General features: G+C 41.5%; 4 protein-coding genes and 1 long non-coding RNA gene across 16 annotated transcripts in view; 2 read left to right on the top strand and 3 right to left on the bottom strand.

The window, feature by feature from the left end:
* The window catches only part of pank1b (pantothenate kinase 1b), an 11893-nt gene extending 1688 nt beyond the window's left edge, over nucleotides 1-10205 (bottom strand). Inside the window, exons 1-7 of one of the 2 annotated variants that reach the window (XM_024386469.2) lie at nucleotides 9637-10205; nucleotides 5629-5975; nucleotides 5049-5308; nucleotides 4309-4485; nucleotides 4094-4217; nucleotides 2456-2581; nucleotides 1-113 (exon numbers count right to left, since the gene is read on the bottom strand). The exon at nucleotides 1-113 is cut by the window's left edge and continues 1688 nt beyond it. In XM_024386469.2, coding sequence (XP_024242237.1) covers nucleotides 54-113; nucleotides 2456-2581; nucleotides 4094-4217; nucleotides 4309-4485; nucleotides 5049-5308; nucleotides 5629-5975; nucleotides 9637-9967 — 1425 coding nt within the window. In that variant the 5' untranslated portion in view covers nucleotides 9968-10205 and the 3' untranslated portion in view covers nucleotides 1-53. Of the gene's footprint in view, nucleotides 114-2455; nucleotides 2582-4093; nucleotides 4218-4308; nucleotides 4486-5048; nucleotides 5309-5628; nucleotides 5976-8649; nucleotides 8903-9636 lie in introns of those variants that run through there. The other variant, XM_024386470.2, reaches the window with a different exon arrangement.
* Nucleotides 10206-11502: 1297 nt separating this feature from the next.
* On the top strand, nucleotides 11503-15303 carry LOC112223455 (5-hydroxytryptamine receptor 7-like). The gene is made up of 2 exons (XM_024386472.2): nucleotides 11503-12443; nucleotides 13142-15303. The coding sequence occupies exons 1-2, from the start codon at nucleotides 11962-11964 to the stop codon at nucleotides 13896-13898; spliced, it is 1239 nt and encodes a 412-aa protein (XP_024242240.1). The 5' UTR covers nucleotides 11503-11961; the 3' UTR covers nucleotides 13899-15303.
* A 32040-nt stretch (nucleotides 15304-47343) lies between these two features.
* On the bottom strand, nucleotides 47344-59597 carry LOC112223456 (kinesin-like protein KIF20A). The gene is made up of 27 exons (XM_024386473.2): nucleotides 59519-59597; nucleotides 59131-59245; nucleotides 58920-59009; nucleotides 58688-58825; nucleotides 58444-58582; nucleotides 58070-58254; nucleotides 57914-57968; nucleotides 57559-57768; nucleotides 57284-57467; nucleotides 57047-57193; nucleotides 56780-56942; nucleotides 56464-56682; nucleotides 56206-56324; nucleotides 55981-56110; nucleotides 55643-55847; nucleotides 55499-55560; nucleotides 55274-55393; nucleotides 54979-55129; nucleotides 53720-54859; nucleotides 53473-53606; nucleotides 53193-53354; nucleotides 52135-52299; nucleotides 51194-51367; nucleotides 48646-48711; nucleotides 48399-48534; nucleotides 48158-48291; nucleotides 47344-47555 (listed from the first exon to the last, which is right to left on the bottom strand). Exons 2-27 carry the CDS (start codon nucleotides 59239-59241, stop codon nucleotides 47448-47450), a joined length of 4647 nt encoding a protein of 1548 aa, XP_024242241.1. The 5' UTR covers nucleotides 59242-59245; nucleotides 59519-59597; the 3' UTR covers nucleotides 47344-47447.
* An 87-nt stretch (nucleotides 59598-59684) lies between these two features.
* Nucleotides 59685-64645, top strand: LOC112223458. 10 transcript variants are annotated; one of them, XR_006079821.1, is made up of 8 exons: nucleotides 59685-59808; nucleotides 60268-60324; nucleotides 60432-61971; nucleotides 62063-62138; nucleotides 63344-63449; nucleotides 63543-63572; nucleotides 63701-63920; nucleotides 64151-64645. It is a non-coding gene; the product is annotated as an uncharacterized LOC112223458 (long non-coding RNA). The 10 variants fall into 10 exon arrangements; XR_006079814.1 differs by adding an exon at nucleotides 60122-60177 and having other exon boundaries at nucleotides 60268-61971; XR_006079816.1 differs by having other exon boundaries at nucleotides 59685-60177.
* A 405-nt stretch (nucleotides 64646-65050) lies between these two features.
* Nucleotides 65051-70995, bottom strand: LOC112223457 (ankyrin repeat domain-containing protein 1). Of its 2 annotated transcripts, none has more exons than XM_024386474.2 (9): nucleotides 70890-70995; nucleotides 67881-68021; nucleotides 67473-67601; nucleotides 66961-67068; nucleotides 66746-66844; nucleotides 66473-66571; nucleotides 65975-66073; nucleotides 65463-65561; nucleotides 65051-65220 (listed from the first exon to the last, which is right to left on the bottom strand). In XM_024386474.2, exons 1-9 carry the CDS (start codon nucleotides 70911-70913, stop codon nucleotides 65101-65103), a joined length of 918 nt encoding a protein of 305 aa, XP_024242242.1. In that variant the 5' UTR covers nucleotides 70914-70995; the 3' UTR covers nucleotides 65051-65100. The 2 variants fall into 2 exon arrangements, with proteins under 2 accessions (XP_024242242.1, XP_024242243.1); XM_024386475.2 differs by lacking the exon at nucleotides 70890-70995 and adding an exon at nucleotides 68519-68611.
* Between the last annotated feature and the right edge of the window lie 238 nt (nucleotides 70996-71233).

Genomic DNA, 71233 nt, shown 5'->3' with positions numbered 1-71233 from the left:
CAGCAGCATCTTGTGGTGAGAGTTAGGGTTTCGTCTGCATCCGTCTGTCCGTCTTAAAGGTCGTGCGTCATTTTCAGTAGCTCCAGGAAGGCACCGACGGCCCCGAAATAACCCTGAAAAACACAGAGGGCTCAGGTCAGTTCATTATCTGATCAGGTATTTGACCAGGATATAATCATCAGCAACCTTGAGATTCCTGCTCAGCACCCAATTGTAACCTATCCAAACATACGCAGATGATCTGTTGTTTAACCTTTTCATGGTACAATTAGGAGACTAAGACAACAACAAGTGTGCTGCTTGCATAAATTAAACGTAATTATTTTCACACATACTATCCTCTCTGCACGCATTCTGACCTTTGAACTGAAGCATGGGGAAACATGTGCCAGCCAGGTATTCGTTTGGGGTGGATAGGAGAAATGGAGGTTGTGGCAAAAGTGTCTACAGATACACCATATTATAACCTTGACTTAATTCCCTCATAATTGCATCTCTTTTAAGCGCAAAGAAAGCATGAAAAAGGTTCCAAGTGGGAAAACATAAACTTTTCCCCCCCGATATATGTAACAGCATTCTCCATGTACTGTAATTTACAAATTGATAAGAACTATTGATAAGAAAGTAATCCGTTCAGATAAGCGGATTGTAAATATAAATGATAATTGTTTCAGATCGGCATTTTCTTATGGCCGCTGGAGACAAATGTGAAGCCAGTCAGCAAACTGAAAAGCACAGTCAACATAAGATGCTGTGATGTTATGCAGAATTTTTACTGTACGGCCTATTAGCTTGCAGGGACAAAACTTGGGAGACGCACCCCAAATGGGTAGCCTACTGCAGCCTAGTTCACGTGATCACAGGGCATCGACATGAGCAATGTTGCGCCAAATTGAACCTTTGTGCACTCTCAAATGTTTAATTATATTCTCCGTTTTCCATTTGTAGCCTATCATGTTAAATATTAGCCACTATCGGTAGCCACCGTCAGTAATACCCACATACCACATGAGGTTGGTTGTTCCTTAATTGGGGAAGACGAGCTCATAGTAATGGCTGGAATGGAATGGTAATCGATCTAATCAAACAAATGATTTCCATGTGTTTGATACCATTCCATTCACTCCATTCCAGCCGTCCTCCCCTCAGCAGCCTCCTGTGCCACATGCATTTATAACTGTCACTTAGTGTTAGTTTCAATTTGTAGCCTACATTTTTGCATCCTTCCATTCCATCATTAGTTGACCTTTCTTTCCTCTGTCGGGTCCGTGTGGTTGTTCATGAGAGTCACTAGCAATAGTGCACCATATTAGGCTAACGTATTACATGTTGTGCAATAATCTGCGACATGTAGCCTATTGGAATCATTATGGAACACATACCACACGTAGCAGTTTAAACCTGCCATACGGTTCACGACGACTGGACCGTTGTCATCACAGTTCCATGATTAGAGTAGATTTATAGAACTATTGTCCAACCCCTATTCTACACTTTTTTCACCATCCAATATTTAACGGATTAAACAATTGAATATGGAAAGTTTCCGGAAGAATCAAACTGTATTTTTGATTCACCAATATATTTTGTGCATACACGCTCTCCAAACCAGTTTTTTTTTTATTACTCATAAATACTTTACGAACCCTAAATAATCTACAAGATCAGAGTATTTTTGCATATACAAATTGGTGCGGAAACAGAGACGAATATACATATATTTAGATGGCTTCCTTTCATTGACCTCTAATATTCTGAACCATTCTTTCAATGTATTCTTGTGAGTCTTGAGAAAAATCGAATTAAAGGTAATCCATATTTAAAGGGATGGCTTTAGGCAGATGGACTGAAATCCCTATGGAATGAAAACTCCAAAATAAAATCTATTGGCCAGCAAGTTGAAGGTTTTTTAGCGGGCATAAGGGAGCCACACCCGCAAAGCGTGTTAGACACCTGCACAATGTCAGTCTTATTACTACTGAGCCAAGCCATAAGACTGCTGAACAATTAATCAAATGGCCACCCATACCATCACATTGTCACTTTACCCCGACCTACAAATACAAATTACCTCGACTAACCTGTACCCCCGCACATTGACTCGGTACCGGTACCCCTGCATATAGCCTCGTTATTTTATTGTGTTACTTTTTTATTTTGTTTATTTAGTAAATATTTTCTTAACTCTATTTCTTGAACTGCCTTGGTGGTTAAGGGCTTGTAAGTAATCATTTCATGGTAAGGTGAACACCTGTTGTATTCGGGGCATTTGAAGTGCTTAAATAAAAACATCTAAAAAAAGCATAGATTTCTTAAGTCTGAATCGGCCCCTTCGAGCAGAGAAACATCCCTCACACTACACATACGTTATAATAGCATTGTGAAGTGACTCAGTGACACTGCCCTTAGATCAACGCATTCCAATGAGCATATGACCATATCGCAAACTACTTACCTCATGCTCTAAGAAGAGAGCTTTTAATTGTCCTTTGGACCAAAAATCCATGGCATAAGCAAGCAGCTTCGTTGACACAGTATTGATTCTCAGGAAATTCCCAACAAACACCACTCTTTCAATTTTCTGAAAGACAACATTGAACCATTTGTAAACCAGACTTTTTTAGAATGACTGTTTCACAAAGCAAGATGGAATGAGATATTTTCAAAGTAAGATATGTCCACAAAAATATTTGTTTGAAGACCTTGGGCTTGCTCTCAGATTAATAGCATAGTGTCTGACTGCCATCTAGGGCTCCCAAGTGGCACAGCGGTCTAAGGCACTGCATCTCAGTGCTAGAGGTATCCCTACAAACCCTGGTTCGATCCCGGGCTGTTTCACAACCGGCCATGATTGGGAGTCCCAAAGGGCAGCGCACTATTGGCCCAGCGTCGTCCGGGTTAGGGTTTGGCCCGGGTAGGCCATCGTAAAATAATAATTTGTTCTTAACTGACTTGCCTAGTTAAATAAAATGATTAAGATGAAATAGGGGAGAAAACCTGAAGTAGCAGCAGTAGAATCAATCTTAAGCTTCAGTGACTCAGCAGCAGGGGAGAGAAAGGTTGAGCAGTAGCCAATAACTAACGGCTCAACTTCTGTTAATTACATAGTTACGGGGCTGCCAGCTCATTCTAAATAACAATCCACCAAAGCAAAAATGTGGTGCACTGTGCAGGGAAGTCATAAGACTTCCTCCAATTCATACACTGTTCTCTACATGCATACGTAGCTAGAAAGCTGAATGAAATGTACACTTGTGTACATTGCACTCAAAACATTACAATGGGGTTGCTGAAAGGGGAAGATAATCTTGCAGTGAACTGCACCACAGTACGAATTGAATCGGACTGAGACCACCCCTTTTGAGCGAACCACGGTGCGTTGTTTAGTGTGCTATTTAGTGTGCTCGCGAGTGCGGATGGTGTTCACGCCAGTCCAAACACACTGATCTAATGGGTTAAATGCACCAGAGCTCAGAAAAAGCCCCCCCCCTAAGGTTTTATCTGCAAAAAGATGATTCTGAGATAATTGGCTTTAATGTTCCGAAACCTCATTGGTTTGAATGGTGTCGGCAATTTTATCTTGTATCCTTTTGAACTTAACAACATGAAATGAGCTATGTAGAGCACCATATACTGTAGGTAGAGAACATCATACAGAACAAGGCTATGTCAAAAAGTACATTTTGACAAAAATGTAGATAGAAACTTATAGTCCAAAGCTCTTGATTTGTGTCAGAAAGCTTACTGTTGTTGTTCTGTGTGCTTTGATAGCCCTGTACAATGCTGCTTGATCTCCATGCCACAAGGCAACACTGTAAAGAAGCTGAAAGCACACAGAGTCCATTCCCATCATCCCTCACACTGGCTGTCCACTTCACTCCTTTGTTTTATGATGACAGAAAATAACTTTGTGAGAACTTGAACCCTTCTGTCACACCCCAGTGTGCTACAGGTAACTAACAAAATAAAAGAAACACCAACAAAGTGTTTCCATGATTCTTTTCAGTTACGTGTATCGTCACACTATTAGAATGACTCAACGAAGTTAAACGGAATTTGATTGCTGATGTGACAACAACCTTTGCCTTTGTACCTCATTAACCGCACACATACGAGCAATAGAGCCAATGTTGTTGGTGATGGTGACGAGAGTGGCTCGAGCTAGGTCCTCCTTACTGATGCTGTCACACTTCTCCTTGCTCATCATATGACCAAAACTGCAAGAAATTAACAAATTGGGTTAGTTTCCATAATACTCTGTTTTCAAAGCATACGTTTACTTGAGGTATTAGTTAACTTAAACTTCACCTAGATGCAACAGTAGACCCCTGGAGGCCGAAGCGTTCATAGTCTCCTCCGTAGATGTCCTTCACCAGTTTGTCCACGTTGCTGCTGTCCCCCTTCGCCGCCATTTCCAGGGCCTCCTCAAATGTCTCGCAGCCAGTCAGCAAGCAGCATAGGCCTAGGAACGTCCCACCTCCCAAACTGTGGGGGACAGGCAATTATGTGAGCTTCTACTCTATGGGTTGTGCACATCTGTTTAGCTTGCAGGAAACAACCCACTGGGCACAGACATAATTTCTACATCTAGTTTTGGTTTACATTTGGTTGAGATGTCAACTGATGTGAATTCAACGTGAAAACAAAACAAAAAATGGCACTGTGTCATTGGATTTAGGTAGAAGTTTGGTGAAAAAACAAAATTCAAAAATCCCCTTACTTTGATGACTTTTTTCAAATCCATGCATTTTTCCACTTTGATTCAACATTAAATAAGATTATATAAAAACAATGAATTTTTTGTTGAAATTACATGGAAACAACATTGATTCAACCAGTTTTTTCACAGTTGTTTTGTTATATTTGTATACGTTAGGAACCATGGTAACTTATCTACACTCAAAACATGAATACATCGAATACAGAAGGATGCGAGCAAAGGTATTGTGACAGAACTGTGTTATCAGATCAAATACATACAGCTATCATGACATTGAATGACACGATTACCTTGGTTTACCTAGAAGCAACAGATTACATTTGTTTACCTGGTGCCTGTGACCCGTTTGTAGTTGTCCTTCGAATAGACTGCCAGCATGCTGACGCCTGAGCCAATGTTTACCAACAACATGGGGAAGGGGTTGTCAAGGCAACACGTTTTCTTGACACAGTTCTCACTCTCGGGGTCGGAGGGGTTCTCGAAAAAGTAGCACTCTGGATGGCCATTGAACCCTACTGAGTCCACATAGAGAAGACCCTGGATGAGACAGTCCAGTTCATCCAGCTTCTGGAGCTTTAGGTTGGCGATCTGGGAGATGGAAAGCAGAAGATGTATAAGACTATAGGGCAGGAGTAGAATCTGGAGTGGTTTTGATATGCAATGGTAACTGCTCCAACTTTGAGCATGAGCTGTCTGTAACTAGACCAGGCGAGTCTGAACCAACCACATACATCAACTCTCAGCTAATCACATGAGAAACCATGTTGCCGTCAATGATCATGCCACGCAATCTTTAACTGACTAATGACACATGTAATAACATGCAATAAACAAATACACATCGTATGTCACTATCAGTCAGTCTCCCTGTCTGACAACACCCAATAGTTCTTCCAAACATCACACACCGTCCTAAAGTCGTCCTCAAACTTGTAGGCCCCTCCGCCAGTGGCGCAGAGTGTGGTGTGCAGGCTGGAGAAGTTCTTATCTCGGCCCATCTGGATGAAGCCTAGCATGTCCTGGGTGGGGAAGCGGATGAAGTGCAGGTTACCCTTCCGGCCGCACATGGTTAGGTTCTTGAGCTCCAGGTGGACGTCGCGGATGCCCGTGTTGCCGTAGGCCACGTTGGAGGTCAGGAAGTGGCGGATGCTCTTCAGGCTCTCCACCTCCTCCTCCTCTGCCGTGAAGTCCTTGGGCTCGAAGTAGACCAGCTTCACCAGAGTGCCGCCGATGTCCATCCCAAACCAGGGGAAGGCTGGAATAGAAAACAAAATGTTTTTTAAGAGATGAATTGGAGCTTAGTCACCTGTGTCTGTAGAAAAGTACTGTTTAGCTCTTTAGAAGTTATGCTAAATTATCTTTCAACAAATGGATACACAAGCTCTCAAAAGAGAGGGCTCTAGTGTTCTGTCTATGTCACAACTAAGCTATTGCTCCTTATAGGTCAGGATTCCAATCAACCGTGCAGACCTATGTTGCATTTTCTAACTTGATTTCATTGAAGACGAAACCATCATGTCATACTATGCACACATCATGTCTTCTTATAAGCGATCACTGACATGTTCCTCTCTTTTTTGGAGAGAGGTGGGAAGGGAGGAAGAGGGGAGGAAGGGAGAGGAGAGGAAGGGGGTCCTCAAATTCACAGCAGTGTGTTCATTCTGCAACAAAAGCTGAGGGCTTTGTTGCCATGGAAACACCAGCATGGAGAGAAGATTGCCTGGAGAGTCTGCCCAACCCTCAATTTACTACTGATTGTACAGTACAATGAATACTGTATGTAGTCAATACACAGGCAGGCAAACTGGTTCCTTCCCCCTGGCTTTTAAATCAATAGGACTTCATTTGACAGAGGGGTGTAAAGTCCCTTATGGCTCATTCCACAAACCAGACTGGTTACATTCAACTCTGTGTAAAGCTACAGAAAAACTGTAACCAAAAGACATTCTTGGGTGCTTAAAATAGTCCAATTTGAGATGTAATTGTTGATATCAGAGGTGTAATGGTGGTGCAATCTGGGTTGGACAAACAATTTCTAGTATATACTCTGGAATCATTACTGACTTAATCACCCGATTTCAATACATCGGTCAGCGGTGCTACAGACAGATCTTGCTTTGCAATGATTTCACTGTCATTTTACAGAGGAGGTATTTGACTGAATGTTTCCATTTATGCCACTTCTCAGTTAATGTCTGAGCCCAGTCTCAATTGCTTTCATAGCTTTATCTCTCACTGCCCTGAGTTTAAGACAAGGGTTTAACTATCTTGGAATTAACAACATTTCCAAGAACTTTATTTTCTGATTTCTTCTTAACATAGCGCAATGACATTTCCAATAACCTTTTTGAGGAATAGCAACTTGCTTAACTTTCTTCTAAAGTCTATAGTTAAAGAAAATATGACAGTTAATTAAGACATTTCTTCTTAATAAGGTTTTGTGAATCGGGGGCACAGGGCTGTAACCAGGGCCCAGATTCACAAAACACCTCTTACGTAAAAACGTTAAAAAGTTCCTAAGAAACAAAAAGAAGTTAATTAGATAGTTTGTGAGTTCAATTCCTCAACAATATCTTAAGATTTTATGATTTTCTTACAACCTCAAATATCTCTTACAAATCTTCTTAAGATGTGTGTTGCTAGGCAACCATTTTAGCTAGCTATCTAGCTTGCAATGGCAATCAAACTAGCATATGTCTTACTGAGATTACTGTTCTAAAACATGTTCTTGCGTTTAAAATAATCCATGCTGAAATTTACAGATGAAGTATGTGAGTGAATTAAACATGTTCAATTGCTTTCATTAGCTTTTTTCTCACTGCCCTGAGTTTAAGACAAGGGTTTAACTATCTTGGAATTAACAACATTTCCAATAACTTATTTTCAAGAATCTGATTTCTTCTTAACTTTTTGCTTAAGGAGAAACATAAGAAATAGTGCAAGTACATTTCCAAGAACCTTTTTGAGGAATAGCAACTTTGCTTATCTTTCTTCATAAGTCTATAGTTAAGGAAAAAAATAACAGTTAAGAATAAATGTTTTCCTCAGAAGGATTTGTGAATCTGGGCCCTGGAAGCCAGGGCACCGTGACTGGCAGCACTTATAGGTGAAAGGTGTGTTTATTCCCCCACCCACAGAGCAAAGTTCTCAGCAGCTAGTCAGAGTAGAGCCTAACAGTAGCCTAACATTAATGTGCAACAAAAGTTAAGGATTTAACACCATATATTTTCATAGTTGAGTGACTGGCACAGCATAACTCCATTTGCTACTCAGTTTGTTGCATATAAGGGGAACTACCAATAAGCATATTATGCTTATTCGATTGATCATACTGGAGGGCAGAGGAATCTGGAGGGAGGAGCTATAGGAGTACAGGCTCATTGAAATGGCTGTAATGGAATAATTGGAACAATATCAAACGGATCAAACATATGGAAACCACGATCGACTGTTCCATTGATTCCATTCCAGCCATTACAATGAGCCCGTCCTCCTATAGCTCCTCCCACCAGCCTCCTCTGCTGGAGGGAAAACATGTGTATTTGTCTTCATGCCAAGTGCTTTTTATCAACTTGCAGCTCTTGTTCACAATCACTACTATTCAATGATATAATAGAAGCTGTCTGTTTGGATTCCAGACATATTTGAACAGTGCCCAGAGGAACACAGACAAGCCAGCATAGTGTAGCAACTTCTTGGACTAATGGTTGAGCTGCATGCATTCACCACACAGATAATAAACCAGCCAAATCGTTCCAGAAGCACGCCCAAAGTGTATAGCATTGCAGTATTCAAGAAATTAGGAAAATTGCTGTTTGTCCACTGAGATTTGATTCAGCCAAGGAGGCAAGAGATGTTAATATGCAAATAAAAGGAAGTAAATAAGTACATTTCAGCCCTTTAAAATACAATACAGTAGAAACTCTTACCTGGTTTTTTAACAATAAGCTTCATTGTGATCCTCAGGTCAAAGTGCTTATGGTCAAAGAAACTTCAATCCAAGACTTGGGCTATAAATAGTAGTATCACTCAATCAGCCCTATTGCATTGTGGCATAATGTCGTCGCAGCAATAAAGCAGGCTACACTTAACTGACATGGTGAGTGACAAACTTGTTTTACAGTGTTATAGTGGAAACAGAGAAACATACTGTGCTGTTAATAAAGCTGGCTGCTCTGTTAGTTTCTTCAGCCAACCCCCCTTATTAAGCAAGTACTGTCGGCTGATTGGTCAAAGGGAGTTGGCTCTCATATCAGCAGCGATTTCAACACACCTCCTGACTTTGAAACGACCAATGAAACGGTTCAACGGATAACATCAAAGATCTCACAATAGCAAGGGGGGAGGGAGGATACACCTCATGTTCTATTACCGGGAGTGTTACATTGTGTCAAACAATATGATTGTCGTATTAGTATATGATAAACATGTTTATAAACAATACAGAATTACTTATTTATGGTTCTTGATTTCTTAGAAATAGCTAGAATGTAGTTTGAGGATACAGGAATAGGCCTTCAAATTATTTATCCACAGACATAGGCCGACATGCCGATTATTCGTTACAGAAGCAGTATACATTGGGGAATTGGGCGGTTAGACTTGCTTGTTGACATTCTTGGCAAAGCTTTGCAACACAAAGCGATATTCTATCATGCAGCAGCAAGTCTGACTGGTTCATTGTTTCATGAAAAGAGACATGCCACCATAGAAAATCCAGGCGATCTTCACTTTCGATGTGTAATATCGGAAACACCGAATTATGTGCAATCAATGCATTGACAGAAAACCCTGCTGTACTTGACATTTATGAGAGGATTCTTAGAAAGTGTAGGCAAACTTGACCGAATGTGTACAGCCGACATGACAGTTAGCATTGAGGCTGAAACATTGTATTAAAATTGTATTCTACTTACGCGGTCTAATCTTTTTGCCAGAATCCATTCTTCTTCTGAGTCGACACCGCTTTGGAGGCGAACCATTATTATGGACGTCTTCCTGGAACTGAAGATCGTGGAAATGTTCAATTCCGTTATGTCCACTACCACCACCACCAGCAGCACTACTACTACTACTACTACTACTACTACTACCACTACACCCGCCACTGGTACTGGTTCCATTTGAACATAAGGCACTGCAGCTCCCGTTGCCAGTTTGTGTGGGATGGAATCCATTTGTCAAACCATTATCTTGGCAAACGCCTATTCTTTTCTGATCCGATGCTTTGCCATTAGCGTTATCCATTTTTGGGGGCGCAGGGAAAGCACTAGCGGGCAGTTTCAGACAATTGATCCGCTTTCCTCCGCGATGTTTCTTCAAAAGGACCGATGTCAGGCTATTTGGTAAATATCTATTGCGACAGAAAATAATGATGGCCCTTGGGTCGAAGTGGATAGTGGAACAATGCAACAACTGCTAGGACGTTCGGCTGAGGTCACTGTCGTTCATTTTGCTTCTTCATGCTCATCTCCTGCAGCAGCTTCCGAGTTAAACAGCCGGCAGCCTACGTCATTGTACAGTCTGTTTCGTAGATCCTCCAAATAATTACATTTTTAAACTTCTCTTATTGCCATCTCCCAGGGTCCAAATCAGTTGAAGTTACACATGAACTGACTGGGCAAAATGGACAGTTTATTAGCCTACTGTGTAATTATCTTGTAGTGTAGTTTATCAAGAACAATGTAACACGTATCATTACAATAGGCAACATTGTAGTCTACCTACAAGTAGGCTTAATAATTATATCGGTTACCCAGAAGCAAAACTCTCTCGCGAAAATATAATCTGTCCAAGAGAGATTAGCCTAATAAGGACACAGGGGTTTCCCAGTTTGAAAAATTTCTAAAACATAAATAGACAAAATAGCGAGCCCACATTTCTGAGATCTTTAAAGTGGCAATCCGCAGACAACAACAATAACAAAGCCTGTTTCGGTAAAAATCTGAGGGAAGATCATCCGTTATATCAAAATTATAGTTTTAACCATGGTATGAGGCTATACAGTGTTTGTTTAGATTTACTTTGTTTACAAACATTGGAGTATAAACCATCTTATATTTTGGGTTCTGATGGAGTATGACAGTTTAACTAAATTAATTAGGCATTTCTAAATTCTATTCTCCAAGAATCAATGGGTAGGCCTATATCATTCATTTATAAATCCCCCAAAAATGTATGCCGCAACTACAGATTGCCACTTTAAGATTACGCCCCTTATCAATCCTATCAATCCAATATGTAATAAAATCACTATTTGACAGTGTGAAAAAATGTGGATATTGTAAAAACATTTTGACCTATAATAAAGCCTCAGGATGGCGCCAAAGTGCATAAAACTGATAGTCTCGCGATCTCTCTCAATTCAAGGGGCTTTGTTGGCATGGGAAACATATGTTTACATTGCCAAAGCAAGTGAAATGGATAAAGAAAAGTGAAATAAACAATAAAAAGTCAACAGTTAACAGTAAATAATCTCTCTCTCCCCCTCTCTCACACACATGCATGCACACATAAACACTAGCTACAATTGGTAAAATAATGGCAACAAGGTGTTGCTCCGTTCTAAAAACCCAAATCAAATATAAACTTCTGTGATATGCATATGCTTTATATTTATAGAATAATTTCCAACTAGACTGTTTGTCACTAGTTAGCACAGCCACAAAGTCAAAATTGTCTATATCCCAAAAATGCATGGTCTTAATTTAAGGTTTGTGTTAGGCATAAGGTTAGCTGTGTGGATAAGGTTGGGGTTAAGGTTAGGTTAAAAATCTGATTATAAGAAGAGAAATTGTAGAAATAGAAGGGGTTTAGCCATAATTATGACTTTGTGGCGACGATTAACTAGGCTAGCCTACACCTCTGCGGGTTCTTCTGACGTCATCCATATATTTCCCTCCAGTCTAGCCGATACAACATTTCCAGAGTTCTTTGCTGCTCTAGCCACTCGTGCGATGGTCACCATTGAACCGCCTTACATTTTACAATGTATCACAAACCAAGCTTGTTAACCGGAGTCTGTTTATCCTATTAATTTACTCTATCCCATTAACCTGCTGCCTTGGCGCCGCTGCATGGATAAGGGTACTACAGGGACTGGTAATTTGGAGAAATTATGGAAAAGACTAATGAATCAATGAAGTTGGGGGGAATAATCATTGTGCATTGATGTATTCCCAATGCATTATTAATAACGGATTAATATATAAGAATGGAACCAATTAAATCTTATTAATCTCATGAGATCATCTTTGACCAAAGACCTGATGAAGGAACTTGCCAGGACCAGTATGCCTACAGCGGAGATGGATCTGCGTCTGCTGAGGGCGCACCAAACAACCACTGCAACTTTGCCAATTCTGAGCCCCACGGAAAATGACACGACATGCGGGATGCAGATTCTCAGCCACGGGAATGTGGAGAAGGTTCTTATCGGAGGAGTTCTCACTGTGCTCACTTTGCTCACCATTTGCGGTAACTTACTTGTGGTGATATCCGTGTGCTTTGTGAAGAAGCTGAAGCAGCCCTCCAATTATCTCATCGTCTCCCTGGCGGTCGCGGACCTGTCTATAGCCGTGGCGGTGATGCCTTTTGTCAGCATCACGGACCTCATCGGGGGACAGTGGATCTTCGGACAGGTGTTCTGCAACGTTTTTATTGCCATGGACGTGATGTGTTGCACTGCATCAATCATGACCCTGTGTGTAATAAGCATAGACAGGTGAGTCAAGATGCAGTCTCGACTCCCTAATAAAACCAATAAATTGCAAATGTTCTTTTTGTCTTCCCCCAAATCATTATTTATCCAGGTTAGTCTCATAAGAAAAGTCAACAGCAATTAGCACCAATGAACAGACTTGCTTATGTTTTTTTTATTCAACCCTTGAGGAAACATTGAGAATGGATTATTGTATCTATACCAACCCTGTCAACCCTATACCAGGGGTGGCCAACCCTCCTCATCTTGAGTTTCTGGGCTGGGGGAAGGTGCAGGTTTTTACTGTAGCCCTGCTCTAACACACCTGCTTCTAATCAGCTGCTCATCAGGTCCTTGATTAGCATAATCAGGTGCGTTAGAGAAGGGCTGGAGCAAAAGCCTGCACTGCAGCAGGAAGATGGTTGGCCACCCTTTGATCTACAGTATACCAGGGGTATTCAACTCTTGCCCTACGAGGTCCAAAGCCTGCTGGTTTTCTGGTCTACCTGATAAATAATTGCACCCACCTGGTGTCCCAGGTAAGTCCGTCCCTGATTAGAGGGAACTGGCTTCACTGTGTTCTTTCATTGTTTCCCTCTAATCAGCTTCGAGGTCCATAGTTGAGTTTGAGGAATCTATACTATCCTGTGATTACTTTGTCAATCATATTACTTCCATCGGAGACTTCTCAATATTTAAAACAAATCTCTTTGCCGTTACAGGTACCTAGGCATAACTAAACCCTTGACCTACCCTGTGCGACAGAGTGGGAGATGCATGGCCAAAATAGTTCTGTCTGTGTGGCTACTGTCGGCCTCCATCACCCTTCCCCCGTTGTTCGGCTGGGCCCAGAACGTCAACGACGACAAGGTGTGTCTAATCAGCCAGGACGTGGGCTACACTATCTATTCCACCGCCGTCGCGTTCTACATCCCCATGTCGGTGATGTTGATGATGTACTACAACATCTACCGAGCGGCCAAGGTGAGTGCCGCCAAGCACACCATCCAAGGCTTCCCCAAGGTGGAGGACGAATGCAACAGTGTTGACTGCGTGGCCGCGGCCTTTAAGCTCCAGAAGGAGGTAGAGGAGTGCGCCAGTTTCTCTTGTCTGCTGAAGAACGACAGGAAGAACATCTCCATCTTCAAACGGGAACAGAAGGCGGCCGCCACCCTGGGCATCGTGGTGGGGGCCTTCTCCGTCTGTTGGCTGCCCTTCTTCCTTCTGTCCACGGCCAGGCCCTTCATCTGCGGGCCAGAGTGTAGCTGCGTTCCCCTCTGGGTGGAGAGGTTCCTGCTCTGGCTGGGCTACGCCAACTCCCTCATCAACCCCTTCATCTACGCCTTCTTCAACAGGGACCTGAGGACCACCTACCGTAACATCCTACTCTGCAGGTATAGGAACATCAACCGCAAACTCTCCGCCGCCAGCATGCACGAGGCCCTCAAACTGGCTGAGAGACCAGATCTGGTGATCTAGCTAGAACAGTGTTTCTTAAACTTCTCGTTTCACTCACAGAGACCGGCAAGCTATGGTTTGGATGAAAAATTGTATTTGACTAAATTGAGGCAGATAACCCTCTGGACCAGTCAGCAAACATTGCTCTAGACTGAGGAATCCTATTCAGTTCATGAGTAGAGGAAGGCTATATAAATGTATAGAAAATAACTGTTATTATTGTTCACACCTGGCACACACAAGAACATTAGCTCCACATTTTGTCAGGTTATTGGGACAGACCCAAACCATGCGTCAGATTACAATCTTCCCTCAATCAATTATTTTCAATTGAGTGTTCTGATAGGCATTCTGAATGGCTGTTCTTCTGCATTTTAGAGCACACTGTCAGAAATTAAATGTTAGATGACGGTGAAATGCAGAGAACATTTTTAGATAGCATGGCACACTCTGATGTATTGGATGAGAGGACAAATAATAGGCTATGGCTGTGGTAGGACAAATGACGCCGTCATGTTATTTTGTTAGATATATCACTGTGTATTTGGTACTTGAAATTGAAAATCACACTCGATGCATAAAGTTTGTGTGAGAAATGTATTTTAAAAAATAAGAAGAAGAAACATTTTAAAGTTCAACAATATGCACCACAGATGGTGAGCCATGGTTCCAGTTATGTATATTGAGTAACAGGAAAATTTGTTTTATGGTGTGTTCAATGAACCACCTTCGAAACCATTTGTGAAATTGTAACTATTATGTGTAGAATTTTGACCAAACTCAGTCATGCAACACAATTATGTTAGTAACATATTTATATGAGCTTGACAGTTGGTCATATGGACATATTTCGTCAAATGTACCATGCACTTTAGAGCATAACTAGTTTGGAGCCTTCAGCAGGGCACTTAGCCCTAATTGCTCCTGTTAGTCGCTCTGGATAAGAGCATCTGCTAAATGACTCAAATGTACATGTTGATATGTTAAGGATTGGGATTAACCCTTCATTGTACAGCACATACTGTGAATATATTTGATCAATGTATTACTATTTGATCAGTCATTAAGCTAGGGCTTTTTCAAGTATACTGAAATATTCAATGTTCAATGTATATTCAAGTATATTGTAGAGAAAAACCTTATGTTGATAGGGATGACATTGGCCAAGGTTGACTAGGGTGAATAGTGGTACATAAATGTTTGATTGCAATTGTTTTGATTTGTTCATTTATTCCAGATGTTTTTATTTTTTTTATTTAAATAGCATATCTGAGAACGAGAAGGAACAGGTTGTACAGTATTTAGGAACATTATATATTTTTAGTAGTAGTTCTTGTTCTACCTTAAAGTTTTGCGTTACATTATTGATAAAATCTAACTATTAGAAATGTTTATATTTTATGTCAAAATACACTAGGTCAACACATCATGCTACAACTCTAAATTGTGTTAATTTGACAGTGACGTGCTAGACTCTGTGCTTGTTTCATGCCAAAGCTCAGTCAAACACCGTAGTAAATGTTGAAGCACCAAAAGGAACAGAATGTACTAGAAGAGACCAGAGGATCATAGATGATCACACGCTTTCATTTGGATTTGGAAACATGCTGGGCTGGCCTCAACAGGGGGGATCAGTATTATTATTATAACCAAGGCATTAATTGTCTTGCTAGGGGGGAGGCACTTGACATCAGGGAACCCACAGCTTCCACGTGAGTCATTGCATCTGAAGCAATTGGCTTGGCTATTTCTTTGAAGTGGTATTTGTTTTGAGGTGTGAATCATAGACCAGCGAGGGATAGCTTAACTTATAGTATTTGTATTATCTTGTGGTTAAATCTAAAACGTTCCTCTTGTGCACCCTGTGGATCAGCAACAAAAAAAAGCAATTAGGATTTCGACAAATCTGGTGTAAGGGAGGATTTTAGATCGCTCCATTCTCCCGTGCTAAGATGTGAACAGAGCTACCATTGAAACACATAGAAACTTAAAACAACTATGGCATCATGATGAGGCCGTGGAACTGAAAGATACTACCACAGATATTACCACAACACGAAAACCACATGGGAGAACTATTAAAGCCATTTACATAGCTTTCCAAAGGAAAGACACAAGGAAAAAGTAATGGGATTGCATGAGGACTGACAAAAATACAGCAATAGAAGTTGAAGCCCCTACAATGAATCTGCCTCTGATAATAAGCAGGCTTTGCACACTCTCCGGCCTTTTATTGCCAAAGCAGACATCAGGGAGAGTCCTCTCTGAGTAAATTAAATGTATATCCGGCTACAGTGACGGTCGCATCACTGAGTCAGTCAGGATAATGGAACCAGGGCGTACAAACAATGACCTTGAGGTTTCTCGTCCGTCGGGTTCCTAGATGCACTCTAACCATAAATCAGAGATTCTGACACCTCTGAATTACCCTTTCAAATGGATCGTCCTCTTAAATTACTCAATGATATGTCCTTTTCAATGACCCAACGCTAACCTGACCAGTTCTAAAAAGAGAAGGAAAGCCACAGAATTGAGCTGAGGATACAGGTTGTTTCCATTTGTGCTTCTTTAAGGGGTAATTCTCAGTGATAATGGGTGGGTGGGAGTACTGGATGGACATTGCATTCCTGAGAAATTGCTCTACCTGGTGGGTCCTTGTTTTTTAAAACTTTTGCTAATAACTACCCCAATGATGAACACTTTTAAAGAACCCTAAATGTTGAATTAGGGTGGTCCACAGTCCACACTGAATCAGTTTATCTATAAAATCCCAGAATTTTCTAAATGGTTTATTTATTTATTATTCCCCTGGGTACAATTTGAAATACTTCCTTTGTCTTGTCAGAGTAAATCAGGAGTTCTCATTGCAATATACTTAATAGATTGTCCATGAAATACTTTTAATAATTGTATCTGTGCTTATAATCCCTCAAATGGCAAGGTCACGTTCCCTGAAATGTACCTCATCTCTCTTTCACTAAAATGAATGTAACACTTTTGGCGTATGGACAGACATCCAAAGAATGAAAGTGGCTTTTAAACCTCCTAGTCAATAGCAAATTCAAGGTATTGTAACTACTCTTGCTATGAAATATCTACTGAAATGAATGGACACTGTGACCAGAGAGCGTACAACTCCGAACCTTGTGTCTTACATATGAAACCCACACGAAAAAGATGTTCACTGAAGACCTTGAGAAGATTTGAAAGGACAGATTCAACTCTGAGGCTGTGGTTTTTTTAGGCACCCCAATTCTGATGAGAATTGGCCTGCTTGTGGAAACGCAGCCTGAGTGGCCTGGGTGTTTACCTCCAGATAGGGCTCCGGCACACTGAATAATCCACCGCAGATAAATTACATCTGTATATTCATAGGCAAGCTGTTTAAACTCCAATGTTTATAATACACTGTAAATTGGCTGATTTTCTTGTCACATTTCATTTAAAGCTTCACCTACAGCATATGGCTCCACCTTTTGTATCTGTGCACATGCAGATTTTCAGCACAGATATGCACATTCAAGGTATAATTGCAGTATGACAAATGGCATACCATGAAACAGCACGTCAAATGAAATCCTCTCTGTGGGGAAAAATAACATGATATTGCTCATTACTGTCTCCTCGCTGGAATTTCCTGCCATCTTTCTGATTTACCTTTCCACAGGCAGCGTCACAAAATCCTGTTCCAGTGTAGACTATTTTATGCTCTAACTTCTCACTCTAATAGGCATCCTAATGAATCAATATTCTAATTAGAATTAAGAATTGGATTTAAAGCTAACAATTAATAAAGGGGAAGTTGGGGTTTAACTTGAATAAAAAGCCTTTGGACGCCTGGTGCATGGACTTCCTGGAGCAGCGTCTTCCTGGAGCAGCGTCTGCTTTAATGATTTATAAACAGTATACATTAGAGTGACACACAGGGGGCGCTGTTTTGAAGTCACCACGCCTCTTTTTACGACTCCTCCACCATTGTAATTTTTTTTATTTTGGAAGCCTCCAGAAAGGCGTTTATTAATGTATACATTCGTTTTTTCTACTTGTATTATATTAAAGACACCTTAATGCATACGTTTAAATTATATTATGTGAGCTTAACATACAAATAAATAAAAAATATAGAAACATTTTCATAAAAGTATAATTTTTGGAGCGTGTTAATATTAATGTACACACAACAACAACTAAAATACTTAAATACATTTCATTTTGTCTTGCAAACATTTAATTGAAATACTGTAGATTTCCATTCATTCCAATGGAGGACTGCTCCTACTGGGGAGTGCCAAATTATGGCAGATAGGTAGTTTCAAAGACTCTCATTGGCCAATACATAGCATAAGCAATCTAGTGTTTATATACTGTACATCATTGGTCTACTCCCCTCCACCCATGGTGGGTGAGCTAAACATGGGCAGACCCTGGTTCTCAGAGACAAAGCAATTTCAGGTCCAGTAAATCATAGTCCTGTGGAATATTCTCCCATGCATTTAAACAAGCAGGTGTCTGTATTAACAGACCACCACTATCAGAGTTCTGACACACAAATTGGACATGTGAGCTCACCAAAGACTCTTTTAGCTCAAGAAAGAGGAAGGTGACACTGTTTGTGGGGATCGGCAGATAGAGGGTGTAGGCTACATGCTACCAGTCATCATCATCATTAACATTGGATCAGTGTGGGAGGGGGACACACTGGTAGCAACACCTTCTGTGAACCGTGAGCAACATGCACTGGGGGGAGAAACATTGCGATACATTGCATTCTGAAAGTATTCAGACCCCTTTACTTTTTCCACATTTTGTTACGTTACAGCCTTATTATAAAATGGATCAAATAGTTTTTTCTCCTCTTCAATCTACACACAATACCCCATAATGACAAAGCGAAAACAGGTTTTTATAAATTTGAGCAAATATATAAAATTAAAAAAAATGGAAATATCTTATTGACATAAGTATTCAGACCCTTTGCTATGAGACTCTAAATAGAGCTCAGGTGCATGCTGTTTCCATTTATCATCCTTGAGATGCTTCTACGACTTGATTGGAGTCCACCTGTGGTAAATTCAATTGATTGGACATGATTTGGAAAGGCACACACCTGTCTATATAATGTCCCACAGTTGACAGTGAATGTCTGAGCAAAAACCAAGACATGAGGTCAAAGGAATTGTCCGTAGAGCTCCGAGACAAGATTGTGTCGAGGCAAAGATCTGGGGAAGGGTACCAAAACATTTCTGCAGCATTGATGATCCCTGAGAACACAGTGGCCTCCATTACTCTTAATTGGTAGAACCTTAGAACCGCCTAGACTCTTCCTAAAGCTTGCCACCCGGCCAAACGGAGTAATCGGGGAAGAAGGGCCTTGGTCAGGGAGGTGAAGGACTCTCAGACAATGAGAAGTGATTCTCAGACAATGAGAAACAAGATTCTCTAGTCTGATGACACCAAGAAAAAAAAAGTGAAATATCACATTTACATAAGTATTCATGCCCTTTATTCAGTACTTTGTTGAAGCACCTTTGGCAGCATTTACAACCTCGAGTCTTCTTGGGTATGAGGCTACAAGCATGGCACACCTGTATTTGGGGAGTTTCTCCTGTTCTTCTCTGCAGATCCCGCTCAAGCTCTGTCAGGTTGGTTGGGGAGCGTCGCTGCACAGCTATTTTCAGGTCTCTCCAGAGATGTTCATTCGGGTTCAAGTCCAGGCTCTGGCTGGGCCACTCAAGGGCATTCAGAGGGTGTCCCGAAGCCACTCCTGCGTTGTCTTGGCTGTGTGCTATGGGTTGTTGTCCTGTTGGAAGGTGAACCTTCACCCCAGTCTGAGGTCCTGAGTGCTCTGGAGCAGGTTTTCATCAAGGATCTCTCTGTACTTTGCTCCGTTCATCTTTGCCTCGATCCCGACTAGTCTCCCAGTCCCCGCAGCTGAAAAACATCCACACAGCATGTTGCTTCCACCACCATGCATCACCATAGGGATAGTGCCAGGTTTCCTCCAGACGTGATGCTTGGCATTCAGGCCAAAGAGTTATGCATAGTTATGCACGCTCAAGTTTTTCACAATAAAAAATATTTTGCATCTTCAAAGTAGTAGGCATGTTGTGTAAATCAAATGATACAACCCCCCAAAAAACTATTTTAATTCCAGGTTGTAAGGCAACAAAATAGGAAAAATGCCAAGGGGGTGAATACTTTCACAAGCCACTGTATATCACAGGCGGCCGGTGGCACCTTAATTTGGGAGAACGGGTTCATAGTAATGGCTGGAATGGAATTAATGGAATGGTATCAAACATATGATTTCCATTTGTTTGATACCATTTCATTCACTCCGTTCCAGACATTATCATGAGCAGTCCTCCCCTCAGCAGCCTCCTGTGATTAATACAACTCAAATGGAGGGAAATCATCCAAGTGTCTCTAGACCTTAATATCTCCTTACATGACACAACATGCCTGAAACCTCCCAGGCCTCTTTGTGACTGTCCACATGTCCAGTGTCTTACTGCCACCCTCTGTCCTCTGCCCTGAGGGGTCATGTCATTAGTGTCAGACTGGGAGGGATATCTGAGAGAAACTTTGACAGTAGGCAGGTTTCTATTGACCCAGGTTTATGTGATGAAAGCAATGTTCCAAAAAAATATAATTGTGTAATGGAACCAGCAGATATGAGACATTTTCTAGAGATCAACAACATTTTTATCCTGTTTGACAGGGTTGGATGATTGTTATTTTGTCGAGCTTTTCTTGATTTCTTTCCTTATCTTCATTCAGGGCTCCCGAGAAGCGCAGCGGTCTAAGGCACTGCATCTCAGTGATTGGGAGTCCCATAGTGCGGCGCACAATTGGCCCAGCGTTGTCCGGGTTTGGCCGGTGTAGGCCGTCAATGTAAATAGGAATTTGTTCAACTGACTTGCCTAGTTAAATTAAGGTTAAATAAATAAACAATTGCGACAAATGATGATGGAAACTGTGTTTTTCGAATAAATGATGATTGCCGAATCATTTGAGGGGCACGTAATGTCATGCATAACTATAAAACTCCACTCCTCAGTTCATTTGAAACGCCTACTTCGTACAAAATAAAAAATGCAAACTATAAAAAAAATAATGTTTCTTTGCAGGACAAGGATTGTCCTGACTTTCAATAATGCCCTGCTTTTCTGGTTGGCTGGATGCAAGTTTCACCATCCACTTATTTCCGATCTGCAGGAAGTACAAGTTTCACCATGGCGATACATTCAGGTACATGGGAAGTATTAGAATATGGCAAATATTAGTCAGTTATTGCATTCTATCCATTCTGGCTTTCTCGGGCTTCCTGAGACATAAAACAGATAGGTAGGAGGGGATACAGGCTGTAGCCAATTTATTTACGCGCAATTTGTCTAAATGGGTAACGGAAACGCTTCAACCACTACATTTTTATTCGACACTAGTTTTTTTTTCTCTCGGTGAGATGCCATTACGTACAGCTGTTTTTAAATGCACCCTAGCATGCCATTGTCGCATCTATTTTCTATGCGATCCTTCTAAATGTCTACAAAAAAAACGAGTGCACAAGTTAATGGAAACCTAGCTGTGATTAATTCCAGAGGACAAAAGTTAGAGATAAACGGCTGACAGCAATTTAAAAAGAAAATATCCTTGCTGGTTTATGCTACTCTCGTCTGCTGAAGGTAATGCACTCAGCACATCTGTAATTCATCCGCATTGAATTCATCACATTTGGAACCATCGCTTTAAAAAAAAATGTAGGCGTGAACAGGATTCATTTGATGATTTATTGAAATACACAAGGGACTGCTAGACTAGTTGAAAAAGGCATATTTGTGATGAGTCCAATAGGACAACTAATTTAATCCTATTCAGAGACAGAGAGAGCATAACTACATGCACTCTTCCAAGATAATAATTTCCTCCAGGCAATAGCATGTCAATTCAACGTCAAAATGCTCAGCAGTGGTAGGTATTCAGGCATTAATTCATATCAGATGGCATGATCAGCTGATAGCCTATTTAAATTATAGGTCCTTCAACTTCTTCAAGATGTTTGTTGGATAGCAGAGATCACAGTTCTAATTATCCCATCTTGTCACTCTGGTTTCTGGACAGCCCCATCAACTGAGACACTGCAGGCTACCGAGACCAAATATATATATTCATTTACGAGCTCTACTATTCTATATTTCATAACCAATACCATTTTTTTTACCACATTGAAATTGCCGGTAAAATGTACGTATCAAATCTAGACAGTAAATGCATAAAATGTAATAGAAAGTAGCACTTCCTTATCACTTGTGTATCATTTTAATGAGGAAACTTGGTGAAACAGAGTTCCTCCACACAGCATACAGCAAGCAGCCTGTTCTCACACATCCCTGTGGAATCCTAATCAGACTGCGGACAACAGCATGACAAGGTTGTTACAGACCCCTCCCCCCAGTGTCCAATTCCACCTTAACAAATTCCGATCGTGACCGCATAACCGCTGACCCACTAGCAGAGATGCAACAAATGCCTCAACAAAAACATTAATCAGTGTGGTGGGGCACCTGTGCTTTGCTGTGCTCCGTCTGACTGTGAGCCTTGTTTGAATATCAGGCGACCTAATTTGGACTCAACATGCATCCTCAGGGAGACGTTTACAGGGCTAGTGTATGAGCAATTAACATGGCCTGCATTTCTATAGACTTTTAAAAGGCTCTCCCGCTTTGCTGCTTGGTAGAATTCAGTGTTAATTGGGCTATTTCTGTATCTACAAACACTAATTTAGTTTGTAGAACGCAATTAAACACTACATAAGCAAATAAATAAAAACAGGTCTTGAATAATACTGTAGCTAGTTTCATGCAACTGTGCCCGATTGCATAAAACACCTGACCCCTGGGTGCTGTTGGGCGGTGGTTTAAAATAGTATTCAAAGCGAAAGGCTCTACGTTGCCCTACTTTGTGGACCTGTAACTAACCCTAATTGGAGCGCAGCTCTTGTTTACCTTCTCTCTCTGAGCTCAAGGACTTTGCTCAGATTGACAACGTGACAAGGCTAATGTCCAGGATTACAGCTGGCAGGTTTATAGTTTAAATTATGAACTGGATGGTTCGAGCCCTGAATGTTGATTGGCTGACAGCCGTGGTATATCAGACCGTATAACACGGGTATGACAAAGCATGTATTTTTACTGCTCTAAATACGTTGGTAACCAGTTTATAATAGCAGTAAGGCACCTCGGGGGTTTGTGGTATATGGCCAATATATCACGGCTAAGGCCTGTATCCAGGCACTCAGTGGTGCACATAAGAACGGCCCTTAGCCGTGGTATATTGGCCATATACCACAAACACCCGAGGTGCCTTATTGCTAAATCAGACACCTCTATAAAACATCCTCGCCGTGCATGTTTTTCAATGAGACAGCAAGAGGTCTGATTATTCAACACACATCAGGAGCCAACGGAAAGCTTAAAGTGGCAATGTGTAACTTTTTGGGCGACCTGACAAAATTCACATAGAAATGTGAGTTATAGATCTATCATTCTACTTGAAAGCAAGTCTAAGAAGCAGTAGTTCTGTTCTATGTGCGCTATTTCTATGCTTCCCGTTTTGTTTTTACCTCTTTTACTTTCGGGTTTTGTGCGCCAGCTTCAACTTTAGTTTTGTAAACCAGCTTCAAACAGCTGAAACAACTATATTTGTGGGTATGGAAAATATATTTCACACCGGTTTAAATGGTACAATGACTCTATACACTATATTAACTTATTTTGTCACATAAACTGAAATTAGGCACACTATTAGAGTTTTAGCAACCAGGAAATGGCGGAGCGATTTCTGAATAGTGAAACTCTAATATCCGCTCAAAAAGACAAGTTCCAAACATCAAATGTGTCAACAGTTTACAGCAGAGGAAGTGTCAGCGTTAGAGATGTGTGCAGAATCAGAGTGCGAGGAGGAATCAAGGAATCTTCATTGACATGGCACTTGCATGACTGAGGATGGATATCAGCAGTACCTGATTGCTCAGGGGCCCATAAATCATCATAGCTGTTATGCTCTCTGGGAACTCTTGTCCTAGGGATTATTGCAGTGAGTGAAAGATTCTAACAACTGATACTGGTGGGCTAGTGGCTGTAGCCAAACTCTGCTGCCATAGGTATGAATGAGGAGGCCTGCAATGTCGCTCTGAGGACAGACTTGATTTGGCAGATTGATTCATGATGAACAAATCAAAGTTTATTTGTCACGCGCGCCAAATACAACAGGTGTAGTAGACCTTACAGTGAAATGCTTACTTACAGGCCCTAACCAACAGTGCAATTTAAAAGAGGTATTAGGTGAACAATAGATAAGAAATAAAAACAACAGTAAAAAGGCAGTGAAAAACAACAGTAGAGAGGCTGTATACAGTAGTGAGGCTATAACAGTAGAGAGGCTGTATACAGTAGAGAGGCTATAACAGTAGTGAGGCTATATACAGGCACCAGTTAGTCAGGCTGATTGAGGTAGTATGTACATGTAGGTATGGTTAAAGTGACTATGCAGATATAAAAACATTGCCCAGTTCCATGGATGAAACATCCATTTCAATAAAAATAGCCTTGTACTTTAGCTATAAAGTCCTCCAAGTGACTTCAAATCAAGTAGACTACTACACTGAGGTATATTGGGAAATTACATTAAGGTAAGGGAATCCCGACTCTTCTTAAATGACCATCATGCAAATGACAAGGTCAGCACATCCCATCTTTATTGCCATAAGCAATCTCGACGTTTCAACCCAAAGCTTTCTCAAATCACTTTCAAATGCATCAGCAAACATTTCCCCTGCATTTTTAGCCAAAAAATAATCAACTGTCACGGAGTTATTACTTGGTAATAGAATTGAGACATTTTCAATCTTGAAATGGAATGACTGGGCAAATTAGACGAGGGGCTCCTATAGAATCAAACTCAATCCCCGAACTCAGGACACGGACATGACTCCTCAACTCCAAATGCCTGTTCACCGGTCTAACGTGAAAAGCCAATTTAATTCCCAATTTATTTGTTGGATGACAGACAGGTTATATTGTATGCAGCTATTGCAGTCCAATATTCAGAGTAAACCAGAACTACTGTATGTTTACCCTGATATGTTCATAGAGGGTCTGAAATTTCTCCCCTAAGAAAATGTATGATACAATTCATTTCTATTGCTACTCTTTTTACTTGTTTCATTTTTCCTAAAATGTTGTATTTCCAGGAGGTTGGGGGTGGGGATAAAAAAAATACATATCTATTTGCACTTTAGGAAATATCAATAAAACCAATGGGGGGGAAGGGGTTAACAAAACCTCTCAACATTGAAACTCCTACATCAATTATTCTAACCCTGAAAAGCATTCCAACCAACATAGCTCATGCATTTGTAATAGGTTTTCACCCCGACCCCGCCATTCTGGAAACATCTTTCCCAAAGTTATGGATCATGTTCTGAGTGCCTGTTATTTTACGCACATATTTTTTCTAAGTAGCTACTGTGCACACTCACCCACTCTTCACCCACCCAATTGGCGCAGCATCGTCCAGGTTAGGGGAGGGTTTGGCCGGCCTGAATGTCCTTGTCCCATCGCGCTCTAGTGACTCCTTGTGGTGGGCCGGACGTATGCACTCTGACATCGGGCTCCAGCTGTATGGTGTTTCCTCCAACAAATTGGTGCAGCTGGCTTCCGGGTTAAGCGAGCAGTGTGTCAAGAAGCAGTGCGGTTTGTGTTTCAGAGGACGCATGGCTCTCGAACTTTGCCTCTCCCGAGTCCATAAGGGAATTGCCGCGATGGGACAAGATTGTAACTACCAATTGGGGAGAAAAAGGGGTAAAAAGTAAAAATAAAAATGTTGACTATATGAACTTATGTGAAAGTACATAAAGATTTGACTGTAATTGATTGCAAGTTTCTGCAGATGATCTTCACCAACTTCATCCTGCAGCCATCGCCTGCATTGTGGGATGCTCTTTTGTCAACTAATCATTAGGGTGTTTTTGTTTGACCCCTACGAATGTGACATGACTAAAACAGGAACCAACTTTTCAGTGATTCAATGTATACAGTAGATATATAAACTCAGCAAAAAAAAGAAACATACTCTCACTGTCAACTGCGTTTATTTAAAGAAAACTTAACATGTTTAAATATTTGAGTGAACATAACAAGATTCAACAACTGAGACATAAACTGAACAAATTCCACAGACATGTGACTAACAGAAATTGAATAAGGGTCAAAATCAAAAGTAACAGTCAGTATCTAGTGTGGCCACCAGCTGCATTAAGTACTGCAGTGCATCTCCTCCTCATGGACTGCACCATATTTGCCTGTTCTTACTGTGAGATGTTATCCCACTCTTCCACCAAGGCACGAGCAAGTTCCCGGACATTTCTGGGGGGAATGGCCCTAGCCCTCACCCTCCGATCCAACAGGTCCCAGACGTGCTCAATGGGATTGAGATCCGGGCTCTTCGCTGGCCATGGCAGAACACTGACATTCCTGTCTTGCAGGAAATCACGCACAGAATGAGCAGTGTGGCTGGTGGCATTGTCATGCTGGAGGGTCATGTCAGGATGAGCCTGCAGGAAGGGTACCACATGAGGGAGGAGGATGTCTTCCCTGTAACGCACAGCATTGCGATTGCCTGCAATGACAACAAGCTCAGTCCAATGATGACCAGACCATGACAGACCCTCCACCTCCAAATCGATCCTGCTCTGCTCCCGCTCCGTGTAACACTCATTCCTCTGATGATAAATGCAAATCCGACCATCACCCCTGGTGAAACAAAACCACGACTTGTCACTAAAGAGCACTTTTTGCCAGTCCTGTCTGGTCCAGCAATGGTGGGTTTGTGCCCAGAGGTGACGTTGTTGCCGGTGATGTCTGATGAGGACCTGCCTTACAATAGGCCTACCAGGCCTCAGTCCAGCCTCTCTCAGCCTATTGCGGACAGTCTGAGCACTGATGGAGGGATTGTGCGTTCCTGGTGTAACTCAGGCAGTTGTTGTTGCCATCCTGTACCTGTCCCACAGGTGTGATGCTCGGATGTACCGATCCTGTGCAGGTGTTGTTACACGTGGTCTGCCACTGCGAGGACGATCATCTGTCTGTCCTGTCTCCCTGTAGCGCTGTCTTAGGCGACTCACAGTCTGGACATTGCAATGTATTGCTGTGGCCACATTTGCAGTTCTCATGCCTCCTTGCAGCACACCTAAGGCAAATTCATGCAGATGAGCAGGGACACTGGGCATCTTTCTTTTGGTCTTTTTCAGAGTCAGTAGAAAGGCCTCTTTAGTGTCCTAAGTTTTCATAACTGTGACCTTAATTGCCTACCGTCTGTAAGCTTATAGTGTCTAAACGACCATTCCACAGGTGCATGTTAATTAATTGTTTATGGATCATTGAACAAGCATGGGAAACAGTGTTTAAACCCTTTACAATGAAGATATGTGAAGTTATTTGGATTTTTACGAATTATCTTTGAAAGACAGGTTCCAGAAAAATTGACGTTTCTTTTTTTGCTGAATTTACAAATTAATGTGATATTTGAGGCTCTCTCGCCAATTGATTGTACAATGAACACACATATGATTTCAGTTTGTAAGTGTGTGATATGGGGGTTGGAGACATTACAAAGAAACACTTTTATAAACAATGGCAACACTGCCATGTTGCAGTGAGCCTTGCTTTTGGAAAACCACATCAGTGTCTGACTTTCGCCTGTTGCAGATGCACCTCCCCTGACTGCAGACTTCGACTTTCGTCTGCAGTCGGTTTGCTTCAGCCTTACCACTCAAATGAGCATTACAGCCCCATATTTCTGAACAGCTGAAATAAAAACCCTGCAGCGATCTGAACGAACATTCAAGGCCATTATGAAGGCTTCAACTTTCTTTGTCTTTTGTAAGAGATACTGCAGTTGCACAAGCAGGGCGCAGTCCCTACACATTGCATAGGAGCTTAAAAACAAGCTGTGTTTTGTGTGATGATGTAGGTAGGCTAATCTGTGTAGTTGCTGCCATATCGTAGCCACTAGCCAGAGTTGCTGAAAAATAACTACTACTTACAGTGCCTTCAGAAAGTATTCATACCCCTTGACCTTTTCCACATTTGTGGAACCTGAATTTAAAATGGATAAAATTATTCAAAAAATATTCCCAAAAATGCATCCTGCTTGCAAAAAAGGCACTAAAGTAAAACTGCAGAAAATGTGGCAAAGAAATAAACTTTATGGCCTGAATACAAAGTGTTATTTTTGGGGGAAAATCCATCATAACAACTCACTAAGTACCACTCTTCATATTTTCAAGCATGGTGGTGGCTGCATCATGTTATGTGTATGATTTACATCGACAAGGGACTAAGGAGTTTTTAGGATGAAAATAAATGGAATAGAGCTAAGCACAGGCAAAAAAAAGCTGGTACAGTCTGCTTTCCAACAGACACTGGGAGACAAATTCACCTTTCAGCAGGGCAATAATATAAAACACAAAGCCAAATATAAACAGGAGTTGCTTACTAAGACAACATTGAATGTTCCTGAGTGGCCTAGTTCCAGTTCTGACTTAAATCGGCTTGAAAATATATGGCAAGACTTGAAAATGGCTGTCTAGTATTGATCAACAACAAACTATGCAGAGCTTGAAGATTATTAGTTAAAAACAATGTGCGAATGTTGTACAATCCAGGTATGTAACGCTCTTAGAGACCTACCCAGAAAGACTCACAATCCAGGTATGTAACGCTCTTAGAGACCTACCCAGAAAGACTCACAATCCAGGTATGTAACGCTCTTAGAGACCTACCCAGAAAGACTCACAATCCAGGTATGTAACGCCCTTAGAGACCTACCCAGAAAGACTCACAATCCAGGTATGTAACGCTCTTAGAGACCTACCCAGAAAGACTCACAATCCAGGTATGTAACGCTCTTAGAGACCTACCCAGAAAGACTCACAATCCAGGTATGTAACGCTCTTAGAGACCTACCCAGAAAGACTCACAATCCAGGTATGTAACGCTCTTAGAGACCTACCCAGAAAGACTCACAATCCAGGTATGTAACGCTCTTAGAGACCTACCCAGAAAGACTCACAATCCAGGTATGTAACGCTCTTAGAGACCTACCCAGAAAGACTCACAGTTGTAATAGCTGCCAAATGTTGTTCTGTTTACTCAGGGCTGTGAATACTTATGTAAATTAGATATTTACAGTTGAAGCCGGAAGTTTACATACACCTTAGCCAAATACATTTAAACTCAGTTTTTCACAATTCCTGACATTTAATCCTAGTAAAAATTCCCTGTCTTAGGTAGGTTAGGATCACCACTTTATTTTAAGAATGTGAAATATCAGAATAATAGTAGAGAGAATTATTTATTTCAGCATTTATTTCATTCATCACATTCCCAGTGGGTCAGAAGTTTACATACAGAGCTGGTGTAACTGAGTCAGGTTTGTAGGCCTCCTTGCTCGCACACACTTTTTCAGTTCTGCCCACAAATTTTCTATGAAATTGAGGTCAGGGCTTTGCGATGGCCACTCCAATACCTTGACTTTGTTGTCCTTAAGCGATTTTGCCACAACTTTGGAAGTATGCTTGGGGTCATTGTCCATTTGGAAGACCCATTTGCGACCAAGCTTTAACTTCCTGACTGATGTCTTGAGATGTTGCTTCAATATATCCACATAATTTTCCTGCCTCATGATGCCACCTATTTTGTGAAGTGCACCAGTCCCTCCTGCAGCAAAGCACCCCCACAACATGATGCTGCAACCCCTGTGTTTGACGGTTGGGATGGTGTTCTTCGGCTTGCAAGCCTCCCCCTTTTTCCTCCAAATATAACGATGGTCATTATGGCCAAAGAGTTCTATTTTTGTTTCATCAGACCAGAGGACATTTCTCCAAAAAGTACGATCTTTGTCCTCATGTGCAGTTGCAAATCGTAGTCTGGCTTTTTTATGGCGGTATTGGAGCAGTGGCTTCTTCCTTGCTGAGCAGCCTTTCAGGTTATGTCGATATAGGACTTGTTTTACTGTGGATATAGATACTTTTGTACCTGTTTCCTCCAACATCTTCACAAGGTCCTTTGCTGTTGTTCTGGGTTTGATTTGCACTTTTTGCACCAAAGTACGTTCATCTCTAGGAGACAGAACGTGTCTTCATCCTGAGCGGTATGACGGCTGCGTGGTCCCTTGGTGTTTATACTTGCGTACTATTGTTTGTAAAAATGAACGTGGTACCTTCAGGCGTTTGGAAATTGCTTCCAAGGATGAACCAGACTTGTGGTCTACAATTTTTCTCTGACGTCTTAGCTGATTTCTTTTAATTTTCCCATGATGTCAAGCGAAGAGGCACTAAGTTTGAAGGTAGGCCTTGAAAAACATCCACAAGTGAACCTCCAATTGACTCAAATTATGTCAATTAGCCTATCAGAAGCTTCTAAAGCCATGTCGTTATTTTCCGGAATTTTCCAAGCTGTTTAAAGGCACAGCCAACTTCGTGTATGTAAACTTCTGACCCACTGGAATTGTGATCCAGTGAATTATAAGTGAAATAATCTGTCCGTAAACAATTGTTGGAAAAATTTGTTCTGTCATGCAGAAAGTAGATGTCCTAACAGACTTGCCAAACTATAGTTTGTTAACAAGAAATTTGTGGAGTGGTTGAAAAACGAGTTTTAATGACTCCAACCTAAGTGTATGTAAACCTCTAACTTCAACTGTATGTATTTCATTTTCAATAAATGTGCACACATTTATAAAAACATGTTAACATGTATTATGATGTCATTATTGGGTATTGTCCATTTTTAATTCAGGCTGTAACGTGGAATAAATCAAGGGGTTTGAACACTTTCTGAAGGCACTGTTTGCAATGATAAATAAAACAGAATATTAATCTAGCTTGGTTTTGATATGCTACCTAGATAAATGCATGTAACTCTTGCATTGGGGCAACAAACAATCTACGAGTTTGTATGAACATGTTGATGATGTTTTCAGACATGTAGCCTAACTCCCCTCCGAACAAAGAACATGAAATCACACTTTGGCTTAATATCCTACCGAGGCATAGAACGCAGTAGTTAGAACATGCCCTTTGTGTACAACATGAAGTTGGTATGCTACACCAGACAAAGGCGTTCACCAGAGGAGCGGCTGCTACGTAGGCAACGGAGTGTATCTTTAGCCACGGCAAATTGGGTTTCCAGAAACTCCAGAACAGCAGCCATTTTGTTTTTAATAAGGGACAGGAGAATCAAATACAAAACATCAATTTTGCCTTTGATAATGTCTTTAAACTGGAAATACAAGAAATCCAATCACAAGGTTCCATATCAATGATACCTCTCTGTGCCATTTCTAAATAATTGGCCAGAGTTGAAAGACTCTGGAAATGAATCACAAGCCAAATGCTGCATGTTGAGATAGATTGGGGAGGAAGAGCACTCAATAGAGAAACTGGTTCTTAGAATCCACATACAGTATCAACACATCACCTCGGTGAACTGAGATTTTCCCATTATCCACCCTTGTCCTCAAAGCCGACCACAGATTGACCACAATCACTAGCGTAGCTATATATTTCTATGAGCATAGATAGTGTTTTCAACAGCTAAAAGGTTGACTTTCTTGTGGGTGACTGGCTGCCTAGCTAGCCTACATGCATGAGAAAGGGGTGGGCAGTTATTCTCAACACTGTACTGATGTGCTGTGCTGTGACCCCTTCAATCTCCCCAGGAAGTTCAGGATAGGAAGTTCAGCCCGAGACTAACGGAGGAGAAAATCCAAACTGACTTGGAAACGACAATTTCAATATTTAATGTCTCCATAAGTCAATGTCAGTCTGCCCACAAGGTACGATGAAAACTATTACAGACAGGTTTTAGTCCTGTCCACCCATGCATGTTAAAAAGCATGTAGTGGTAGGATTGTTTTTGATTGATTGTCATATTCAGAAGTATAAACATCATTGTTTTCCCTTATACCAGAGATGCTGCATTAAACTTACACTAGTAAAACAGTAAATCATTATATCAGATTCATTTGATTCAATGCAATTCAATCTTTGAGGACTGCAACCATATAAATACAATTTATGTATGCTTATTATTCCATTGTCAACTCTCAGTCTATGGTTATTTTGCTGACTGTCGACTGCACTGTTACCCTGTTTACATAGGCATATTATTGATATTTGTTTGCAAATGCAACTGGGGCCATGTAAATAATTTACCATAAATTGACCATAAATGTCGGTGTGCAACCGGGCACAGTAAAATCATTCGGTTGCTTAAAGATTCTGGCTTGCCATAGAAGGCCCCTCACCATAGAAAGTAACTTCTATTGTGATACATAGTTGCCATGGTAATTCAGAATGTCCAGTCAATTATCATTATGGTTAATGTAGTTATTCTACAGATTCAAAACTGGCCTACAAACACTTCTATCTGTCTCGCCTACTCCCGCTCCCCCGCTCTGGCACTCAACGTCACTGGTCTACTAACCACCGGTCCTGGCAATCATCATTATTCCATTATTCCCCATCGTTCAGCACACCTGGACCTCATCATCACCTTGATTACTCTCCCTTTATTTAGCCCTTAGTAGCCTCAGTCATGATGCAGTATTGGTTTTGGTCACATTCAGTACATTTCTACTGTTTTTGTTTGTCTGCCTTTCTTATTATTAAACTCACCTTCTTCACCTGCTTCCTGACTCCAAGGATATATGTTACAATAGAATTTGCATTATGACAGCTAAATCTCTCATAGTAACAGTCATTCCAAATGGGAGAATATATATTAAAGAAAAGAAATGGATGTCCTTCTTTTGGCTTTTAAGAAAGAAAATTTAAGAGCACTTAAAGTAATCAGGGAGCAAACACACTACAGATGACACTTCCTTGAGATGCTTATCCTCACGGGAAAAAGACAGGCTCTCAGGCTACCACCTATAATTCATGGTGATGTTTCTGTGTGGACACCCCTTCAAATTAATGGATGTGGCTATTTCAGCCACACCCGTTGGTGACAGGTGATAAAGTTGAGCACACAGCCATGCAATCTCCATAGACAAATATTGACTGTAGAATGGCCTTCCTGAAGAGCTTTGGATTTTTCATGTGGCACCGTCATAGGATGCCACCTTTCCAACAAGTCAGTTCATCAAATTTCTGCCCTGCTAGAGCTTCCCCGGTCAACTGTAAGTGCTGTTATTGTGAAGTGGAAAAATATAGAAGCAACAACAGCTCAGCCGCGAAGTGGTAGGCAACACAAGCTCAACAGAACGGGACCCCCGAGCCTTGAAGTGCGTAGCACGTACAGTATGTCCTTGGTTGCAACACTAACTACCGACTTCCAAACTGCCTCTGGAAACAACGTCGAGACTGTTCATCGGGAACTTAATCTTACAAGGCTAAGATCACCAAGCGCAATGCCAAGTGTCGGCTGGAGTGGTGTAAAGCTCGTAGCCATTGGACTCTGGAGCAGTGGAAACACGTTCTCTGGCGTGATGAATCACACTTCACCATCTGGCAGTTTGACGGACGAATCTGAGTTTGGAGGACGTCAGGAGAACGCTACCTGTCCCAATGCATAGTGCCAACTGTAAAGTTTGGTGTAAGAGGAATAATGGTCTGGGGCAGTTTTTCATGATTCGGGTTAGGCCCCTTAGTTCCAGTGAAAGGAAATCTTAACGCTACAGCATACAATGATATTCTAGACGATTCTGTGCTTCCAAATTTGTGGCAACAGTTTGGGGAAGGCCCTTTCCTGTTTCAGAATGCCAATGCCCCGGTACACAAAGCGAGGTCCATACAGAAATGGTTTGACGAGATCGGTGTGGAAGAACTAGAGCCCTGACTAAACCCGATTGAATACCTTTGGGATGAAGAGCTCTGAAGAGATGTTTGACGAGCAGGTGTTCACATACTTTTGGTCATGTAGTGTACATAGGAAGAGAATCCATTGGGTGAATCCGTTGTACGCGGAGGAAGAGCTCGGTTTTGTTTGTTTGGAAAGTTAGTTGTTTAAAAGTATATTGGAAAGTTCTTGGTAGCTACCTAGCTTCTTATGTTGGATCCCGCGACACAGTTGGCATCTGTTTCTGGGACTGCTTGTATCTTTCCAGTGATCCTGCCGACCAAGGATGGGTCTGAGGAGCTATTTGGCATCGCAGCTAGCCTAGCTGCTAGCTAGCTAGACATCAAGCTAGCGAGGTGTTCTTGAACGCAGCCCGCGACGCGGTTAGCCATTGTGGTTGTGACCACGGATTGTCCCGGGTTTGTGGCTGTCTAGATCCCTGCTGTTTGTTGTTTTAAATTTTTCCCGTGACCTGCCCTGTCTGGAACTGCGAGGAGTAACAGCCTAACATACGTTGCTAGCTACCATGACAAAGACCAAAGCCGGCGGGAGTACCGTTGAGGACAGTGCCAGTGGAGTCTCTCTATAACACGTGAAGGATCTTTTAAACATACAAAAAGAGACCTATAAGCAGTTGCTACAACAACAATAAAGTAGTTTCAAGTGTTTTGTCCAAATACTTGTGGATTCTACTAATAAAAAAATGGATGACCTGACCAGAGAGGTCCAGGACCTGAAGAACAGTTTGCAGTTGAAACAAGAAAACGGCAAGATGACAGCAATCTGTAAGTCAATGAGAGAGCCAGTTCTGTGTGTGAATCCATGATAGCAATGACAGATAAATTAGATTATCTCGAGGGACAATCAAGGTGAAACAACATGGTTGTGGACGGAATTGCAGAATCTCCACATGAGACCTGGATGGAGTCTGATGAAAAAGTGAGTGAAATGATCTCTGAGAAATTGAAGATAGACCACAGGAAGATTGAGGTGGAGTGCGCCAACAGGATTGGAAAACCCACCACCAGCCCAGGTAATAGGCCCAGGCTGATAGTGGTCAAGTTCATGAGGTTCAAAGACAAGGTAGCTGTGCTGGGAAGAGCCAAGAACTTGAGAGGAGCCTGAATCTTCCTCAACGAGGACTATCCTGAAGCTGTGTGCCAGAAGAGGAAAGAACTGATCCCAGCCATGAAAGCTGCCAGAGTGCGTGGGGACGTTGCGAACACCCACTATGACAGACTCATTGTCCACCCTCCCTCCCAGAAGCCTGGAAGGAATGAGATAGCCAAGCCTATGGGTTCGTAGCCTTAACCCTGCAGCATACACACACACCAATTGATTAATGGACTGCTGAATGTATATATTTTTTTCTTGCTTTGTCTGCTCTTTTCAATATTATGTCTATATCTTTTAAGCTACCCAGGAAAGGGCTGAAAATAGCCCATGTTAATATATGCGGCCTTAGAAATAAGGTTAATGAAATCAATAACTTGCTAACATCAGATAATATTCATATATTAGCCATTTCTGAGACTCACTTAGATAATTCATAAGATGATACATCAGTAGCAATACAAGGATATAACATTTATAGAAGAGACAGAAATGCTTATGGGGAGGTGTTGCTGTATACATTCAGAGCCATATCCCTGTAATGCTTAGAGAAGATCTTATGTCAAGTGTTATTGAAGTGTTGTGGTTGCAGGTTCACTCGGCACATCTAAAGCATTTTATTTTGGGGTGTTGCTGTAGGCCACCAAGTGCTAACAGTCAGTATCTAAGTAGTGTGTGTGAAATGCTTGATAGTGTATGTGATGTAAACAGAGAGGTCTACTTTCTTGGTAACCTGAATATTGACTGGTTTTCATCAAGCTGTCCGCTCAAGAGGAAGCTTCTTACTGTAACCAGTGCCTGTAATCTGGTTCAGGTTATTAATCAACCTACCAGGGTGTTTACAAACACTACAGGAACAAGATCAACCACATGTATCGATCACATTTGTACAAATATCCTGTAGAACTTTGTTCTAAAGCTATATCTGACCCATTGGATGCAGTGATCACAATATAGTTGCTATATCCAGGAAAGCCAAAATTCCAACAGTTGGGCCTAAAATAGTGTATAAGAGATCATACAAAAGATTTTGCTGTGACTCTTATGTGGATGATGTTTCAAATATTAGTTGGTCTGATGTGATTAATGAGGAGTATCTAGACGCTGCACTTGATGAATTTATGAAATTGGTTCTTACAATTATTGATAAACACGCACCTGTTAAGAAACTGACTGTTAGAACTGTTAAGGCTCCATGGATTGATGAGGAATTGAAAAACTGTATGGTTGAAAGAGATGGGCCAAAAGGAGTGACTAAGTCTGGCTATATATCTGCCTGGCTTACTTACAGCCAATTTAGAAATTATGTGACTAAACTCAACAAAAAGAAGAATACACTTTGTTATGAAGCCAAGACCAATGATATAAAGAATGTTGGAATAAAACTTTGGAACACTTTAAATGAAATTATGCACAGAAAGACAAATTCAACTCCATCTTTCATCGAATCAGATGGCTTATTCATCACAAAACCATTCGACGTTGCCAATTATTTTAATAATTATTTCATTGGCAAAGTGGGCAAACGTAGGCAGGAAATGCCCACAACAAACAGTGAGCAATTATATTAATGCATAAAAAAACAAAGAATGAAAGAAAAGCAGTGCAAGTTTGGAAAGATTATTGTTAACGATCAATAATGACAAACCTCCTGGCATTGACAACTTAGACGGAAAGCTACTGAGGATGGTGGCTGACTCTATAGCCACTCCTATCTGTCATATTTTTAATCTGAGCCTAGAGGAAAGTCTTTGTCCTCAGACCTGGAGGGAAGCCAAAGTAATTCTGCTACCCAGGAGTGGTAAAGTGGCTTTTACTGGTTCTAACAGCAGACCTATAAGTTTGCTGCCAGCTCTTAGCAAACTGTTGGAAAATATGGTGTTTTACCAAATACAATGCTATTTCTCTGTAAACAAATTAACAACAGACTTTCAGCATGCTTATAGAGAAGGGCACTCAACATCTACTGCACTGACACAAATGACTGATGATTGGTTGAAAGAAATTGCTAATAAGAAGATTGTGGGAGCTGTACTGTTAGATTTCAGTGCAGCCTTTGATATTATTGACCATAACCTGTTGTTGAAAAAACTTAAGTGCTATGGCTTTTCAACCTCTGCCATATCGTGGATTCAGAGCTATCTATCTCATAGAACTCAAAGGGTTTTCTTTAATGGAAGTGTCTCTAATGTCAAACATGTAAAGTGTGGTGTACCGCAGGGCAGCTCTATATGCCCTCTACTCTTTTCTATTTTTACCAATGACGTGCTACTGGCATTAAACAAAGCATGTGTGTCTGTGTATGCTGATGATTCAACCATATACGCATCAGCAACCACAGCTAATGAAGTCACTGAAACCCTTAACAAATGGTTGCAGTCTGTTTTGGAATGGGTAGTTAATAATAAACTGGTCCTGGACATCTCTAAAACTAAGAGCATTGTATTTGGTACAAATCATTCCTTAAATGCTAGACCTCAGCTGAACCTGGTAATGAATGGTGTGGCTGTTGAACAAGTTGAGGACGCTAAATTACTAGGCGTTACCTTAGATTGTAAACTGTCATGGTCAAAACATATAGATTCAATGGTTGTAAAGATAGCCGTAATAAAGAGATGCTGTGCTTTTTTGACACCACACTCCAAAAAGCAAGTTCTGCGGGCTCTAGTTTGGTCTAATCTTGATTATTGCCCAGTCACGTGGTCCAGTGCAGCAAGTAAAGACCTAGTTAAACTGCAGCTGGCCCAGAACAGAGCAGCATGTTTTGCTCTTAATTGTAATCAGAGGGCTGATATAAATACTATACATGCCAGTGTCTCTTGGCTAAGAGTTGAGGAGAGACTGCATCACTTCTTCTTTTTATAAGAAACATTAATGTGTTGAAAATCCCAAATTGTTTGCATAGTCAACTTACACACAGCTCTGACACACACTTATCCCACCAGACATGCCACCAGGGGTCTTTTCATAGTCCACAAATCCAGAAAAAAATTCAAGAAATCGTACAGTATTATATATAGCCCTTGTTGCATGGAACTTCCTTCCATCTCATATTGCTCAAATAAACAGCAAACCTGGTTTCAAAAAGGAGATAAAGCAACACCTCGCGGCACAACGCCTCTCCCCATTTGACCTAGATAGTTTGTGTGTATGCATTGATATGTAGGCTACATGTGCCTTTTTTAAATGTATGTAGTTCTGTCCTTGAGCTGTTCTTGTCTAACGATGTTCTGTATTATGTCATTCTATGTTTTGTGTGGACCACAGGAAGAGTAGCTGCTGCTTTTGAAACAGCTAATGGGGAGCCTAATAAAATACCAAATATATTTATACCCACATAGCAGTCAGCACAAACTGATATCCATAGACATGACAAATTGAATAGGCATATCAACTGCATTTATAATGTATTAGCCTCGGGGGCCCAGGTTTCTCACATTCTGTTGTAAGGATGGCCCCGCGAGACTAATAATGCACAGGCCAGCAATGTACACAGACAACAACGTGCAGTGTGCTAATAATGCAACTCTTCCTGCTTTGGCCTTGTTCCACCACAATTTCATATAGCAAAAGTGTCATGAAAAACAACCACCCTCGAATTATGTAAGAATAATATGCTTCACCCCCCCCCCCAAGTGCTTACCGTGTGGCTCACCTCAGTCGTGTTGTATCTGTACTCTGTTGCTGAGGTGGTCACTCTTCTCTGCTTCTTTCCTTCTTTCCGTTAGCTGCCCAGAGAGGAGCATGATGAACGGCCATGTCCGAGCTAAGCTGTCAGTCAATCAATCACTCAGAGAATGGGACAAACAGAAAGGCCAACTAATCCCTGTATTAATCATTGCCTCAGAGTTTAGGGAAGGCAATGCCAATTCAATAGAGTAGCTCTAATATACTTAATGCATCATTTGGGGAGTGTTGTTGCTATCTAATGGTTATTAAAGTGCTGATGGTAGTGAACTAGCTACACAAATCAATGGCCCTGCTAACCTTTAATCCTGAGCAGATGGGGAACTCTGAATGAAGTCTCAGATCTTCTAAGGGTTCCATCTTTTTGCTTCTTCTGGTCTGCTTTTACACTGACAACTGTAGGGGTCTGTTGACATGGGACAAGATATTGTGTAAGGCCAACAAGTGCAGTTCAACAGAGATTAGGTATCAATTTGTAACATATTGAAATATTTGAGCGTGGATCCCATATTATTTTCATCTCACCTCCATGTTAACTCTGTTGTCGCCCCTCAACCGGATGTTGTTCTTGAGCTCACTCTCCTCGGGGTCCTGAGACGCAGATTGCTATCTAACCCGGTTTAAAAAGTGCTGATGGTAGTAAACAAGATAGATCAATGCTCTTGTTACCCTGCTAAACAGATTGTGATTCTCTTTTAATGTGGCCTCTTTAACTCCTAATTCAAATAAAAGGTGACCATTTTCCTTCCACAGCATACACAAGAAGCATAAAATGGAGGTGCACCAGAGATAATGCATTAACTCTGAACAACCTAATGCCATTAATAGTCAGTTTTGCAACGCCAAGGTTTTCTTGAGGACATCACATCTAGCTAGATGTATACTGTAGGCCTATTATGGATTCTCAATGGGGAGGGGGTTACAGGTACAATATTCATGTCAATTTACACACAGTTTATACCACAAGTACCGTAGGCTGCCCCCCACAAAAAAACAGGGAGAAATTATCATATTAATCACACAGGATTTTGTAATATTAAAATGTAAAGGAAAAGAAAGAGGTGGGCCAACATCCATAGCATCTATAGCATATATAGACCACCTCCCAAATCTATATATTTTTTATTATTTTATTTCACCTTTATTTAACCAGGTAGGCTAGTTGAGAACAAGTTCTCATTTACAACTGCGACCTGGCCAAGATAAAAGCAAAGCAGTTCGACACATACAACAACACAGAGTTACATATGGAATAAACAAAACATACAATCAATAATACAGTAGAAAAGTCTATATACAGCATGTGCAAATGAGGTAGGATAAGGGAGGTAAGGCAATAAATAGGCCATGGTGGCGAAGTAATTACAACATATCAATTAAACACTGGAATGGTAGAATGTGCAAGTAGAGATACTGGGGTGCAAAGGAGCAAAATAATTAAATACAGTATGGGGATGAGGTAGATTGGATGGGCCATTTACAGATGAACTATGTACAGGTGCAGTTATCTGTGAGCTGCTCTGACAGCTGGTGCTTCAAGCTAGTGAGGGAGGTAAGAGTCTCCAGCTTCAGTGATTTTTGCAGTTCGTTATTGGCAGCAGAGAACTGGAAGGAGAGGCGGCCAAAGGAAGAATTGGCTTTGGGGGTGACCAATGAGCTATACTTGCTGGAGCGAGTGCTACGGATGGGTGCGATAAGGCGGGGCTTTACCTAGCAGAGACTTGTAGATGACTTGGAGCCAGTGGGTTTGGCGACGAGTATGAAGCGAGGGCCAGCCAACGAGAGCATACAGGTCGCAGTGGGGGGTAGTATATGGGGCTTTGGTGACAAAATGGATGGCACTGTGATAGACTGCATCCAATTAGTTGATTAGAGTGTTGGAGTCTATTTTGTAAATTATATCGCCGAAGTCGAGGATCGGTAGGATGGTCAGTTTTACGAGGGTATGTTTGGCAGCATGAGTGAAGGATGCTTTGTTGCAAAATAGGAAGCCAATTCTAAATTACATTTTGGATTGGAGATGTTTAATGTGGGTCTAGAAGGAGAGTTTACCGTCTAACCAGGTATTTGTAGTTGTCCACATATTCTAAGTCAGAACCGTCCAGAGTAGTGATGCTGGATGGGGGGGCAGGTGCGGGCAATGATCGGTTGAAGAGCATGCATTTACTTTTACTTGCATTTAAGAGCAGTTGGAGGCCACGGAAGGAGAGTTGTATGGCATTGAAGCTCGTCTGGAGGTTAGTTAACACAGTGTCGAAAGAAGGGCCATAGGTATACAGAATGGTGTCGTCTGCGTAGAGGTGGATCAGAGAATCACCAGCAGCAAGAGTGACATTATTAATGTATACAGAGAAAAGAGTCGGACCGAGTATTGAACACTGTGACACCCCCATAGAGACTGCCAGAGGTCCGGACAACAGGCCCTTCGATTTGACACAATGAACTATCAGAGAAGTAGTTGGTGAACCAGGCGAGGCAATCATTTGAGAAACCAAGGCTGTTGAGTCTGCCAATAAGAATGTTGTGATTGACAGAGTCGAAAGACTTAGCCAGGTCGATGAATATGTCTGCACTGTAATGTCTCTTATTAATGGCGGTTATGATATCGTTTAGGACCTTGAGCGTGGCTGAGGTGCACCCATGACCAGCTCTGAAACGAGATTGCATAGCGGAGAAGGTACGGTGGGATTCGAAATGGTCGGTAATCTGTTTGTTAACTTGGCTTTCGAAGACCTTAGATAGGCCAGTTGAGAACAAGTTGTCATTTACAATTGCGACCGGGCCAAGATAAAGCAAAGCAGTGCGACAAAAACAACAGAGTTACACATGGCCTTCATGGTCGAATTGCTGCAAAGAAACCACTACTAAAGGACACCAATAAGAAGAAGAGACTTGCCTGGGCCAAGAAACACGAGCAATGGACATTAGACCAGTAGAAATATGTCCTTTGAGATTTTTGGTTTCAACCGCCGTGTCTTTGTGAGATGCAGAGTAGGTGAACGGATGATCTCCGCATGTGTGGTTCCCACCGTGAAGCATGGAGGAGGTAGTGTGATGGTGCTTTGCTGGTGACTGTGATATATTTAGAATTCAAGGCACACTTAACCAGCATTGTTACCAGAGCATTCTGCAGAAATATGCCATCCCATCTGGTTTGCACTTAGTGGGACTTATTTGTTTTTCAACAGGACAATGACCCAAAACACACCACATGGCTGTGTAAGGGCTATTTGACAAAGGATAGTGATGGAGTACTTCATCAGATGACCTGGCCACCACAATCACCTGACCTCAACCCAATTGAGATATTTTGGGATGAGTTGGACTGTAGAGTGAAGGAAAAGAAGCCAACAAGCGCTCAACTATTGTAAAAGAGATTGTGTCTGTAAAATGTGTATAATATGTATAAACTGAAGGTAGAATCCTAAGTGTTATTGTTTATTAGTTTACTCCAATTGGGGTAGGGGTGGTAGGATTTGTGGGGAATAATAAAGGTATATTCAAAAAAATGTTTTATATGTACAGTTGAAGTCAGAAGTTAACATACACCTCAGTTTTTACAATTCCTGACATTTAATCAGAGTAAAAATTCCCTGTCATAGGTCAGGTAGGATCACCACTTTATTTTAAGAATGTGAAATGTCAGAATAATAGTAGAGAGAATTATTTATTTCAGCTTTTATTTCTTTCATTACATTCCCAGTGGGTCAGAAGTTTACATACACTAAATTAGTATTTGGTAGCATTGCCTTTAAATTGTTTAACTTGGGTCAAACATTTCAGGTAACCTTCAACAAGCTTCCCACAATAAGTTGGTTGAATTTTGGCCCATTCCTCCTGACAGAGATGGTGTAACTGAGTCAGGTTTGTAGGCCTCCTTGCTCACACACACTTTTCAGTTCTGCCCACAAATTTACTATAGGATTGAGGTCAGGGCTTTGTGATGGCCACTCCAACACCTTGACTTTGTTGTCCTTGAGCCATTTTGCCACCACTTTGGAAGTATGCTTGGGGTCATTGTCCATTTGGAAGACCCATTTGCAACCAAGCTTTAACTTCTTGATAGATGCCTTGAGATGTTGCTTCAATATTTCCACATAATTTTCCTACCTCATGAGGCCATCTATTTTGTGAAGTGCACCAGTCCCTCCTGCAGTGGAGCACCCAACATGATGCTACCCAAGGCTATTCAATGCAAGAAATTACCAAGAAACTTTAGATTTCATACAACGCTGTGTATTACTCCCTTCACAGAACAGCGCAAACTGACTCTAACCAGAATAGAAAGAGGAGTGGGAGGCCCCGGTGCACAACTGAGCAAGAGGACAAGTACATTAGAGTAGCTTCATTAAATAGTACCAGAGTGTGTAGTTTGAGAAACGGACACCTCACAAGTCATCAACTGGCAGCTTTATTAAATAGTACCCGCAAAACACCAGTCTCAACGTCAACAGTGAAGAGGTGACTCTGGGATGCTGGCCTTGAAGGAGTTTCCACATGTAGAAAATGGTAAAAATAGAGAAAAACCCTGGAATAAGTAGGTGTTTTAATACTTTTGATTGGTAGTGTATACTGAACAAAAATATAAAACGCAACAGGTAAAGTTTTGGTCCCATGTTTCATGAGCTAAAAAAAAGAGAGATCCCAGAAAGGTTCCAAAAAGCTGATTTCGCTCAAATTTTGTGCACAAATTTGTTTACATCCCTGTTAATGGGTATTTTTCCTTTGCCAAGATAATCCATCCACCTGACAGGTGTGGCATATCAAGAAGCTGATTCAACAGGATGATCATTACACAAGTGCACCGTGTGCTGGGGACAATAAAAGGCCACTGTAATATGTGCAGTTTTGTCACAACACAATGCCACAGATGTCTCAAGTTGAGGGAGCATGCAATTGGCATGGTGACTGCAGGAATGTCCACCAGAGCTGTCGCCAGAGAATTGAATGCTTCACCTGCGGGATCATCTGAGACCAGCTGATGAAACTGGAGTGTTTCTGTCTGTAATAAAGCCCCTTTGTGGGGAACAAAACCAATTCTGTAATATTTGAATCATATTAATGAAATTGGAGCCAAGTTCCATATGTTCCAAAACCGACCAAAGATATTACCACTCTAGTCTATCAAAAGCTTTTTATGCGACGAGAGATTGGAGTTTTGGCTTCTGATGAAGCATATAAGATATGTAATAGACGGAGGTTATCTGAGGATAATAGCTTAACAAACCTGCTTTGGTACAAATGTACCAATTTGGGTAAGTAAGTTTCAAGGTGTGATGGCAGAATTTTGGAAAATGGTTTAATATCTGTGTATACCAAAGATAGAGGACGATAGTGAGAGCACTGGGTGGCATCCTTATGTTTAGTTAATAAAAGCTGAATTAGTGCTGCATTTACATCCAGTCCAAATGAACGGCTGTGTTCATCATTTCAGTTCAGTGGACCCAATTGGTTCCAAAATGTTTAAAATATACCTCAGGAGCCATTTGCCTTTATTCATGTTATGCAATACCCTTTTGAGTTCATGGAGAGAGATTTGGGTACGCTGGCTTCCTCAGTTGAGAGAAGAGGAATTCTTATATCTTTTCAAAAGGACTCAATCTGGCTTGGTGAGGATTTACAATCAGAGGTGTACAATTAATTTCTGGTTCCGGTGGCATGTATTGAAACGGGTGGCCTATTCCTGTCTTTTCTTTTGGAAATTACTATGCATTAAAGGACTTATTTCCTAAAACTTGTCAATACTAAACATCATATTAAGGTGTAGGACATTCATTTCGTGACAAGCAATAACTAGCAGGTCTATTTAGGCTCCAGCAGGTAGAATTTGTCTGTCCACAATTCAACTGTGGGAACTTGGCAAATCTCAATAGTTGATAGTTGGTAAGGAGATTGATTATCTCTGCCCTCAATTTACAATTAAAACTGGTAAATTAATTATTGGTTGATCCCTATTCAACCAAAGTGGAAAGTCTGGAGGAGAGAGCCAATCCAACAGAAGTGCGACTCCATGACCTGGAAACAGCACAAGCTAAGTTGGAAAGGATAATCAAACTCTTAAAAAACGGAATCGCTCTAAAATAATTCCTGTAAATTCAATGTGCTGGTCACAGAACTTGAAATTGGTATGGAAGCAGGCAACTCAACTTCCTTCATGAGCAATCTTTTCTATGAACTGTTCGGCTGGAGAAGCTGGTTCCCATGCCGCTGATTAACATTGCGCACCGCACCGGTCAAATCTGCAATGGCTCTGGCTGTATGATTGTATGGATCCAGAGCTTTGAAGTCAAGAGAGGAATTGTTTGCCTTGCAGCGGAATCTGGAGGTCTGACCTACAAAATATGCAGGGAAGAGGAGCCGCATATACCCAGACCTGAGTGCCAAAACAGAAGGTGACCTACAACATGGTGAGATCCCAACTATGCAAGCTAAACCTGAGCTGTGGCTTCATCCACCCATCAAAAGCTCACCTTAACCTTCCAGAAAACAACACAAACGTTTTCCATTGCCAAGGAGGCCCAAGACTTCGAGAAGCACATCAAACCCAACATGCAAGGGGAGAAGCCGACAAAAAACAACAGCCAAGTATCGCAGAGAACAAAAAGCATGTAATCATTGGAAACATGTTTTCAATGACAACAGCAATGACAGACACAAACACTGGCCAATGTCCCATTAATTGCCCACCGGAGGCTGAACCCGACTGGCTGTGAGTGGGACCTGTCAGGGGCCTACCACAGAGAGGGGGCGAGGGGTGAGAGTTGAAATGTATCACTCTCCTTAGATGACAGCCACACCTGGGTGCCACTGAGAATAAATGACCGTGACATACACTTGGCCCCAGTCGAGCAGGATTAAACCACGCCTACTCTATCCTCCAATGTGTCCCATGTGTACTGCTCTCTGATCACGGGCTGCATCACCAATGTACATTGACAAAAATGTATGACATTTGCCATGTTCCCTGTAGTGTGTACACTTTTTTGTCAATATAAAAATAATTTCTTCTAAAAAGCACAATTCAGATTTTTTCTCTCAAACATAATGGAAAATGAGAAACAAACTGACAATATTCACATACGTACGTAGGTTGTTAGAAAACCAAGACACTGATTTCCAAAAGAGGTAAAACATTTTTTTTATATATATCTATACAGTGGGGCAAAAAAGCATTTAGTCAGCCACAATTTAGTCAGCCACAATTGTGCAAGTTCTCACACTTAAAAAGATGAACGAGGCCTGTAATTTTCATCATAGGTACACTTCACAAAATAAAATAAAAAAAATCCAGAAAATCACATTGTAGGATTTTTAATGAATTTATTTGCAAATTATGGTGGAAAATAAGTATTTGGTCACCTACAAGCAAGATTTCTGGCTCTCACAGACCTGTAACTTCTTCTTTAAGAGCCCCCCCTGTTCTCACTCGTTACACGTATTAATGGCACCTGTTTGAACTTGTTATCAGTATAAAAGACACCTGTCCACAACCTCAAACAGTCACACTCCAAATTCCACTATGGCCAAGACCAAAGAGCTGTCAAAGGACACCAGAAACAAAATTGTAGACCTGCACCAGGCTGGGAAGACTGAATCTGCAATATGTAAGCAGCTTGGTTTGAAGAAATCAACTGTGGAAGCAATTATTAGGAAATGGAAGACATACAAGATCACTGATAATCTCCCTCAACCTGGGGCTCCACGCAAGATCTCACCCCGTGGGGTCAAAATGATCACAAGAATGGTGAGCAAAAATCCCAGAACCACACAGGGGGACCTAGTGAATGACCTGCAGAGAGCTGGGACCAAAGTAACAAAGCCTACCATCAGTAACACACTACGCCGCCAGGGACTCAAATCCTGCAGTGCCAGACGAGTCCCCTGCTTAAGCCAGTACATGTCCAGGCCCGTCTGAAGTTTGCTAGAGAGCATTTGGATGATCCAGAAGAAGATTGGGAGAATGTCATATGGTCAGATGAAACCAAAATATAACTTTTTGGTAAAAACTCAACCCGTCGTGTTTGGAGGACAAAGAATGCTGAGTTGCATCCAAAGAACACCATACCTACTGTGAAGCATGGGGGTGGAAACATCATGCTTTGGGGCTGTTTTTCTGCAAAGGGACCAGGACGACTGATCCGTGTAAAGGAAAGAATGAATGGGGCCATGTATCGTGAGATTTTGAGTGAAAACCTCCTTCCATCAGCAAGGGCATTGAAGATGAAACGTGGCTGGGTCTTTCAGCATGACAATGATCCCAAACACACCGCCCGGGCAACGAAGGAGTGGCTTCGTAAGAAGCATTTCAAGGTCATGGAGTGGCCTAGCCAGTCTCCAGATCTCAACCCCATAGAAAATCTTTGGAGGGAGTTGAAAGTCCGTGTTGCCCAGCAACAGCCCCAAAACATCACTGCTCTAGAGGAGATCTGTATGAAGGAATGGGCCAAAATACCAGCAACAGTGTGTGAAAACCTTGTGAAGACTTACAGAAAACATTTGACCTCTCTCATTGCCAACAAAGGGTATATAACAAAGTATTGAGATAAACTTTTGTTATTGACCAAATACTTATTTTCCACCATAATTTGCAAATAAATTCATTAAAAATCCTACAATGTGATTTTCTGGAAATGTTTTCTCATTTTGTCTGTCATAGTTGAAGTGTACCTATGATGAAAATTACAGGCCTCTCTCATCTTTTTAAGTGGGAGAATTTGCACAATTGGTGGCTGACTAAATACTTTTTTGCCCCACTGTATGTATGTATGTATGTATGTATGTATGTATGTATGTATGTATGTATGTATGTATGTGTGTATGCATGCATGTATGCATGTATGTATATGAGAGAGTAAGAAATAAACTCTCAGACACTTTGGACCAAGTTTGTAATAATTTCCTTGCTGTTCTCAACCGTAGCTGCCTCTTGATAATGAGACGGTTGCTTTCTCTCATCTTGATCAAGACCAAGGATCTGCAACATAAGAACAAGACCCCCCAATGTTAGCTCACACCAGTGGTTTGTTAATACCACCTAAATAGATAAAGATTTGACACAATCCATGTCCAATTGATCTTTTTAATATTTTCACATTAAAAGAGCAAACTATCCAAGTCCCACCTAGTCTCGCGAGGCCATCCTTCCAAATCTTGTCTTGTTGACACGAATATTAGAAAACGTGTATTTTGCATTTGAATGGAAACCCTGGCTGTTAATGCTCGCATTTGATTAGCTATTACATTTCCCCTCGGGAGAGGCATTTCCTTGTTTTTCCTTTGTTTGTCTGCATTTCCTACCATGTCAGGCAGAGTTTTAGAAGCCGATGCAGTGTTACTTATTTGTATCTTATGCTAGCTAGCTGTTTGCAAGTGGGGAATATTTTTTTAAGCACAACCTGTTTGGTGCTCTACCTACATTAAATATTTATTAAGCGGCTACATGTCACTAGTTCCCATCTACACTCCACCATATTCTAGTCCCTTTTATCGTCGTCTGAGGAGAACTTTCCCAGGCTTTCAAACAGAACGTGAAAAGCCCGGGCTTCGGAGGCCAAGTCCCACTCAGTTGTCACTCACCAGATGAGACGGGATGTCCAAAGGGGAGGAGATGTCGGTCTTGTACAGTTTCCTCTTGGTCCTCTTCGGTTTCACTGCTGTGTCTTTCTCTCGCTCTGTAGGTCTTCCACTTACAATCCCCATAATTGTCTTCGCTATGGAGAGATAGACCGTGATAAAATAGAATAACATTTTGGCAGAATGTCTGATGTGTGTGCAGTACACTGACAACAGTGAAGGAGGACAGCCAAGTCTTGCTAACCTTTGCTTCCGAGCAGACTCGGGGAACTCTGGATGAAACCTCCAATCTTCTGGAGGGTTCCATCCTTTTTGCATTTCAGACTTGCTGGGGTCTGTTGCTTCTTCTGGTCTGCTTTTACACAGAGCACGGTCGGCGACTGTTGACATGACGTACACACAGGTTAACCTTTACTAGTGGCTTTCAAATGAGTTATGACGAAGATCAAAGTTGTAACATATTTAAATGTTTGACTAGATTCTCTTCTTACCTGTATGTTCACTCTGTTGTCCCTCCTCAACTTTATATTCTTTTTGTTTTCACTTTCCACAGGATCCTGAAGCACAGAGAGACCATTTTAGAATTTGTGAGAGGACACACACACACACATAGTTGTATTACAATGAAGGGCTCAATTCGTCAGGCAATCAAGTCAGAATGATGCAGTCCTTTGATGAATGTATAGCATAATTGAGATCTTAATTTCAAAGCGATCTGGTTAAATCTGTGTTATGGGCAATTCAATTGTTTGACATACATTTGACCCACACTTGGGCTCCCAAGTGGCGCAGTGGTCTAAGACACTGCATTTCAGTGCTAGAGGCTTCACTACAGACAACCTGGTTTGAATCCAGGCTGTATCACAACCGGCCGTGATTGGGATTCCCATAGGGTGGCGCAAAATTGGCCCAGTGTCGTTCGAGTTTGGCCGGTGTAGGCCGTCATTGTAAATAAGAATTTGTTCTTAACTGACTTGCCTAGTTAAAGAAAGGTAAAACATTATTTTATTTTTTTACATTTTAAAGTGAAAAGTCTCAGCATCATTCAGTTACCGTGGAATTGCGCTTATACTTTTTTCCAAAATAACTTAAAGTAGGAATTTTAACCAGGACCTTGAAATACTATCCAATCTGTCACGAGACTGGAATGTGAAGGGACTCAAGGGATTGCGCCTGTAGTTTTCCAGGTTCTCACAACTGTTTATAAATCCATTATCTGTTGGCATTACTCTTGCTTCTTTGGCACAATTCAATCCTGCTGAACAGAGAAGGGTGCTTTTAGGTAGTTTCTCAGTTTAGCGAGAGAGGAGAGACATTGACCAGGTTTACATGCACACCAATATCCCATTATTATTCAGGATACGCAAGTATTCCGTTTGAGTCAACGCATATAAACATCATATCCTGTTTAAAATAACCCAAATAAGCTTGTATCCTGGTTTTGAGAAACCCGAATAAGATGCTAGGGAAATGCTGATCTTCGACGGGATACTGTGGCATGTGAACATCTTATCCAGTCAGCTTTTTTTCAGCAGTCTAAGTATCACATAGTACCACCTTTTGAAGTTCAGATAGAAACAGTAATAGTTGGAATAGTAACTAATGTGGAACGGAACGGACTGTATGCCTCTGATAATATTAACTCCTGCAGAATGAAGTGCTTCTTGCAGTAAAATTAGAGAACAAATGTTAATTTGAGAACAAATGTTAATTTGAGAAATACCGTGAGAAAATGCAAATGCACGCTTAGGGACTGTATTGTATAGGCAAAAAAAATGTTACCGTCATAAAAGCTGACTTAAAAAATAAAATAAAAACTTTCAACCACAGAGTCGAAGACGAACTGAAATACTACCAGAAACATCCCAAATAGTTCACAGCTTTTCATTTCCTTAAAACAAACGGATGTCATTTCAACATTTTTGCACGGAAACATCTCCCCGGCACCTAAACAGAAATGAAAGACAACTTTACCGATGTCAACTAGATTGTTGATGCATTCATTGTATTGATTTATGACATCATTCTGGTGAGCAAGGCTTTATTTTGTATTCTAGATCATCAAGTAATGACAAGGGAAACTGCAGGTTTCTAACTATAGACTACATGGAACTCTTCCACATCAAGTAACTCAAGCTAGCAGTAAAATCAGATTTATAAACACGGATAAAACACCTCATGGCACAACACGGACTGTAAAACCACAAACACATTGTAATACTGTACATTTTATATTGTAGATTTGTAGTGACAGCTTAGTGATGTAATAACTTCTCGTATGATGCGTTGTTTTGTTTACGATGTAGGCCAGGGGTGTCAAACTAATTTTGCCAAGGGAGACCCGCATTCGTTCTTCAACGAGGTCCGTAGGGCCGCATGGAAAATTGGTTATATTTCCTATCCATCAAAACGTTTGTTTTTGTTGTAGCTTTTGTTTCAGTGATTATTAGCGAGCTGGACAAAAAAAAACTGTACGAATGCAGGTCCATTATCATTCCTACACAGTTTCAGTTTGGTTCTTGTCATTTTTTTCTCAAACTACCCACGGGCCGGATTGGACCCACGCACGGGTCAGATCTTGCTATACGTTCGACACCCCTGATGTAGGTGGTTAAGTTGTTGTTTTTATAAACCTGTTTGGAAACCAGGAAGAGAGGATGCTGTAAGAGTAGATGCACGTTAACACCTTATCCTGAATAAGACCTTAACCGGGATGAGCAACTATCTGGAATACTGTGTGTATGTAAACGCGGTCACTGTCGTGTTTGTTGTGCATCTGCTGCTTGCTCTCTGGAAGGGCTGGGTTCTGCTGGGTAATACCCAGTCTGTTGAGATGTTCTCATCCTCTCACATGCACAAGCACAAACAAAATAAAAAATGCAGGTCAACCCCAGGCTTTCCATGTCTAACATTTTGAGGAAGTATAATGAGATTCAAGAGATATGCAATGTTATGGTTTTCAGTCAAATTAACTTGAGATCTACTGGACCTTATTTTCAGATATTCTATATGTTATCAAACACACACTTTGATCTGTACCTTCTCCATCTCGTTGCTTTTTCTCTTCCAGGCTGAGCGGGTGATTTTGTCCTCTCCTTGCCTCCGGATGTTCAGCTTGTTGGGTTGCAGAGTGGTGAATTGGATCTCCAGCTCTGGTTTGGGGAAGCGATGCTCTCGGCTGCCGTCTGTGGACACCTCCGAGAAGTCCAGTTCCTGCCCAGACAGACAGGCCAACATTATACACAGACCACAAAATATAAAATAGGAATGTTCTTTTTACACCCATATTTGGATGAGTCCAGGGGCTAAAATGAACACCTGCCAAATGCTGGGAGATTTTTGAATTATCAGGTAAGATGTCTACTTCACCAGCCAATGTTGGTGGGTGGTCAGGGCTCCACATTGTGAGCATTTCACTCGCATATGTGAATAAAAAGTCAAGTATGATCACATTTATAGCAAAATAAATGCTGCAGTAGCTGTTTTCAAAGTATTTCTGCGCTGCAACACTGCCTGGCTGGGGGCTGTGCTTACGCACGTGAAGCGCTGAGACTAGGACTAAAGGAACAATTAATCAAAAAGCTACCTGGACTATTTACATTGACACACCCCCCAGTGTTTTTACACTGCTACTACTCGTTGTTTATTAACTATTCATAGTCACTTTATAAATGACCTCGACTAACCTCTACCCACGCACATTGACTCGGTACTGGCACCCCTGTATATAGCCTCGTTATTGTTTTGTAAATATCGTGTTACTTTCAGATTACATTTTTATTTTCAGTCGTCATTTCACAGTAAGGTAAAAAAAAAAAAAAAGAAGAAGAAAATCTACCTGCCAAAGTGTCTGGTGGACCAAAAAGTTACATTTAGGCCCTGTATGAGTCTATCCCTGATGTTGTGGCTGAAAAATGACAAGGAAACAGTCAACCACTCAGAATGGGAAGCAGCCCAATGATTCTCTGATCTATACTGACCTCTTGTGTTTGGAAGTTGGCGTGCTCGTTGAGCTCCCTGAGTTCTCGCTCTTTGTCTGCTTTCCTCTCCTGGAGTTTCTGCATCTCTAATTTGAGGGCCTCCACCAGAGAGCCACTCTCCTCCCTGATCTCTTCTTTCTCAGAGGGCTGCTTTGGCAAGGTCTCCTGAAAACAGAACTATTAGTATTAGACGCCGACAGTCCTTATGGTGAGACATACTGTCAATTGCGCCTGTCTGAACTTGCACCAGCTTTCCCTGCAATTACATATCATTTCATTGGAAGAATGTGATAAGACATAGGCTGGTAATATTCTGCTGAAGAGGTCTCTACACTACATCAGATGGATCGAAGATCATGAGACTAGGGCCTCCCGAGTGGTGCAGCGGTCTAAGGCATCGCAGGGCTAGCTGTGTCACTACAGATCCTGGCTCGATACCAGGCTGTGTCGCAGGGAGCCGGGAGACCCACCGGGAGACCCACGAGGCGACGTACAATTGGCCCAGAGTCGCCCGGGTTAGGGGAGGGTTTGGCCGGCAAGCATGTCCTTGTCCCATCGCACTCTAGCAAACTCCGTGGCAGGCCGGGCGAATGCACGCTGACACGGTCGCCAAGTGTACGGTGTTTCCTCCGACACATTGGTGCGGCTGGCCACCGGGCTAAACGTGCGTTGTGTCAAGAAGCAGTGCGGCTTGGTTGGGTTGTGATTCGGAGGACGCACGGCTCTCGACCTCCGCCTCTCCCGAGTCCGTACCGTACACGAGTTGCAGCGATGGAACAAGACTAACCACCAATTGGATAACACCAAATTGAGGATTAAAAAAACTACAAAAAAGCGACTTGAATATAAGTGATGAGGTAAAAGGTTTCCAAAAAAAACTAGACTGTCACAGAAACTCCAAAATGCTATTTCTGTGACCTTATTCTGTACTCATTTCATTAAAGGAAGTTCCCGCTGCACTCAAACTCTGTTAAGTACTGCTTTTGACCCAGAGACGCCATTACAAGCCCAGCAGTTCGAATGCGTTCATTATTCAGAGTCAGAATGATCCCATTTACCTCTTCAGTCTGCAGCTGCCCACAGCGGAGCTCTTCTGAACACCCTCCCAAGAACTCCAGGGCCAGGCACGGACTCTTCTCCTCCTCTGGCCCATTGGCTACCTTCATCAGAATGGCCTTCTCTTCAAGCCACCTCTCCGACTCATACTGTTCATTAGACAGCTAGGAGGATATCAAAAGGAATGGTTACTTTCCTCACCACGTGTGCGTACACCGTCCCATCTCAGACAGAAACGTAAATGGCTGGAGTTTCAGGAGGGACGTCGAGTACTGATCTTACCCTCAAGCTCTCTTCGGTCCGTTGACATTCCCACTTCACGTTCTCGCACTGGCCGGGACAGTCGTTGAGGACATGAGAGGACTTGGCACCGTTTGTGTTTTTCTGTAGGCAGCCACCCTTCAAACTTGTCAGCTCTTAAATCCAAAATTGAGACATTCCAGACAAATCCACTTAATGTTTCTGAATGAAGATACATGTTGAAATCAATGGAGGGGTGGGATTCTACAAAAAGTGTGTGACCACTCACCTTCACTTAAAGCCTCAATCTCTTTCACCTTGGCTTCCAGAATCTGCTCTTGTTCGGTCTGTGTCCTCTCCTGCTCTGTCAGTGCAAGACGCATGTCTTCAATCACCTTTTCCTTGGACTTTCCATGACTCTCCACCTCCTCCAGTTTCCGTTGAGCCTCTTCTAGTCTCTCTTGCAGAGCTCTGCACTGGGCCTCCATCTCAGCCAGCTGCTTCTCCAACTCTGCAACCCTCTCAGAGCTGCCTCCAGAGGCCTGCACCTGCACCTCCAGGTCCACGATCTGCTCCTTCTGGTGGCCTGACACCTTTTTGAGGTCAGTGTAACTCTTCATAATTTCGTTGTAAGCCCCGTTCTCTAATTCGTAGCCTTGTAGGTTGAATTGGGCCTCCGACCACTGTGTCTCCAGCTGGTTGCAGAGTTCCTCCTGTCCAGAGAGCTGCTCTCTGACCTGGTTGAGCTCCTGCTCCAGGTCAGCTATCCGCTGGCTCTTCTGAACAGACTTCTCCACCACGATCTCACACTGCCTCTTCATGGCATCTATGGCGTCATGGAACTTGGAGTTGTTCCTCTGTGCAGAAGAGACCTTCAGTTCCTCCGCATCCTTCCGGAGTCGTTCTGTTTCCAAAGTCAAGGATTCAATGGTTTGGTATTTTTGGTTGGATTTGTCTTTAAGACCCTTCGAGAGTGCTCTGGCTGCTTCTAGCTCCTCTGGAAGCTTGGCGGACTTCTCAATCTGTTCGGTAAGTTCTGTTTGGAGAGTTTTCACCGAAGACTCCACTTTCAATGATGTCTGCTGGAGCTGGAAGATGCCGTTGACAAGAGCTTTGTCGTCTTTGGAGAGCCTGGCTGTCTCTTTCCTCTCTTTCTCCAGCGAGGCCATAACAGCTTCACAACAATCAGTCTGCTCCTCCAGATCATCGCTGAGCTTCTGGACAGTCTGTTCGAACGAAACCCTCTCACGTTTGAGCTCTTCAGCGACTTCGTTCTTTCTTTTTATCTCTCCTTTGGCCGTCTCCAACTTCTGAACCGTCGCCTCGTTTTCTTCTTTTAACTGTGAAATGGTCATGTCTTTTTGGCGACATACCACCTGGAGTTTCTCCAACTCATCTGCCAGAATGAGACGCTCGACCTCAAGACTCCCTGGAGAGAGTAAAGGAGAAGGTCAGACAGATACAGAACTCTATAAGCAAATGGAAACATACGGACTATTAGCCTGATACAAGATGAAACCCTTTTCATGTGTTTGGGGGGGACACTACCTTTCTTCAGGGCAGGCTGATCATCAAGGTCTTCCAGGACATCTGCACGGCGTTTTCTGCCCTCCTCAGAACTGGGACTGTCCCGGTTCATACATTTACAATTCTGTTTCAAGCTCAGGATCTCCTCCTTGGTGGAGTCAACCAAGGCCCTCTGTTGACAAAAACAGTGAAAGGGAATGCATATTATCATATACAGAGGTTCTGTGATGGATCATACTACATACACTTCAACTGATAACAAAGCAACCCCACATATGCCATTAATGCAGGTGCAAGTATGAAATAATTTACTTACATCCCTAGTTGAAGCCTCACTATTCTGGTCCATTGCTTCCTGCAGCTTGGTTATCATATGGTCTTTCTCATGGCAGGTTTCCATTAAGGCCTCAAAATTCTGCGTCTGAGATTCCAAATTCTGCATGCAATCAAAATATGGAAAACCATCAAGTCTAACCCAACCTTTCATTCAGTGCTCATATGCAACAAAAGACATCAGGCATCAATATCAAGCCAGGCTTACCTCCTTCACTTCCTCCAGCTGTCCGCACACTGTTTTCATTTCAATGCTCATTTCGGCCATTTCTGTAAACAGAAGGAAAACACACTTGAGCTAAATACATATTATTTATCATGATCAAATCCCAGTGAGACACATTATACATACTATTGGTTTTGAGTTTGAGTTGCTGTTGGGTCTTGAGGAGCTCTTCTGATAAGTCGTCCACTTGCTTCATCAGGCTGGCCACAGTGCCAGGAGACTCAGGCAGGTCCACCAGGCAGGTCTGTGCAGCCTCCGCATCCCTCCTGATTCTAGCCAGGTCGTCTCGCATAGTGTCAACGATCCCCTCCAAGAGCCCTACCTTATCCTCCTGTGATGGAAAACAAAGATATCAGAACTAAATGAATCATGCTATTCAAACAAGAACAGGTAAGGATGTTAGTGGCGAAGTTGTATTTTCTGCCAGATCTGATATTATGACCTGTGATCGGAATGAGACTTACCTTTGTTGTTTCCTTGTCACAAGAGACACTTGCATACTCGCTGACACTCTTGCCGACTAAATTTTTCAGGATTTCCAACCTCTTGTCCACTCGGTCCTCGCTGATCTCCCTCTCTTTCGCAAGACGCTCGCTGCAAGACAAAAACATTGTTCAGTTAATGCATCTACAGACAACAGCTAAGATTGACAGCTCTTTTAAAGAGAGAGAAATGCATTGACTACTTACTTGTAATCACTTTCCATTTTGGAGAATAGCTCCATGAACTCGATGGTGACCTCTTCACGGATGTGAGACTCCAAAGCCAATTTCTCAGCTTCCTCCTTCAGAAGCTTCTCCTTTAGTTCCTCCACCAGAGCAATTAAAATACACAACAAAATCAATATTTAACAGTCAGTGAAAATTAATTAGTATCACAACATATTGAATATTGACAAAACATACATTGCTGAAGTCCTCAAGTGCCATCTTGTCCTCTTCTCTCACCTCAAGAATGGTTTCCTCTGCCATTCCCTCATCACAACTTTCCTCTTCATCATCCTCATCTTCCTGTAAATCCTCCAGAGTGGTTTCCCAAGCCACCATGGAGCTCTTCCTCCTACTCCATAGGTCTTTGCAGTCAGCATTGTTGATGATGAGGGACACCTCTCTGGCAGATATCTTTGGGGCAATGGCAAGGACTGGTTTGATATTGAGGACCACCACCTGAGAGACCATAAAGAAATAAGATAAATGAGCATTTTTCCCCACCTATATTACCAACCACAAGCTTACGCTTCCTTATAAAGCTCCACCGACTGACCTTTTGGGCGACAGCGGAGAACTTGAGGACGTTGAGCGTCTCGTCGTACATGGAGGCGCATTGGTTGATGTTGACGATCATGCAGGCTTTCCCTCTACCAGAGAAAAAGCCCTGGAGGTAGTGTGTGAGCTTGCTCTCTCTGAAGGGCACATGTTGTCGGAACCTGGAAGATATGTACATAAAAGGAGCATTATATTGGTTTATTAGAAACAAACACGCAGTCAGTGTGTGTAAAAGCATTCATCTCTATACAGGTCAAATACTCACTTGGCTTGCTGGTTGAGCCTCAGAGTGTTGATGCATTTGCCCAGAATCAGCAATGAGGTGTTGATGTTGCCAGCCTCTTTTAGCTGCACTCCTTTATTCTGAGTCCTTCCACATCTCTCCGATCCAGCCAGATCACACAACGACAACCTTAGACATAACACACAACCATGAATAAAAACAGGACAAACTGGAGAAGAGCAAGGGGGGAAAAAAACACTGAATAACTTGGTCACGTACTCGCTAATTGTGTGGACTCTGGGTACACCAACATCTTCAATACGCAAGATCCGAATGGAGAATATGCTATGGCTTCTGCTGGAGACGTTGTTGAGCTTCGTGCAGGAGAAACTCTGGTTCTTCTTTCCGATCTTCACGATTTTGTACGCCTCCTCGAAATTGTTTACTTGAACCCACTTTAGAGCTACAAGAGAAACCATGTGTATGTTCTGTATGAACTGAAATCCCATAGCATCTAGACTAATACCTCACATATTCAATCAAAGGGATATTACCTTTCACAAAGGTGTTGCCATTGATGTCCTGGGACAGCCGAAGGAAGGTTCTCCTATGTGAGCCATTAGGAATGGGCTCCAGTAGGTCGTGGATATTCTCATTGTAGATTTCACAGAAGGACACCCACACAGAGTATTTAGTGTGGGAGTCCACATCCAAGCAGAACCTGTCTCCTTCCCCCTGATCACTGACATCGCTTAAGGAAGAACCTGTCAATCAGACAACAAATCTTACATTGATATAACAACAGTGTCAATTAAAGTGTTTATTTGGTGTCAAATTGAGTATCAAGAAATTCTCAAAATACATAGCTGCTGTACTTAAAATATTCAAAGCCTGAAAAAAGTTTCTTACCCTCCAGTATTGTTGACCTGCAAGTGGAGCTCATCGTACTTTTCAGAAAACCACACTGAAGAAAAGAAAGATGGAAAGAAAGTAGTCAGACTCATGTACATTTCAGAGAGAAAGCAAAGTGGGCATTGTGCTTGAGGTTTTACTGGTAAACCTCACCTCCTTTGACAGTCTCAAGAGGTTTAGCTTATTTGTAGTCTCTTCATCCTGCTGGAACTTTGTGAGCCTGGTGAAGTCTCTGCATCGATGTGGTTTGACGTCGTTCCGCGTGTAGACTCTGCCCTCAATGCTGTTGAAGATCACGTTCAACGACCTTGGCAAAATTCCACCATCACTCTCAGGGCCTGGATGTAAAAATAGATTAATGGTTAAAAAGGCACAATGCCAAAAGTGTTTAACATGAAGCTGTATCTGTCACACAATTGTTTCATTGTGGTGAGCGGCGGGTATGAAACAGAGGTCAAAGTGCACATTGGAAACATGCAAAAAAAAAAGTTTTAAATAATAATAATAATGTTTCAATAGATTCTGACCGAGTAATGTGAATGTCTTCCCAGCGTTGGTGACTCCATATGTGAAGACAACAGAATTCCCTCCTTCTAGAACATCCCTTACCAGACGTTTCACTGTGCCATCAAACATCTGCCTCTGTGTAGTGTCAGGGCCATACACCTGGCACGGATGGGGGGGGGGTAAAGAAAAATGTCCACACTAATTTCTTAGAAAAAGTAAATATTTACAAATAGCTACTAATCAAACAGCCAGCGAAGGCCTTACCTGGGTGAACTGAAATCGTTGGGCTGTCTGAGAGACTGGTTTGTCACCTTCTGAGTGACTGGTTTGTCGTCTGGTTGATAAAGAGGTCCTAGGTGCCCTGAGTAAAACGGTGTCTGGTGGCTCCATGGAGACACATTCCTAGATTCAAACGGAGGAAAAGGAGTATGTACCACAGTATTCGGATCAATCATAATACTCCTTAGTATACTGAATGTGTGTCATGGGAAAATACCTGAGATTCACCACTTTCATTCTCTTCTGCGGTAAAGGGACGTATCCTGAGGTAGGCCCGCAGATGCTCTTTCTCAAATAATACAGAATCCTGTAGGCAGATAAGTAGACAGCATTTTATTGGGATTTAGTTAAAAGATGAAGCTATGAAACAAATTCCTACATCTAGCTATATAGTATAACAAGTTAACTCGTCACATCAAGAAACAAACCTGTGGCATAGCAGATGGAATTGCACAACAATCAGCAAACAAATTCTCTCTCAAATCCTCAACCACAATCGGTCCCACTTTCTCTGGTTTCTTGTTCAAACACGTATCCATCACTCTAAAAGACAGACATTTCACATTGTTTATGATGTCCTTTACACTTTTGATAAAAGCATTTCGCTACACCCACAATAACATCTGCTAAACGTGTATGTGACAAATAAAATTTGAATAAGCTAGCTAAAGGCTAGCCGTTAGCTAAACTAGCTAACTAACGTTGCGTCACTGGAAAGATGACATAACGCGTTGGCTTAGAGAGTCCAAAGGTTATGCACCTATCTTTTGTAGCTATACTTATAAAAACGTTGAAATACTATAATAACTGACATACTGTGTATTTTTATTCACACAAACATTGATCTGCAGTTCTCTCGATCTGGTTCCAAACAACCTGGCCGGTATAATTTTCAAACTGGACCAATCAGACAGCATGCTGCAAGCAACAACCGGATGCGGAAATATAAAAAACGACATATCCCATAAGGCATTTCAATTAACTCACTGTCGACATGCAAGTTTAAAATTATACACATGGAAACATGGCTGTGTTTATGGATTCGAATATTAGCTACACAACCGATAAAAAACGACTTCGGAATGTTATTGCAACAGCAGCGCACCGTAACTATGTTTGATCCTTTTCACAATTGCATAACTGTTTAACTAGCACAAACCTTTATGCATAAAGAAGACCATGGCTGCCTGGATAACGTTATGTTAGCTAGCAGCTCACCGTAACTAGCTATGTTTTTATCTTCTCATTTGCAAAACTGTTAAGCTTAACACTAATTTCAGATTCGTCTTTGCTAACGTCTACGCGCTAGTTCATCGCTTGAGGCAACCCTCAATATGTCGTCGTACGATGGACCAGAACTAGCTGAAAGATGTCTTGATTGATTTGCTAATCAAGTACTGTAACGTTTTCATGTTTCAGTTGCATACTCCACAGTTGCCATCAATTATGTGGTTCATTTGCAATAAAAGAAACAGGTAGGCTCGGTGTTCCCTGTTTTATAACTCGCCAAGTCAAGAGAGCTGTCCTCCCCTTTGTTAATAACATTTGTTTGCTTATGTTTACAGGGAATTGGCCAACCAAAATGTGTCTCAGAGCTGTACGATACATTACCCGTAGTGCAGGTAATGTGGAGTAATGTTGATGTATAAGGTAATACTTTTTCATGATGATAACTATCACATTTCTCCATGCAGTGGGATAATAACTAAATATTTTTTTTTTTGCACAGGGTAAATCCAGAACAATCAAGGTTTTAAACCGACTGACAGTTGTGGCCTCAGACCCATCACACTTTGAGTCCAATATACACTGTGTAAAACATTAGGAACACCTTTTGTAATATTGAGTCGACCTCTTTTGCCCATAGAACAGCCTCAATTCGTCAGAGCATGGACTCTACACAAGGTGTCAAGCGTTCCACAGGAATGATGGCCAATGTTGACTCCAATTCTTCCCACAATCAAATTGGCTGGATTTGGGTGGTGAACCATTCTTGATACACACGGGAAACTGTTGTGTGAAACCCAGAATCATTTCAATTCTTGACACTCAAACCGGTGCGTCTGACACCTAACGTAAACTCACCCCATTCCGTATAAATGTGTGCAACCACGACATTCAAAAGAGGCTGCGAAGAAAACTAATGGGACTTTAGCGACTGTGTTGACTTAAAAATCTGGGGTGTGAACTACGTTTCTATTCAAGCGTTGATCGACATGGTTTTATGGCTCTATAGTATTGGAGAAAAGTTGAGAACTGACCCTCCGTTACATCATGACGTGTCATGCTGTAACGTACAGCACGCGTAAAGCAACTATTTCTGTCTTACAATCTCTCCACCAGGTGTAGCACTTCTTTCATCGTTTAAAAACAAGAAATGGACAGTGACGGAGGTAAGGGGGATACCTAGTCATTTTTTGCGTCGTCACTGTAAACGATCATTACTCTCAAAAGACAATGTTTACTTCTGAAGATCACTTTAGCACCGCCCTAAAAACCCGATTCAAATTCGACACAGACCTTCAAATAGGTATGTAATGACCCATTATATTAACTCTTTATAGTGTTTTATTTACATTTTAGAGGCGATAAGGTGATAAATTGGACAGATCGAGTGAAAAAAGGCCGTTTCCCCACAGGTGATCTCTCCTTCTCACTATCACGCATTAGTTTCGCTTCCCCACCCGCCATTTTTAAAAAGACCCGACGGGGCTCATTGCCTTCTTGAATTATGCAGAAACGGGCAGCGTGAAGGTCATGTAATTTATTTTGTTGGAAAGGGGAGAAATTGTGCTTTACTATGGTATTAACATTACAATTGATCTGGAAGTATTATGTTTTTGGGGCGCTAAAATAAGGTCAATGGTACGGACCAAGGCGATGTACAAAAGTGAGTTTGTTACTACCATATTTTATTCAAAGGCACTTAAATCTTTTCTTGCCCATACACCCTCTGAATGGCACACATACAATCCATGTCTCAAGGCTTAAAAATCCTTTTTGACTGTTTTCCTTCCAATTTTAAGTGGATTTAACAGGTGACATCAATAAGGGATCATGTCTTTCAGCTGGTCAGTCTGTCATGGAATGAACAAGTGTTCCTAAGGTTTTGTATACTCTGTGTGCAGTAGAAGTTTAAACATTTGCTGTATTCATATTCATATTGCATGATTCTTCAAATAACATCTGTCCCTTCCCAGAGACCAACTGCAGAGTACAAAGCCTATGACTTAGTGGCTGTCTATCCTAAAACAGAGAAGTTGTTTCATGTAAGTACATTTTTCAGCATCATTATCCACTACTGACAATGTATGTTAGGATAACCTTCTGCTCATTTTGGTGTTCTACTTGTTTCAATAGGCAGCTTGCATGACATTCGATGTTGACATCATCTGTGTAGCAGTGACAGAAAAACAGCCCTTCTCCAGTAAATGGGGTAAGTATGTATACAGTGCCTTGCAAAAGTATTCACACCCCTTGGTTTTCTTCACATTTTATTTTTACAGTGGGATTCAAATTGATTTTTTTTGTCAACAATCTACACACACAGTACTGTCAGTGGAATTATATATATATATATTTTTTAGATAAATTCATACCTACAATATAGTCATTGCATCAGTATTCATCACCTTTGTTTTGGCTAGCCTAAATTAGTTCAGGAATAAAAATGTGGCTTAAAAAAAATCACATTAAGTTGCATGGACTATGTGTGAAATAATAGGGGTTAACATGATTTTTGAATGACTAACCCTTCCTCTGTCCCCCATAAATACATCTGTAATATCCCTCAGTCAAGTATTGAATTTCAAGAACAGATTCAACTACAAAGACCAGGAAGCATTTCAAAAGCCTCATGAAGAAGGGCACTAAGGTTATATTGCAAAGGAATACACTTTTTGGCCTGAATGCAAGGCCTTACGTTTGGGGGAAATCCAACGCATCACTGAGTAACTGCCTCATTTTCAAGCATGGTGGTGGCTGCATCATGTTATGAGTATGCATGACATTGGCAACTATTGGTGAGTTTTTCTAGGATAAAAAGAAACTGGGTGGCGTTATGGACATGCAAAATCCTAGAGGAAAACCTGGTTCAGTCTACTTTACACCAGAGACTGAGAGTTGAATTCACCTTTCAGAAGAACTATAACCTACAACACAAGGCCAAATAATGTTCCTGACTGGCCAAGTTACAGTTTTGACTTACCTGCTTGAAAATCTATGGGGAGACATTTAAAATGGCTGTGTAGCCATGATCCCAAACATCTTGACAGAGCTTGAAGAATTATGAAAAGAATAATGGACAAATATTGCACAGTCCAGGTGTGAAAAGTTCTTATAGACTTACCAAAGAAGACACAGCTGTAATCAATGCCAAAAGTGTTTCTAACATGTATGGACTCAGAGGAGCTGAATACTTATGCAACAACTATATTTGAGTTATATCATATACTAAATATAATTTTTCTTCCACTTTGACATTAGAGTATTTTGTGTATCCAAGGGGTCTGAATAGTTTTTCAAGGCACTTGTCAGTATTTGAATTAACAACTTATTTGGTGACTCACTTATTTCTTTTGGTTGGAGTGGATACCTTTTTTTATATACAGTAAAAGTGATGTAACTTATTCTTGTTGAAAGAGGTGTGTTCTTTGAAATAAGTTACGCACCTGCAATCCGAGACTCCACCATGAGAAGATACACCATCGCAAATTCCATCAGTCTCGTGGAGATGTGCAAAGGAAAGGTAAACAAATACACCCATCGCGGTTCACCTGTTAATCCACCTGCCATTTTCAAACGGTGTGTGTAAGTAACCGCAATGTTTTCTTTCAATTAGAATGTAATTGTGACGAGCGGTGCAGAAAAGGTACGATAGAAATGAGATATTGTCTTACCCTCTTAGATGACAATCATATGAACCTTGAGCACGTTAACATCATCCTGAAATGAACTTTACTAATGTAAATGTGTTTTGTGTCCCTCCTCCTTGTTCAGTCCCTTGAATTGAAGGGACCCTACGACATTGGCAGCTTGTATCCTTACATGACCTTCTACAGTACTTGATGTAGGCTACTAGAATAGAGTGCAGACTTATGCAGGTGTGATGAGGCCAACCTGTGTCCGTGCTGTTATCCTGAATGAGTTTTTGGCCTGTCCGAAGGAGATGGCAAATCTGCAATCTCCACCAACTGTCGCGCTGTCCACTTACATGGAGGTGAATAGGCTGCTGTTTATTGGTCGATCAATTGAATGCGTTGTGTCAAATCACAAATGTTATCTTCACTTGGGCTACTCACTGTCCCATTTAACCATCTATGGAATGTTATTTTTTTGTAATTTATCAAATAACACAGTCATTAAACTATATTTACTACATGTTGATCAGTCTCAAAGCAGAATTTGTGGCACAAGGGAACCAATTAATGTACTGTGTTGTCATTCCAGAAACAAGAAAGACTGCCTTGGGTATTGTACACACTGAAGAAAGAGCAGCCATTGAGAGACAGGAGGATGTTCCAGCCTCAGAGGGCTAAGATTGAGACTGCATAGTAGAAAGTAAAATACTTTTGGATGAATAGAGAATGTGTTTATGTAAATGCCCTTTTATGAATATCTTTGTGTTAATGTGACTGTTTTCTAATGGTCAGTGGTTATATAGTTTGTCATGGATTAGCAACTATGATGATGCTTGTTCCTTTTAGACAAAGGAATCAAATTCAGATAGCAAAGGCAATGCTGTCTATTTAATACATTTACAGGTAAACATGTAGTGGAAACATTGCAGTTACTTCAGGAAGTGTATTAATACTACACAAGCATTTTTAAATCCTGTATTCTCACTGACTACCACAAAACCAGGTTGAAGCCACAGGCTTGCTTTCTGCGGAACAGTATTGTTTTGTGAATATCTTTTTATATTAAAGAGGAATTAAGAATGTATCAATTCAGTCATTTCTTTCTAAAAATGTGACTGTATACTATAGTCATGCTGATGTCATAAGGCAAGTCACATTTTCCAAATGTTGAACTTTCTCTTTCCCCCCCTCATAGTTCATTTGTCAACCTTTAGCATTTCAGACTTCCAATAAGCTGCCTGGGAGCAAATGCAGTTAGCTCAAAGTTCCAGACCAAACCTCTGCTAGTTCACAAAAATTGACTCCGGTCCTTGAAGTCGGCCTAGCGTAAATTAAACCAAAGATGATCTATTGACAAGACAGTCGCGTGATGGGCTTATCTCGCGCGGACAGATTTTGGGCTGAGTAAATCCTCTCCCTTCGCCTCTTCATCTATGATGAAACCTTGTAGGCTGTATGTCTTTAATCAACAGATAAATAATCAATCGTTTGCTGTTATCTACTCATTCTGAGTGAGTTCTGACCTGTATAAAATGCAATTTAATTGAACAGGACTTTACTTGACTTGACAGGAGTTTTTGCATCATCCTTGAAGTTGCTGAGAATTGATTTAGCCCCACTCTGCCACTCCAGAGTGCTTTCCAATGCTGACTTTCCCACCTGTGTTGGAGAAAAACAAAGATGTATTTATCTCAATAGTAGTTAGTGGTATGTTACAGCAATAACTTTTGACTGATGTTTTCTTGTGATTTGATATTGGGTGTATTTCTTCTGATCTCAGATGAAATCTTACTCATCACCACAAGATGGCCCCGTGTTCATGGATAAATCCTGTCACCTTTTGCTATCACTAGTATGATTCTCTGACTTACATGATGCATGTAAGTTAGTAAAATACTTACACAATTCTTGAGTTTTGGATTGGCTCCATGAAGCAGGAGTAGTTGGATGATTTTGAATCTGTTCAGTCTCACTGCATCGTGCATGGGAGTGTCTCCTTCCTGTGTAAAATATATAAATAAACAAAACCATAGTTAAAGACCCATTACATTGGTGTTTCATACTTAGTTAAGCAATAAGGCCCGGGGAGGTGTGGTATATTACCGATATACCACAGCTATGGGATGTTCTTATGTACAACACAGAGTGCCTGGATACAGCCCTTACCCATGGTATATTGGCAATATACCACAAACCCCCAAGGTGCCTTATTGCTATTATAAACTTGTTACCAATGTAATTAGAACAGTACACATTTTTGTGTCATACCCATGGTATACGGTCAGCTATACCACGGCTGTCAGCCAATCAGCATTCATGGCTTGAACCACCCAGTTTAAAATTCTGATTAGATTCTAAGGTATGTATATATATCGGAGCAAATTAATTCCCACACTGAATGAGAATAACTCACCCTGTCTTTGGCATTGACGTCAGCTCCACAGTGGACTAGTTGTTCAGCACATTCATAGTGACCGGTTCTAACTGCAACATGAAGGGGAGTGCTGCGGAGCTAATGAATGAACAAAGAAACATTTACAGATGTAAGATCTTCATTTGATCACCCTGTTGCAGGATAACTTTCCTGCAATCTTGGAAATGTCAAACTTGTAGTGTGTTTAAGGTTTAAAGGCTTCTGAAGTTTCTATTTTCCACTTTGACATTTCAGACTTCATTTTCTCTTCTGGAAAATGTATCAACCCCTACAAAAAATGTAAATTAATTATAATCCACATTATTTCCTAGCTGTAACAAACTGGCTCAAATTAAGATCTGTAAGGATAAATCACATAGAACCTAATCTCAGGTCCAGGTTTGTCATGAGAGATTACATTGGCCCTGATGCATTTAGTGATATTTGTGTGTGTTCTGACCCACAGCGGCATGTTAGCTTTGTGTTCTGTAGTCTTACCTTATCCCTGGCAGAGAAGCTGCCGTCTTTGTTGAGCAGCAGTTCTAACACAGACGTGCTTCCTCCTCGGCAGGCAGAGTGGACAGCAGTAGCATCCAGCTAAATGAAGGCAACCAATGGGATTATACAAAAATCCACCTTGTTTTTCTCTGTTCCTTTCTCTCATCAACACCAACTGATTTTACAGTAAAGGATCAAAGACTGTGCAATATATTGCCAAGAGCTTGCCTCCTGTGGACCTGCAGTTATTTTTGAGCTTTTCCATTAAAGTACCTTGTCTTTGTACTCAATTGAAGCTCCAGCCTCCAGTAGCCTCTTCACAACATCCACGTGTCCCTGTGTGCAAGCTCTGTGCAGGCCTGTGCGTCTGAACTGTAAAGGCATAGGAAGGAGGACATTGCATTACAACATACATTACACACGATGACACAGCTGAGCTGACGTGCATTGGCAAACTTCAGCTTGGTCGGTGTTGTCTAAACACTCACATTGTCACAAGCGTTGATATCTCCCGATTTTTCCAGATACCTTTCGATCAATGGCAGTTTGTTCTCCTCGCAGGCCTTGAAGAAATCTTCCTCATTCACATAATAAGGCTGCAAGGAGAGATGGTGATTCAGCTGAATGTAGCCAGGGGCGGACTGTCAGAAATGCCAGATGGGCTAGTCCATTTTTAGCCCAGAGGGCCTGTCTGACTTGTTGGGGGGGGGTAGTTAACTTAGTAGTTATCAGTCTTCTTATGCTGGGTCAAATCTTATTAATTGCCTCTATTCTTAACTCTCAAATTCGATTCTTTATCAATTCAATTCAAGGGGCTTTATTGGCGTGAAGTAGATAATATACAAAAGTGAAATAAACAAACAAAAATGAACAGCAAACATTACACTGACAGAAGTTCAGAAAGAATAAAGACATTACAAATGTAATATGTATATATACAATGTTGTAACAATGTGCAAATGGTTAAAGTCATCCTACTCAACTACTAGGCCTGTCTTACCACAGTCTCTGGTGGGGGTGGTGGCTTGCGAACTTGTACTCTTTTCGCTCTCTTTCTTGACTTCCTCAGTTGCAGAATATTCTGGAGGTCATCAATTGTCTCTAACCTCAGATGTCCAGATTTGTCTACCTGCAGAATCAAACATTTCAAGCAGAGAGATGCTATACATCTTGCCCTCCTATAAAGTTGCTTCGCAACTGGGGATTTAATACTTGGTACCATGATCTTTATGATTACTCTTTTTGTGCCAAAACTACTGCAGCAAATTCACAGGGTTGCCCAACCAAGATTCAAACCGCAACCTTATGTCTGTCAATTCAACACATAAACATACCTCATTATAGGGCTGAACCTCTTAACAAGATCGCTGGCATTGCACTAAGGATGCTACGATAGTATTCGACTTACATTTAAATTCAAGGGGACATCCGTGTTAGCCAGGCTGTCCTTGTGAGATCGCAGGTCATCTTGTTTCTCCTGGTTAACTGATGTCTCGTATTCTCCCTCTGAATACTCCGCTTCTCCAGGCTTGCATTTTTTGGCGGTAACCTTGAATACAAAACACTGTATTAGGAATATGTGAGCAACTGAGACAATCCTGTATCCTGTGACCCCATGCCCATTGGCATCTGTGATAGAGGGAGTGAGTAGAATACACCCAACAGCAGGGGTAAGAAGGCTTTTCACAGAGAATTTCGGTCTTCATGTGATTATCGTTCTCAAACTGTTACTGTAGAAGTTAATATTCATCTCAGAGTTGTTGAGGTTGCAGCTCAGCGTCATGAACACAGTCCAACATCCGAAATCCTAATTGCAGACTCTAACCCTAAATTCTTTGCTACTGTGGTCATTCTGTGGATCACAATAAAAATCTAGTGGAACGAAAGCAGATAGCTTTCGAAAAATTGCCAGAGGAATTGTTACATACCACTCCTCTGTCGGAGCTAGGAACACAAGCATTTCGCTACACCCGCAATAACATCTGCTAAATATGTGTATGTGATGAATAAAATTTGATTTGATTTGAAAAAGACATAAAGACCCACTCTTTGAATACCCATCAGCTCAAATCCCCAGTCAATGGTCAGTGTCAACTGTCTGTGTTCTACGGTTGCAGGCCTCAGTTCAACGTCTTATATGTATTTGAAGCTGGCAAGCAATGAGATCATGTTCTAATCCGGGTGTCTCGCCTGGCTCCGCCACAGGGCAAGGTTTCCTGTCACGGCCCGGTTGGCACGTTTGGGAGAAGGAAGGGATGAGCTGAGAAAGCCATGGGACTGAGTCGGATGCCTTTGGCTGCCATCGCCTCTGTCAGTCAGTACCAGGAATGGAAGTGAAACCTGAATTGCGGAACCAACTCTATGACTACATGCCGCCATGCACGGTGACCAAAGGCTCCAGTCATGTAATGGCCTTCCACTCCCCCCTCAAACAGTAGTTCCCACCAACAGCTGGCCCTGGGCCCAGTAGCCTCTGCCACATAGAACATACTGTAACTACAACCCTCAGCTACGACACAGACAGGACAGGAAGAGATGACTTAGTAGGGTTACAGCATCCAAACATCTATTTATACAAATCAATGACTTGTGTTCTGTGTTCTACTACCCCGTGACATATTATGTACAGACTGATATGAGGAGTTGTTTGTTTCTCAGTGGGTCTACTGACTGACGGACGGACGGACTGCATTTTCTGTGTCGTTTTTATCGTATTGGATTTCTGTACCATTGCATTACTTACACTGGTCAATACAATTATTACTACCTGAAACTCACAGGAGGTTGGTGGCACCTTAATTGGGGACAATGGGCTTGTGGTAATGACTGGAGTGGAATAGATGGAATGGTATCAAATAGATGATTTCCATGTGGTTGATACCATTCCATTTGCTCAGTTCCGGCCATTATTATGAGCCGTTCTCCCCTCAGCAGCCTCCTGCCCTTAAACTATTTTTATTGGAGCCGGTGATAAATCAAATTTGATTAGTCACATGCTCCGAATACATCCTTACCGTGAAATGCTTACTTACAAGCCCTTAACCAACATCGCAGATTTCAGAAAATAGAGTTAAGAAAATACTTACTAAATAAACTAAAGTAATAAAAATATATAAATAACACAATAAAATAACAATAACGAAGCTATATACAGGGGGTACCGGTGCCGAGTCCATGTGAAGGGGGTACAGGTTAGTCGAGGTCATTTGTACATCTTTCTACTGAGTCACATGGACGTGTTTAACAGCTGTCGTATTTTTACAAGCACACACTAATCTGTAGAGCTCAAAATGAACAAGTGAAACATAGCTCATTTTTAATGGTTACACCGGACTAATCCAGCCTGTCACAATTACCTTATTCCCATGTCCAATTGACAAATAGCACCATAAATGTTATCTTTAGCAATGTGGGTGGCGCAGTATTCGGGCATGCCTTAATTATACTAAGAATATGTCTCAGTGACACAGAACATTAAGACGTAACCATTACATCTACATTTAAAATGTGTCTCTTGCCCTGACACAGAAGAGACTACTTTATTAGGACTTTGACGATGTCTGGAAAGACCATACCAGGGGCTAGCATGCCTCTTAAAGATCATATTCATTCTAAAGGACAAACAGCACTTCATCCTCTTTTTAAAAAATAGTTGCGATACCTGCTCCCAAAGATACTCTCAGTTTTCTTTCTTAAAACGTTGTGCAGTAGGCCTAATAGTTATTTCACTTTTCACTGAAGTGAGATTCCATGATTGGGAACATTTTAGAATCTCCACCTGTTCTTGTTTTGTATCTAAGTGCCTGTTTGATTCACATCGATTGGAACTTGAATAGTCTATCCTGTTGATGTAATACCATGAACTGCACATGTGTTTACAGCGCAGTGGGTGGATATGGTTGCACCTCAATTGCTCTCTGATCAAGTGATCATTAATCCTACCATACATCACAATGAAAACTTGAAATATGTAACACAAACCAATGGGATTACTCTTATAATAATAACTTCACAAATATTTGTGCAGTATTTGTAGTATAATGAAAACAAGTGCGGATGAAAATAAAACTAGCCTGGTGAAACCAGCCTGATCTCGGAGTTCACCATTCAATTTGACCAGGCTAGAAAGAAAAACATAAGACCCACAAACACTGAAAGGCAAATATAAAAACATCCAAAAGCTTAAAGATCAACATTCAAGTAGTGCCATGGATATGATCAGTATACATATTTGATTACAGTAGATATTATAATCCATGTTTGTACCAAACCCCTCACAGCTACTGTTGAGAACCTTTACAGCAATGCTGGTTGATTAGACAGGCTGTAAAGCAACATTTTGTCATTTTATCATCAACCAACATTGCACATCATTATTGTCAAAGTTTGTTTGATCATATGAATACCGTATATTTACATTTTCTGCAGTGGCAGGATCCATGGCCTCAAGTTGTCCCTGCAAGGGTCTCCCTCTACCTGCAAGTATAGTTTCTCAGTTCAGCCCTGTATTGACAGGTGAGGGGGATATGATCTCTTGTGCCGTCAGATCAAAATCTTACTCCTGTGGGGAGGTTGGCCCTCTTGAAAACATTGCTTTACAGCCTGTCTGCTACATCCAGCCAATCACATCCCACCATCATCACTTACCCCTAACGCTGGAACGACCGGGAGATACGTCACTCCTGCTTACCTCCATCCTCATTTGGCAAGTTATGTTTTTTTTTGCATTTCTCATCTTTAATCTCCACTCAGTGTTTTTGT

Source organism: Oncorhynchus tshawytscha, linkage group LG24, assembly GCF_018296145.1.
Source record: "Oncorhynchus tshawytscha isolate Ot180627B linkage group LG24, Otsh_v2.0, whole genome shotgun sequence".
NCBI classification, from domain to species: Eukaryota; Metazoa; Chordata; class Actinopteri; order Salmoniformes; family Salmonidae; genus Oncorhynchus; species Oncorhynchus tshawytscha.
The sequence above is the reverse complement of the archived record's forward strand: the minus strand, read 5'-3'. Positions and strand labels throughout refer to the sequence as shown.

Excerpts from the sequence above, each read along its gene's own strand:
- LOC112223455 (XM_024386472.2), top strand. The coding sequence starts at position 11,962 with ATGAGATCATCTTTGACCAAAGACCTGATGAAGGAACTTGCCAGGACC. Across the intron at positions 12,444-13,141 it reads TGTGTAATAAGCATAGACAG|GTACCTAGGCATAACTAAAC; the intron begins GTGAGTCAAGAT and ends TTGCCGTTACAG.
- LOC112223456 (XM_024386473.2), bottom strand. The coding sequence starts at position 59,241 with ATGGATACGTGTTTGAACAAGAAACCAGAGAAAGTGGGACCGATTGTG. Across the intron at positions 57,969-58,069 it reads TCTTGAGACTGTCAAAGGAG|TGTGGTTTTCTGAAAAGTAC; the intron begins GTGAGGTTTACC and ends TCTTTTCTTCAG. Across the intron at positions 48,535-48,645 it reads ACAACAGAGTGAACATACAG|TCGCCGACCGTGCTCTGTGT; the intron begins GTAAGAAGAGAA and ends TCATGTCAACAG.
- LOC112223457 (XM_024386474.2), bottom strand. The coding sequence starts at position 70,913 with ATGGATCCTGCCACTGCAGAAAAT. Across the intron at positions 67,069-67,472 it reads CACCCCCACCAGAGACTGTG|CCTTATTATGTGAATGAGGA; the intron begins GTAAGACAGGCC and ends CTCTCCTTGCAG. Across the intron at positions 65,221-65,462 it reads ATCCAAAACTCAAGAATTGT|GTGGGAAAGTCAGCATTGGA; the intron begins GTAAGTATTTTA and ends TCTCCAACACAG.